The sequence below is a fragment of the Oryctolagus cuniculus genome, chromosome 13, assembly GCF_051225735.1.
Source record: "Oryctolagus cuniculus isolate XC-2025 breed Fujian yellow rabbit chromosome 13, ASM5122573v1, whole genome shotgun sequence".
Taxonomy (NCBI): domain Eukaryota; kingdom Metazoa; phylum Chordata; class Mammalia; order Lagomorpha; family Leporidae; genus Oryctolagus; species Oryctolagus cuniculus.
The window spans coordinates 53,062,865-53,134,953 of NC_142879.1; the positions used below are offsets into that span (position 1 = coordinate 53,062,865).

The 72,089-nt window shown below is 43.0% G+C and overlaps 1 protein-coding gene across 2 annotated transcripts; it reads left to right on the forward strand.

Annotated features, from left to right (window-relative positions):
- Positions 1-7,816: 7,816 nt before the first annotated feature.
- On the forward strand, positions 7,817-51,944 carry KCNK1 (potassium two pore domain channel subfamily K member 1). Of its 2 annotated transcripts, XM_089311218.1 has the most exons (4): positions 8,048-8,179; positions 26,594-26,657; positions 46,925-47,320; positions 50,723-51,944. In XM_089311218.1, exons 2-4 carry the CDS (start codon positions 26,636-26,638, stop codon positions 50,980-50,982), a joined length of 678 nt encoding a protein of 225 aa, XP_089167344.1. In that variant the 5' UTR covers positions 8,048-8,179; positions 26,594-26,635; the 3' UTR covers positions 50,983-51,944.
- Positions 51,945-72,089: the final 20,145 nt, after the last annotated feature.

Genomic DNA, 72,089 nt, shown 5'->3' on the forward strand with positions numbered 1-72,089 from the left:
TATCTTTTTCCTTGATGTTGTTCATGTCACACCTTCCATGCTCAATTTCATACTCTCCTTCTGCCATTTTGCATATGAGTACCTAGTGAACTTTTTACTTGTTATTATGTTTTCATAGAATTTGTACTTGTTTCTCTCTTTTTAGAGATTTATTTGTATACTTGAAAGTCAGAGTTACACAGAGAGAGAAGGAGAGGAAGAGAGAGAAAGAGAGAAAGAGAGAGAGAGAGAGAGAGAGAGAGAGGTTTTCATCCGCTGGTTTACTCCCCAATTGGCAACAATGGCTGGAGCTGTGCCGATCTGAAGCCAGGAGCCAGGAGCTTCTTCCTGGTCTCCCATGCGGGTGCAAGGACCCAAGAACTTTAGCCATCTTCACCTGCTTTCCCAGGCCATAGCAGAGAGCTGGATCGGAAGTGGAGCAGCCGGGACTTGAACTGGTGCCCATTTGGGATGCTGGCACCTGCAATGCCACAGCACCAGCCTTTTGTTTCTCTTTTATATTTTCTATTCATCTGTAGAGATTCTTTGTTCTTTAGTTATAATCCTGTTTTCCTCTAATTCTTTTTACATGTTTATGATAGCTACTTTTTTGGTTAAGTCAAATATTTCTGTTACCTTGGGTCTTGTTTTTATTGACTTCATGACTGTGGTTTACATTTACCCACATATCATATACCTGGAAATTTTTTTAAAGATTTATTTATTTGTTTAAAACACAGAGAGAGAAGGAGAGGCAGAGAGAGAGAGAGAAGGAAAGAGAGAGAGAGGTCTTCCATCTGCTGGTTCACTCCCCAATTGGCCTCAATGGCTGCAGCTGGGCTAATCTGAAGCCAGGAACCAGGAGCCAGGAGCTTCTTCCAGGTCTCCCAGTGGGTACAGGGGCCCAAGGACTTGGGCCATCCTCTACTGCTTTCCCAGGCCATAGCAGAGAGCTGGATTGAAAGTGGAGCAGCCAGGACCCGAACTGGCGCACATATGGGATGCCGGCACCACAGGTGGCGCCTTTACCTGCTAGGTCGGCCCAGTGCCGGCCCCCACCTGGCAATTTTTAATTGAATATTGGATATCCACAATAATATGTTATATAGACTCTTATTTTTTGTTAACTTTCTCTTAAGTGTGTTGAATGTTACTTTAGCAGGTAGTTCAACTAGTGACCATTCACATTGAGCTTGTGTTGGCTGAGTTGTGGGCTTTGTTAGACTGGATCTATTGAAAGTCCAAAGCATTTCCAAGACTCTCTCTTTGATAAGACTCAATATCTCAATTCTGTATGTCCTAGGGATATTTTTAGGGTTGATTTCAGGCTTCCTTGGACAAAGCTAAGGTAAATCTCACTCTTGGGCATAGTCTATACTCCTAAAGCCAAATCTTTGCAGGGCACTGGAAAACTCAGTTAGCCAGATACCAACATTACTAACATGATGCTCCTTGGGCTGGGTTGGAACGTCAGCAGTCTGCTTTCTCCAGCACAGTGCTACCCGAAATATCTCTGCATCACTGCCAACCCTTTAATGGCTACCATGTGAAAAGACACTGTGCATGGACAGCCTCACCCTCATAACAGATTCACACAGAAATCTTCCTCTTCTCGGATGCTGTAAATTCCAAGTACTTCATTTGTGCTGGACTCTAATAAACTATTCAGCTCAGTGAGACTGCCATAATTTCATTGTTTCTCTTTTCTCAGGGATCGTCACCCTGTGCTCCTGTATCACTGAGAAAATTGGCTCAGGATTTTGTCCAGTTGTGTAATTGTTTATGTCTGGAAGGCTAGTCTGGTACCAGATACTTCACTGTGGCTAGAAGTAGGAGGGATCTACTATATATTGTGAATTAATTAATGAGTAAATAAAAATGAGGAATGAGGTAGGGGAAAAATCAGAAGTCCTTTTATTTTTGCCAAAAAAATATAAAAATTCACAACCAATGTGGGGACTAAACAGTTGAAGACGGAGAGTGTAAACATTGAAGGTAGTGGAACTATGGATAACAAAGTGAGAGATTTTCATGATGTGTGAGAACATCAAGACCCAGAAATGCAGTAACATTTTTCAGGTACTTAGTAGCTTGGGTCAATAGATGAAGTAGGATCAGTGCCTAGGGTGATGAAATCTCAGGCTAGTTGTCATTCCATACTAAGTGTAATCACCTGTGAATGAGTTCTTTAACAGGTGGGAATTTCTGGAACACTGGAGGCACTTATATTTAATTCTTAATCAATTGGTTTGCATCACAAGTCACAGTAATTCAAGACATTTTGTAGCTCTCCATGACACAGGTGTCCTCAGTGACTGCGCAGCAGGGTCTGTTCACTGTTTTTCCTGGCTTACCGCTCCTTCCTGCACAGTTGTTGTAAACTGGAGTTGTCTCAGCCAAACTAAGTTATCCAATCACTTACCTGGTTCAAATTCAGTGATCTTCTAGTAAGAGCATAATACAGAGAACAGTAATTTATTCCATTAGTTTTAAGTTGAGGAGTTTCTTAATCATTTTATTTTTCACTGTGTTAGGACTTGTGAAAGTTACAGACAGGAAAGTCATTTTCTCTGCCTAATTCAAAGAGTTAACAATCAAAAAGCAGACATAAAATCAAGCTGGGGCTTGCGAAATCATAAAGCATAAACGTAACTTAATTTAGCACTATTTTAAAGTCATTGAAAGACTAAGAGCTGAAAATGAAAACTCCTTTAAATGAATATATAAGTAAGAGTACGCTTTGGCTTCATATTATAGCTTGTAAAAGAGAAAGATTAGGTAGGAAATGGAGAGGACAGAAAAATATAGGAAGATATATATGGAAAGAATGAAAGACACTAAACTGGGAAAAATGTACACATGTTTGGCTATACACACAGTTTTGTAAAGAAGGAGATACACACACACACATGCACAGAGGCATATATTTCCATATGTATATGTACATATGTGTGTGTATATATTATATAAGGCCCAATTCAGAGTTTCTAGCAAAACAAAATAATACATAAATATGTAAAAATAATACATACATATGTAAAACTAATACATACATGTGTAAAATAATATAGTGAGAACTAGTAATATAAAATCACTAATGCATTAGAGAAATATTTATCATAAAATTTCGCTATATATTTGAATGTTATATTTTGCCGATTTTTGCAACTATAGATATAGAGGGCAAGATAAAATATAGAAAAGCAGAAAGCATTGTATTCAACAAATTTGATTTATTCCTAATTCTGTCTCTTCTGTTTGACTTCAAGCAAGCTAGTTAATTCCCCTAAACCTCAGCTTCCTCGTTGCTGTCATGGGAGTAATCCTTCTTATTTTATGGAGTTGTTGAAGCTTTAAGTGAGTCTAAAAAATAAATTACTTAATCCAATGCCTAACGCTAAATAAGTAATGTGCATTATTATTATTATCAGCTAATTTTAATCCTGTGATTGTCTTTTTAGTCAAGTAAGGATTAGATTTTGGTAAATAGGCCTAGACTCCCTCCTGACTCCACAGAAGATATCATGTACTTAAAATTACAAGTTCTTGGAAAAGCTAAAAGAAGTTACGCTTGTTTTTTTCCCGAAGGAATTTGTGTCTAGGGTGAGCTGAGTCTTTTCGATTATAGACCATATTTACAACATTTCCTGAGAATCCCTTGCATTGAAGAGGTTCACAGAGGCAGGAAGGACAAAAAATAAGACATGCAATGCTTCAGATATTAAGTCTGGGTGTTGAATGGCCCCCAAAGGCACATGTTTTAAAGGTTTGTTCCCCAAAGCCCTATGTTAATAGCACTAAGAGGGTGGAAATTTTGTCCAATTATGGTGTTGGGAGGTGGGGTCTTTGAGAGGTGATTGGATTAAGTCATTAGGATGAGGCTCCATGGTTATGTGCTAGTGGCTTTATGAAAGTCTACATAGACACAGAGATAGAGAGACAGACATACACACTCACTCTCACTATAAGACGCTCTGCACTGCCTTGGGTTTCTGCTAACACCATCAGCAAAGGCCCAGCCAGTGGGACTTGCCTGGTCTTGGACTGGGTTATTTGTTCAAAACCATGAACCCAAATAAACCCTTTTCCTTTCTAAATTGCTTGTCTCACGTATTTCACTATAGTAGTGAAAAGCTGAGTAATGCAAAGGGATTTATTTCTTCTTTGGTTATTGTTAAATAATTATAGAGAGTAAGGGTAATAAATTTTTCCTTTGTTGTAACATCTCTATCTCATTTCTTAGTATAGAAAATACTTTCTTAAGCCTTACAAATACAACATGATCTTTCTTAAGCCTTACAAATACAACCCACCCCTCAACACATCCACTCCCAAATCCTGTGCATTCTAATTAACACTGTCCTCATTTTCATCTGAGGGAACAGAATCAGAGGGGTCACATACCTTATTAAACATTTTACACATATGCTCTTGGGGCAAGACCTAGCATTTAAATTTAGGACATTCATTCTGAGTTCAATACACTCCCTACTTGTACTAGTTTTCTATTGATACCATAACAAATTACCACAGACTTAGTAGCTTAAAATCATAAAGTTATTATCTCACAATTACGGAAGGTCACATGTCTGGGTACAACATGGCCAAGGCCCAAAATCAAGGTGTTGGCAGGGCTGCCTCCGTTTTTGAAGTCTCTTCCAGACTCATTTAGATTTGTTGGCAGAATCCACTTCAATCTGATATTAAAAGCAAGGTCCCCATTTCCCAGTGGTTGTGAATGGGAATTGTTTTCAGTTTTGAGAGGCACCGCGTTTCCTGGCTCAGGGGCCTCATAAAGCCAGCAACAAGGGGTTGAATCCCTCTCCTCCTTCACATCTGTCTGATAGTGCCATCTGCTTTTTCATGTGTCTAGGTGACTCTTCAGCATTCCTCCTCTGATGTTAAGGGCTCAGTGGCTACACTGGGTTCACCCAGATAATCCAAGATAATCTTTTAAAGTAAGCAATTAGTAATCTTTATTCCATCTGTAAAGTGTCTTTTCCTAGAGGGGATAGAAATCGGGAGGGAGCCATCTCTGGAATCCTGCCTCCCAGCTTTAGCATGCTGATACACCATTTGGGAGGTCACAGGTCAGTGGGAGTGACTGCCAATCCAGTAGGTTTTCCTTAAAAACAGAGATAGGACAAGCATACAAAATAGTGGAGTAAGACTCCGAATGCTTGAGTGACAGCTCAATTGCCACAAAGAAGAAACACAAACCCTTTTTCTCTGTGATGTCGTGGAGGATCAGAACCCCAAAGATGGTCAGTTATGGGTATGGTTTCACCAAACCAGAGGGACTGGTGAGGGGTTGAACTTTTGGAAGGAGTCTGTGTAGGGCACCCTATGGGTGTTTTAGCTCTTGATATTCTCTACTTGCTAAGTCTTCTATGCACACATACGCTACAAACTCCCTTCCTGTTACTTTAATGCAGTTATAGCCTTCTTTCCTGATTAAAATATATTTACCCTTTGCTTTATACTGAAAAGAATAGCTGGTCATTTTCTGTACTTTTGAGAATATAGTCACATTTGATCATTTAAAAAAACAAGCAGCTGATCTGTAGCTTTTGTTTTTACTTTTTAAATTTATTCATACTTTGCCTTCCATTAAATTTCTATTTTAGGGTCAATCTGATTTATTAATTCTTGCTTCCAATATTTTCTTAATTTTTAACCAAAGTTCATGTAGACCATATGGTATTCCAAGTCCTAGCTTGAGTGTGTCCCCTCAGGGAGAGATTTTAGATAGCATAATCCAGTTCACAATGTGCCTTTTATCTTCTGAATACTTGGGAGAAAACCAGTAGCAGTGCTATCTTACCAACTATGTATAAAAAGTTACTTTCCTTGATTCTCACTATAGATATGGACAGAAGATAGGTTACTGTCACTTCTCTAAGTTCACTTTTGTTAAACATATGAAGAAAAAGAGGTTTAGGAAGTTAAATAATTTGCTCACCTGCATAGCCCATAGGAAGCAGGGCTGAGTCTTCTGAACTCGGGTTTAATGTTCATCTGTTTCCCTGCTCCTTGTCACAGCACTCAGGGACCACCTGTCAGCCTGCTTCTGATGTTTCATCTGTTACCCACCAGGCCTCTGAAGACTGGCCCTTGACCGAGGCTGACTCTGTACAACCTAGCTCCTAACATTTCCTGAGAGATTTCTAACATCCATGAGGATGTCCCATCCAGTAGCCAATATTCGTATGTCCTTGGTCTTCTTTATACCAATAACCTTATACATTTGCTAAATATCAGTCACCCACTTCCACCTTTTAGCTATTATGAATAGTGCTTCTATGAACGTGGGTCTGCAGATATCTGTTCAGGTCCCTGCTCTCATTTCTTTGGGCTATGTGCTCAGAAGTAGAATCCCAAAAGCTAAATTTTTATACTTGATGCTGATTGAATATCCCCAATCCTGCATTTGTGAACTTCAATTTCTGAGCCCAAGTCAAAGACTTGCCTACAGAGCTAACATGTTTACAAATTATTCTCATCATGTCAACCCATTGAGATAATTATGCCTATTTAAGCCTAATTATCGTGCAACACAATACTGATCATTTATGTCATCCTCCAGTGCAGAGTTTGTTTCTTATAAAGCATGGTTACTATTCCACAGGTTATGTCAATTCGCAGGAACTCTGATGAATAAATCAGAGGCAGCCTTGCTCCCACTCACTTAACATCCTCTTCCCCATGCCAATTCCACCCTTGTGAATCTCTGCACTCTTCTGAGTTTTCTTCCACATTGAGGGCAGCCCCTGGTACCCTGGGATAAGGGTGAGGCAGCGGTTCACCCTATTTGGGAACATTTAGAATGCTTCTGATTCTTCATTATTTCATAAATGTGTATCACATGCGTGCATGTATCGATGTTTATGGACAACTTACATAGAACCCGTGGCCTCTCCGACTGTTTTTTTTCTGGGACACCCCACCCAGGACATGTATACTCTTTCAAGGCTCTGAAACAGCGCCGAATTACCTTTCCAGAAAGGGGACACAATTTTTAACTCAATAAGGCTCTCACGCCCTTAAAAAGAAACGCTCGGGGGAAGCTGTTTCTTGTAGTAACTGACCCACTGGAAACTTTCTTTACGGTAAAACCCAAGGTCACATCTTAAAGAATCAGAGTTCAGAACCAGGGCCTCCCTCAGGTCCTCCTAGGGAGGGGGATGCGTGGGTGGGAGGAGACTTCTGGCATCCAAGGAGGCTCTGGCACCAGGCTGCTCCACTGTCTGGCCAATGAGACAGAGAAGGCAAGTGTCCCGGCGCTGCTTTGGGGGTTGACAGGGAGGAAATACGTGGGGAAGCGAGAGTAGCTGGCACTAGGGGCTTGGTCCGCGGGCGCATTGACCCGAGATTTCCCACCCTCCTCTCCCGGAGCAGTTTGCTGGGGTTCGGTTCCTGGCCCCCAAAAAGGAGCGGGAGTAGCCCGAGGCGGCCGGGCAGAGAGAGGGTCTGGCTTCACCGAGTCCCCGGCTCACCCCTTGCGAGCGGGCGTGGGGCGGGCGAGTCTCCTCGGCCCGGCGCTCGGGCCAAGTTTGCGCGCCGACTCTCGGGTTACCTGAGCCGGCAACCACGTCAGCGCCACATCATCTGGGCTTTTTATATTGCGAGGAAACAGGAAAAGAAGGAAGAAAAACAGCGCCGGAGGGAGCCAATCGCTGGGAGACGCCCGGAGGAGCGTGGCGGGCGGGCGAGCGCGCAGGACAGCAGGCGGCGGGCCGGGCCGAGCCGGGGCGCGAGCGGCGGGCGGGAGGGGGTGGCAGGCCGCGCTCCGGCCGGTCTGCGGCGTAGGCTTCGGCTTTGGCATTGGCGGCGGCGGTGGCGAAGATGCTGCAGTCCCTGGCCGGCAGCTCGTGCGTGCGCCTGGTGGAGCGGCACCGCTCGGCCTGGTGCTTCGGGTTCCTGGTTCTCGGCTATCTGCTCTACCTGGTATTCGGTGCCGTGGTCTTCTCCTCGGTGGAGCTGCCCTACGAGGACCTGCTGCGCCAGGAGCTGCGCAAGCTGAAGCGGCGTTTCGTGGAGGAGCACGAGTGCCTGTCGGAGCAGCAGCTCGAACAGTTCCTGGGCCGGGTACTGGAGGCCAACAACTACGGCGTGTCGGTGCGCAGCAACGCCTCGGGCAACTGGAACTGGGACTTCGCTTCCGCGCTCTTCTTCGCCAGCACCGTGCTGTCCACCACAGGTAGGCGGCCGCCGCAGGCCCCCCAGAACGCCACCTCGCCCCACAACCCCTGTCCCAGCTCCCCTGGCCCGCCTGTCGCCTGAGAGCACCTGCCCCTAGAGTGCCCCCGGCTCTCCATCCCTCCAACCCCTAGGGCGCTTCAGGCCCCTCCAGCCCACTCCCAGGTTCCCAGGTCCCTCCCCGGGTCCCTGCTGCAGTGACTCGGGAAGGGCAGGTGCTGCGAGCCGGAAACCACGAGGTGGACGCGGAACAGGACTTGGGTGTTGCCGCTCGTAACTCTTGGGAAGTGGTCCCTACGCCCTTCCGTCTGGGCGGCCGCAGGTGCCTCCTGCCGCCGGATACCCTACGCCGGGCCTTGGAGTTTGGATCTATAGCCCCTTGGCAGCCAAGCGCAGCTAGTGGGCTGGGAAACACCGGCCAGTGCTCGCTGGCGCTCACCCTCCTCCTGCCCTGGTTCAGGAGGGCCCCTGCGGCCGCAGAGTCTGAGGACACTATGCTTACGGGTCACCTTCCCAAGGGTGACCTCTCTTGCGCTCAAGCGTACCTATTTCGGTTCTTTTGTGCCCGGTAGGCAGTTTGGGGTAGCCGGGTGACATCACTGGGCCCTTGGCGCGTGACCTCTGAGCTCACCGGTCGATCGGGTTTCTTTTCAGAGTAGGACGGGTGGGGAGAGGAGAGGCGAGGGAACATCGATGGCCTGTGATCTGCCAAAATGCGGGCACCCTGGTTCAGCGGGTGTTTCAACTTTTAAGTGTGCGAGGAGGCTGGCGGGTGAACTTGGAAGCGGCAGCCGCAGGACGCTCAGGAAGGGAGGCGCGTCCCGGCGTGAAGGAGAAGAGGCGCCTGCCACAGGGCGCCGACCCTGCCCGGTGAGGTGAACCGAGGCCCGGGTTCCCTGGCTGTGGCTTGCCAGGCTTCTACACCTGGACGGAGGCGCCGGGCGAGCCTCCGGCACAGTCCCTTCTTGCATCCGTGAGATCCAGTCCTTACAATGGCCCGTCTTGGTGTGCACAAGGTCACACACATCTTCCTTACCCATGTACTCCCGGCGTCTGGGCCTTGGGAGTTCCCTGCCTGGAACACATTGTAACCCCTCCATCTGCCTCCACCCTTCCAGGTGATTCAACAAACCCTTTGGTTAGGACTAGGACACTTCCTGGATTATCGCCTCTTGTCCACCTCCTGGGGTTCATTTGCTTATAATCCTCTTTGGGCTATACCTAGTTGCTTGCTTTGGTAATCATTTGGTGATGAGTAATAATACAGTAGATGACATAAAACAATTATTCGTGAGTCTGGGGTGAATTACTAAGCCGATGTGAATTTTTCCTAAAATAGAAGTGTAATTCTAGCTTGCTATTGTGATGTTTTTAAAACTGTGTTTAAGGTATCCTTAAACAAGACAGACCTGTTACCTCACTTCCCAAAGAATGTGTACTCTTTTGCCAAATTCTGTCTCTGTTGTCTTTCTCTAGCTCTGTTTTCAGACCGCTTAGAAGTTGCCATGCCTTTCTTTTGGTTCATGTCTGTGCTAGATTGAGACTCATTCATTCTTCCCAGAAGTGAGAGTCTCCACTGGGCTGCTGAATGTTTACAGCCAGGTCACAGTGTTGGGTAAACATTTTGAACAACGATGACAGCTTTTAGTGTTTTCTTAGTAATGGTATTTTGAAGATGGAACAGGAATAGAACAGTGCTAGGTAGTGCACTGTTGAGTGTTGCTATCACTGATGATGCTCATATACTGTCATCAGTGTGGACCTAGTTCAGTGTCAAAAATGAATTTGATTTTGATAATCCCCCCCCCCTTTTAAATTAACAAAAATGTAGCTGCTGTAAAAATGGAGGTAGGGATAAATGTCTTATTATTGGTATGCAGTTTACATTGTAGTTCCTAAGAAAGTCTGCATTCATGCAAAACAAGAGGTCATTTAGGAAATCAGGGCAAGGGACATGTAAGGATAGACTAACTGAAAAAGGTGCCTTTTGGTTTGTACAACTAGTGGGTCAATAAGCTGTTGTTATATGAATAAAAGTAGTCTGAATGAAAGATACTCTCCTATTAGTTTTGTACTCATCCATTATTTGACTAAGTTGAGATTCTTTGGTCTCAAAACACTGATTCTGTGCCAGAAGTTCAGACAATTTTTAGAGCAAAGCTGATAGACTTAATTACTAAGGAAAAAAATGTCCTGGAAAAGGACATTGTTTTATGTGAACTGAAATGTATTGGAATCGCTTTTATTTTTTCAGGTGGCTATTAGCCATGTGTTTTTAAATTGCCTTTAAAACTCTTCTCATCCCATTGGTGCTGAGTCGCTGAGACAGTTGTGAGTGCATCAGCATAATCCATCCTTGACTTGTCTAGGACAGCATTGATGGGCATTATAAAGACAGTGTTCTTGGAAGTCATCCTATAACAGGTGCATGCGCACATTTACGTCAAAATGTGTTTTTCACTCTCAGAAAGTGCAAGTTTCCATTTCTGGAAGTCACAGGGTGAAGTCTTCATGGTCTGTTTGGAAAGAGACTTAGATTGGCAGTTTCACCAATGCTCCCTTCATTCTCTCCTCATCCAAGGCCAGCAAACAATTTAACATCTCTTTACTTCCCCTTGTAGGGGAGAAAGGATGACTTTTTTTTTTAATGATTTATTTATTATTTGAAAGGCAGAAATACAGAGAGAGAAGGAGGGAGAGAGAGATCTTCCATCTGCTGGTTCACTCCCCAATTGGCTGCAAAGGCCAGGGCTGGGTCAGACTGAAGCCAGGAGCCAGGAGCTTCATTGGGGTCTTCCGAGCACTTGGTCCATGTTCCGCTGCTATCCCAGGCACATTAGCAGAGAGCTGGATTGGAAGTGGAGCAGCCAGGACTTGAACCGGCCCCCATATGGGATGCCAGCACTGCAGGCAGAGGCTTAACCTTCCACACCACAGTGCCAGCCCTAAAAGATGTCTTTTCTCACCATTCCAAGGTCCATGGCTGCTGACACACTTATGATTAAAGGCAAATTAAGAACAGAGAATCATACACATCTATTTAATACTAGTTTTACTGACACAGGACCCTTCAGAAATGGATAAGGACATTCCCTCCCTCCAGGTACAGGGTAGGGGTGCATGTCTCTGCAATGAGAGTCTTCATCTTAGGGAGGTCAGAAGATTCTTTTCTGATTTCCTTCAAGGGAGAAGAGTGAGGAGGTGGCCATGATCTGTCTGCTCCTACTGTTTCCTTAAATGCCAAGGTGCCAGATTTGGAATAGCATATCCAGAACTCTATCACCATTGATTTAAAAAGAAGACATAGTGACATGAACATAGGGATCATATAAGAGTGGAAGAAAGAGTGCAGTGCACTTTTGAGCTTCTTACAGAGAAGGTTGCATAAATGTAAAAGGAGATATAATAGACTCTTGTATTTCCCACATAACTTATATTAAGATAATTTTCCTTAAAGATCAAGGAAATAAGGTCTCCATGATACTTGAGGAGTAAGATTTTTTCAAATTAAAGTTATCTTATAATAGAGTTCTAAAACTTTGAGCAATGTCATTCATTCTTAACAATTTGCAATGTTGGTTTACTGTAAGCTTACTTTTTATTCATCCTGTCTAAGCAAGGCCATGGCATAATGATGGATGTTTGGTAAAATACAGTTTTTGTATCTGTACAATTTAGAAGCTGTCACTACTTGTCCCTGCTTTGTAAATGGGAACCACATGACAGCTTAGTGCTTGTTTTCTTTCATCTGTAGCCATGGTGCCTTTAGTCAGGAAGCCGCCTAGCCCTGTTTGTGAAGAGATGTTTTGAAACTCTTATTTCACGTATCCAGTAAGGGAACGTACTTGAGCTTGCTTTATTGTGATCTGTGACTTAGGCAGGTGAGGAGCTACTATAGCATTGGTAGTATTCCAAAACAGAACGTAGGAAATGGGGGAGGGGAGGCGAGGCAAGTTGCTGGGTTGGTCTTTAGTCTGCACCTTGTTTTCACTGGGAGAAATGTGTTATTACCATCAGCAAACAGTTGTTGAATGTTTAGAATGGAGCAGGGCAAATTACCACTCTTCTGCCTGACCTAACCCATCACCTGCTTTTGTGTAGCCTGGTTTCTATAGTTTTCAAATGGTGTGAAAAATAAAAACAAAAATACTGAGAGTGGACATTTGGCAGAGCAGCGAAGACACCACTTGGTATACCTGCATCTCTTATTGGAGTGTCTCTGTTCAAGTCTTGTCTCTGCTGCTGATTCCAGACTCCTGTTCATGCATACCTTGGGAGGCAGCAGGAGATGGTTCAAGTAGTTGGGTGCCTGTTATTCATGGGGGAGACCCAGATGGAGTTTCAGGCTCCTGGCTTCAGCCTGACCCAGCCCCAACTGTTGTGAGAATTGAGGGAGTAAGCTAGATGCTGGGAGATCTCTCTTTGTCTCTGTCTGCTCACTGCCTTTCAAATAAATAAATTAATAAATACTTTAAAAAATAAAATTCTATTTTCTAAAACATTCAAGTGTTATGAAAATCAGATTTCATAATTCATAAATAAGGTTTTGTTGGTATGCAACCATACTCATTCGTTTACGTTTGGTCTATGACTGCTATCTGGCTACAATGGCAGATTGAGTAGTTGTGACAGGAACCATGTGACCACTAAACCTAAAATATCTACCATCTGGTCCTTTATGGAAAAACTTCATCTGCATGAGAATGATTCATGCAAGGCACTTCAAGAGTAGTTCTGAGTTCTGTACTTGCATTTGGCACACTTTCTGTAAGACATTTTGGCTTCTCAGATTTCTTTGTGATGTTGGGTTAAGTGGTATGCAACATCTAAATTATGCATCACCACCAGCAACCACTTTCAAACAAACGGTTGTTTATTGTAGGATGCCCTTAGTTCTCTGTCAGTTTTACAACACTGCTTTTTTCTAATGGTGACAAAGCTACACTTTACTTTGATTTTCTAACTAAAATAAACAGTAAATTCCATATTATATCTGGAATAGAAATAACAAATATAAACAAGCCAACTCTATATCATTTAGAAGACATATCTGAAGTCCTGTGCACTGGTTTGTGATCTTTATTCATAGCAGAGCCTTTGGTCTCAACTTTAAGCCTTTATTTAATTTATATTTCTATATTTATATTTATATTATTTATATTTAATTCTATATGTTGAAGTGTTTGATTTTTTTCAAGATTTTTATTTATTTATTTGAGAAGTAGAGTTACAGACAGTGAGAGGGAGAGACAGAGAGAAAGGTTTTTCTTCTGTTGGTTCACTCCCCGAATGGCCGCAACAGCCGGAGCTATGCCGATCGAAGCCAGGAGCCAGGAGCTTCTTCCAGGTTTCCCATGTGGGTGCAGGGGCCCAAACACTAGGGCCATTTTCTACTGCTTTCCCAGGCCATAGCAGAGAGCTGGACCAGAAGAGGAGCAGCTGGGACTAGAACCGGCGTCCATATGGGATGCTGGTGGCACAGGTGGAGGATTAACCTACTTCGCCATGGCACCAGCCCTGAAGTGTTAGATTTTTGAGATCACAGTAGATTAAAGAGGATATAGCTATAGGGAAACATAAGTAACAAAACTAAAATACTGGGAATGGACATTTTGCAGAAAGTAGAAAAACAGTTTCCCTCCACAGTTTGCATGCACTAGACAGTGTTTGCATGTATTATCTTCCATATATTGCAAGGAACCAATGAGCTGTAGGTATCATATCATCCCTGTATTGAAGCTGAAACTGACCTTAAGGTTGAATGAATTCTCAGGTCACAAAGCTAGAAGTGACGTGGTCTTCCTTTGAGTCCAGGTATATCTAAGTTAAGAGCCTGAGCTTTATGGAGCAGCTGGATATAGGAGGTTGCTCTGGGCTGAAGTATGTCTCCCACAAATTCATGGGTTGAACTCTTAACCCAAGGGCTGGGAAAGTGATTGTGTTTGGAGAAAGAGCATTTAAAGAGGTGATTAAGAGAAAATGAGGACACAGCAAGAAGGTGGCTATCTGCCAGCCATAGAGGGGCCACAGAAGGAACTACACCTGCTGACACTTTGATCTTAGACTTCAGCCTCCAAAACTGTGAGAAATTAAATTTCTCTTATTACAGGTACTTTGTAGTATTTAGCTGTCAGATACTTAGCTGTTAGTTGTACAAAAACGAAAGAAACACAGGAGCACAAGACAGGATGTTTGAGTCTTTGCCATTAGAGCAAACAATCACAGGTATCTTCATAGGACATCCTTGTTGTAGAACTCAATCTAGTTATTCATGTTCTTGAGTCATCAAGAAAAATAGCTTGGCATGCTTCTCTTTAAGAAGGTAGAGAAGTGTGAAATAAATTCTATAAGCATTTCTATACAATCATTGTGAAAGAGAGCAAATATTTATTTAGTGTTCAAATCTGCAAACCCATACTAGCCTATGCAGCGTCATTTCTTTGTAGTTTAAAGGATGGTTGGGCTTTTTTTTTTTTCCAAACAATAAATTGTTGTTATCTGTGCCTGTTATACGGTACTTGGAACATACTGTTACTATTATAAATGGCTGTAACTTGAAAGAAATTATGTTTTGCTTTTTATGACATACCTGTAAGTCTTGTCAAGATAGAATCTGTACTGGTAAGCTGAGGGGAACTCAGGACACATTGTGTCATGGCTCTGCTCCTTGGACTGCTTGTGGGGAAGAGTGATGTAAGGTGGGAGCATGTGCCCTTGCCAATCTTAAGTTCTTAAAATGGCAATTCCATATGGTTTGACACAGCAAGCTTGGTTCCAGGCCAGAAAACGCCATCTCCTTCACACACTGTCTTGGGTATAGTGAAAGTTGCACCATACTAGATTTCATTCTCAAGAGGCATTCTTTCATGCTAATTACAGCTAAATCTATGACGTATTGAAGTACTTAACTTCTCCATTGTTCTGGGTTCATGTTGCCTATTATTGGCATGGGTGAGAGTTATCTGTGTATCAGAAAACTCAAAGTGTTTGGTGTTTTCTTAACTTCCACGACCCTCAATCTCCTGGATGCTATCAGTGCTCTCTCGATGATCATTCTGGGTAGGTTCCTTATTGTTGGTACAATCCTCAGTTGGGGGCTACTCTGACAGTAGCACATGGCAGAGTTATGGCCCTGACCTGACGTCTGGTAATGAAGGCAGAAGGGGAAGGGTGTTGGAGGTGGAATTGATACACCTGAAAGGACTGCATGTAACTCTCCCTGAGCATGAATCAGACTGACAGGGCTTATCTGTTGTTCTCGAGTGGTGTTCATGTTTCCCTTATTTAATGTGCAATACAGAGTCGATTGTTTTATTGATGAGATTAATTGCTTATGTTAGATATCGGCAGCGCTTCTTAACTTGCTTCTCTCTGATCCCAGGCTAGACTCCACCTTTTTGCATGAGCTGCACTGGCTGGAGCTGACTTGCTTTGTGAAAGAATAAACTACCTTGTAAAGCCCCTGTAGAGTTAGTTAGCAGTGCCCAACAAGGGGGTTTGGGTAAGAAAGCTCCCAGACAACTCTGACAGGCAGGCAATGCAGATGCCATAGAATCACTGCTGGTAGATTCAGAGGAAAGACAGCAAAAAAACATAGGGCATCTCTCAGGGATTGTCAAACGATAAAAATGCTATTTTTCATTTATCTGAGTGTGTCAATGGATTGCACAAGAGAGATAAGAGTTGGGGGCTCCAGTTACAATGCTCAATCCTTGTTAATACTTGGGCTGTGGCCCGAGCTAAGCTGTTTGTTCAAATTCATGCCACCCACTGTCCCCTCTCCACTGAGCTTTGCAGAAGCTCTTGAGGTTTATTCAAGCCTGGTTTTATTGCCTGGCTCTCAGTACAGTCCAAACAAGATCTCTAGTTACAACTATGCACTGAGAAAGGGAGGCTCAAGCAGTACCTGTATCCCAGGGGAGAGTGCTACCCAAGGACGCGCTGAGCACAGCACACACAGGACTTAGAAGCAGGTTCTTTTCTGGTTGTCTTTCTAGGTCTCGTCCCCATCTTTCTTTGTCCCAGTCCATTAGCCTTCTACCTCCTGGTTCCCATAACACCTTGTATACTAACTTATATGGAAATATTCTAGTTTTCTTAACAGAAAGCTGTCACCTCTATCACTGTGTTGAGGTTATCTGTTTTCCTGTCTGTCCTCCCAAAAGTGAACTCCTTGAGGATGAGGACTATGTTGACATTCTTAGCACTTAGTAGGCACTCAAAAAGGGCAATTTAAGGCATATTCCCTCAATTGTATCTTTTCTGTAAATCAATATTCTAAAGATGTTACTCATTTTCAAGAGAGCTTAGATATAACTTTATTGTTTTAATGAGGAAACAGAGGCTTAAATGTTGAAATGACTTTTGAAGTTGTTCATCGAAAATCAGTATCTGTGAGCCTCATATATACTCAATGCTCCATGTAAGGCCCCTCGTGATCTAAAGAGAAGAAAGGCCCTCGTTCCTGAGTAAGTGTTGAGCCCTTGAATTGATAAGGGACCCAGGAATATTGTAGTGAGGCAGTGGTTTCCCTCCTGGCTGTGTCAACCTAGTGCAAGAGGGAGCTACAGCCCAGGAGATAAGGAGTGAAATGCACAGTCTGCTAGATGAGTGCTTGAGAGACTCCTAAAGTGAGGGAGGGAGCATGGAATTAGTGTGTGCTTGAGATGTGATGAGCTGTAGGATTGCAGTCTGCGCTAAGGTGTCCAGAAAGGCCATACTAAGAAGATGACATATGAGTAAAGAGCAAGGAGGTGGAGAGCACGTTAGACAGTTATCAGGGGAGCTGTGTTCTAGAAAAAAGGCCTCTATGGAAAGTACAATTAGAAAGCCACTGGGGCTGGAGCTGAGTGAGAGGGCGAGTGAGGAGATACCCAGAAAGGAAGGAGCAGATAGTGTAGCACTGCCTTGGCCATTATGAAGCATTTGGTCTTTCTCTGAGTGAGGTGGAAAGCACTGGCAGATTTTGAGTGAAGGGGTGATATCATCTGACCAACCATCCTAGCGGGTGACTCTGGATTCTATAGAAGGGCAAGGGTGAAAGCAGAGGGGTTGTTACAATAACTTAGGGGAGGCCTGTTTGTGGCTCAGAGCAAGGTGGAAGTGGGTGATGAGGGGTGGGCAGATTCTGGATAAGTATTCACATCAAAACCAACAGAGCTTGCTGATGGATTGCATGTGCAGTGTAAGAATAACAGTCAAGAATGATCCTAAGGCTTTTGTCCTGAGCCCCGGCAGGCTGGAGTTTCTCTCGTTGGACAGAGGGAAGGCTGCAGGAGCAGATTTTGGATGGAGGGTCTGGAATTCAGGCCTGTTGAATTTGAGATCCCTACTGGATGTGTAGCGGGGTCTGCATGAGGTACACAACCCACTGCTATGTGGTATCAAGAAGGACACACTTAGGGGTGGGTGGCAGTGAGTTCCATTTGTACAGCATGCCAGGATTTCAGATTATATCAGACATGTTGGTGACCTGACCTCAGAGGCCCAAGAAGGCTTTTGAAGGATAATTTCTATCTGAATTTGACCTTGAAGGAAAAATAAGATGTCAATCATTAGAAGAGAGATTTCAGATTGAGAGTGTGAATTCTTTATAAGCTTAGCTGCCATTTCATGAATATATTTTACAACAATTTAAATACTCCAGCTTGTATTCTAAGAAAGAATATCTAAATGATAATATTGTTTCCCAATTTAATATTACTTAAGACTCTGGAAAACTGAGAAAAAAAGCACTTGTTTCATGTTTTTTTATATTTAACTATAAGGTACTTAGTATTTGATGTAATAATTCAGTATAGAAACTACATTTTATGTAGCCTAAAGAGCAATAAGTAAATGTCTTCAGTACATGTTTTGGGAATGGCTTATATTAAACCAAGTTTAATATAAGAATGAATCAAGGAAGTAAATAAGACAAATGTGATTTATTTTTCACAAGAGAACTTAACATCTTTGGAGTCTAGCAGCTTCAAATGAACACATAAATAGTTTTTACAGTTTGTAAAAGATGGGAAAATTGTCATGTGCCTTTCAGAAAAACAACTGCATCATTTTCATTTTTCCATATGCTTTCAAATTGGCTGGTTTACGGTTTCAGATGATGTTGTTGAAATATGGTTCCTTGCTCATTGTTGATGATCCAAGCATCCTCTTTTTTTCTCCTTAAATACTATATTTTTGATATGGCCTCAGCTTGAGAATAACAAGGTGGTGGTGGAGGGGGAGTGAACTGTTTTAAGCTAGAATTAAAAGGTTAAAATATTCTTGCAACAGAAATTCTTCAAATGTTTGAACACCAGTTACCAAGGCACTCAATTATTTAAAGGCCTTGGTTAGGTGGATTAAGTTAATTAAAGATGCTGGGGAGGCTGTTCTGCAGCTGCCTACATGTCAGACTGACTCAGAAATTCTGAGCTGGGGCGAGAAGCCCCCATATCACTTGCCCACCTGCCACCCAGTGCTCCAACATGAGGCATCTCAGAAAAACAGCCTGTCGCCCACAGGCCAGCTCAGCAGATGCACCTCGCTGCAGGAGGTGGGCGGTGCGGATGAGCCGTGCAGATTCCCACCCTGCCAACAGCAGGGATGAGCGCTGTGGCGTGGATAAGCAATCTGTCATCCGCTGCTACTCCCCCTCGCCCTCCGCTGCCACCTCAGGGCAGCTAATGGTGAGGAATCAAACCAACAAAGACGGAGAGAAAGAAAACAAATTTAAAGAAAAGGGGAGGAGACTAAAGAGGCAATTTTCTGTTATTCTTTATTATAAATAAGTTTTACGCTAGATGATTTTGGTCATTGTAGGCTAATGTAAGTGTTCTGAGCTTGCTGAGGGGAGACTAGACCAAGCTATGGTGTTCAGCACATGAAGTGTAATTCCTGAACTTTGGACGTGGTATTTTCAACTTCCAGGGGGCTTATCAGGATACAGCCCCATCGAAAGTTGAGGAGCTTCTGGGGCATGACTGAAATTTGCATTTGTTCTTTCAGCACCTCGGGCTGAACTCCCATGTCTCTGTCAAGGTAAACCCAGGAGGCTGAGATGTATTTGGCACTTGCCCGTGCAGGTGTGCTTCTTCCCTGTACTCATAGCTATGTTTTGTGAGTTGGTGTGTTCATCCTTTGTGCACTGAGCCCCGGCTGTGTGTGCTATTGACCCAGGGTGGTGGAGTGCCTGTGGGATTTCTTCTGCACTCTGGCCTGCCCAGCTCAAGTGTCTCAGTCCCTACACTCCTGGATGGCCAAGGGCAAGACCATGGCAGAGCAGCTTTCCCCTGTACCCGACACTCACTCAGGCATGGAGTTGGTAAGTCTGAGTGTCATGGGTGATGTCAGACTAAATTCATACAATGAAAAAGTCCAGAGACTCGCTGAGGGTTGTTAGGAAAAGCGTGTATGTTCAGATGTGCTGAATGATCCTTTGTAGACAAAGCAAATGTGGGGAAAGGAGGTGCAAAAGCATTTAACTCAGGATGGGGCTCTGAGTTCTCTTCAGACAAGTCATCATCAACAGAAATTCATTGATAACTCTAGAGCCCAGTTCCTTCACCTATATAGATGGTCCCCAACTTGAGATTTCTCAGTCTTCCAAGGGTGCTAAAGCAATACATATTTAGTAGAAATTATCTTTTGAATTTTTTATTTTATATCTTTTTAAATTGTAAAATAAGCTTTATGTTAAATGATTTTGGCCAATTATAGGTTAATGTAATTGTTCTGAGCATGTTGAAGATATGCTATGATACTCAATGTGTTAAGTATAATTAATGCAATTAGTGTAATTAACATGACATTATCAGGACATAGCCTCATTGAAAGTTGAGGAGTGTCTGAACAATGAAAGGGCTGAATTAGACCCAGGTCTAACTTTTTGACTGTAGGTCTTGGAGTGTTTACTGTCTAACATATACCTGCTCTATACCCAACATGTGAGGATACATGAGAAAACAGCCCAATGGAATAATCACCCTGACCTCAAATAGTACACAGCTGCTCAGGAAGGCTCTGCTATGTGGACAGCTGTGTGGAGTGTGGGTACCTAACTCCTATACTGCTCAGGGCCCTGAAAACATCTGTAGGATCTTGAGAGGAAGATGGGTTGTGGGCTGAAGAGGTCAGAGAAGCTTCAGAGAGGAGGTGAATTGAGATAAACCTGCTTGTTTACGTGGGTAAGATTAGGTCAAATGACAAAGAGCTTGGGGGGCCATGAACATCTGCTAAGCAGGGACATGTGCTAAGCACAAATACCAGAAATAAAGGTGAATGTGGCCTTGGAAAGAGTGGAAGGGTGCCAGCCTCTCAGTGCTGGGAGCCACCTGCTGACAGGTAGCCAATGAGAGAGGCCCTGACCTGAAGGTGGGATACAGAATGCAGGTTGACACCTGATCTCACAGGTAATAGGGAGCCACTGTAGGCTCCTGGGTCTGCTCCATGACAAATGGCCTGGCCTACAGATGGGCTTGAAATGAGAATAGCTGGAGTCAAGCAACACAGCTATAAAGCTTTTGCAGTCACTCAAGCCCAAGGGTGCTGGCACTGAAGAGATAGCACTGACTAGCAGATCCCTAGGATGTAAAGACAGAGTCCTAGGGCTGGGAGAAAGCCATTGGCAGACCCTCTCTTGCAGAGTGCTTGGGCAGGCATAAATGGCAATGCATCACATAAGCCCTGGGACCCAGTGGAATTTGGGATATGCCCTGGGTTTGCCACATCAAATTTCACAATCCTAATTGGACTTAAGACCTAGGTAAGTAGCAAAGCTGTAGCTGTAATGAGGAGTGTTATCTGCTGTCTGGAAATGATCCCTGGTTCTGTGCTCCTTCACCTCCTCAAGACTGTGTGAGTTGACCAAGCCCCAGAGTCTGTGTGTCTTCTTGGGGACATACAGGAATATCTGGGTCCCTCACACAGAAATCTCATGGATGAGATGATGAGATGATGAATAAGTTCTCAAGGATGCACTACTTGTAATTAGTATGCCAGTTAGGCACACATAGGTACATTTAAGAAGTTTTGAAATGATCTAGTAGAATAGGCATTCTAACTGTATTTGTTATATTCATTGACTTTCATTTTTTTTATCATAGGAAAACCTCAACTTCAGTGTAGGCCCTGTGGTACCAAGTTGTAACTTAATTAAGCTCTATTTTCCCCTTGCCTTTAAAAGAAGCATGGATGTTATAAATGCAGTCATTTGCATTTGGTAGTTGTTCAAGATAATTCTTCGTAACCTGAACTCAGAGTAAGGGTATCCTTCTTATCTCTCTTTAATCTCTCCGTGCTTTCATCTTTGCTGAAAGACACACAGTATAACAAAATCCATTCTCACTTCACAAGGAACTGGAAAGGTAGAACTAATGTATGAAAACTTGCAAATGCTTCAAGGAAAAGGCATCTCTTAGAGCAAATATTTACATTTATAATCTTATTCTATTTTCTTCTGATGATGGTGATGATGTGAAACTTTTTTGAGTACACACAGGATCACACACCTTTTCCCTTTAGCTACTGTATTTAAAAGCTGTGAACTTAAGAAATGAGTCCCATATTGAACCTGGGTCCAGGTTGTCCCTGTAGCCAAGGCATTTCCATTGTTCACAGACAAGTTTGAGAGATATGTAGAAATATTTGAAAATCAGGGCAAAGTTGACCACACTTTTGAATCTCTTACTGACCCTCCATCTAACTTCATGGATCCACTCTTGTAAATCTCCATGTCAGACATGTCCCATATTCTAAGTCTGATCAGTCACAGGTATCATAAAGGCAGCCAAGAGTGCCATAGAAACTTGATGCATAGCTTGCTTACAGCAAATCAGAGCAAGATTACTGGCATTTCTAAAACAATTGTAACAGAGTGAGGTTGACTCTTAGTAAGGTTGACTATGATGATGTCATAATTGCTTCCATTCCTGGAAAGGAAAAGGCCATGTATTACCTCTGGCCCTGGAAATTATGTGTCACTCACAGTCTGTTTTACTTCTACCTGTGTGGCAATTACTAACTCTACTAGGCACATTGGCTACTGGCTATGACTATGTTTTGCTTTGCTACCAAGTGTGGGATTCTGACATCATAATATGCCCAAGAGAGGCCCTCAATGAATGTCTAATGTTTACTTAGCTGTTGAGGAAAAGGAAGACTCCCAAGGAAGACTCCCAAGGCACATGAGTTTCATGAGACCCACCTCACCGTGTTTCTCTTTAGTGGTAGGGTTTTAAGCCCACAGTTATGAGCTCCAAAGCAAAGAAAGTTAACTCAATGTGTGCCCTGATACCTTAAAAAAAAGAGTATGCTCAAAAGGAGGTGAGTATAAGGGTACCCTGTGAAACAGCTCATTTGTTTTTGAGCTCATTTCCACTCATTTTCTCATCTGTGACGTGAGGCTGGGGTAGAATCTATCTGTGTTCCTATAGAAATATCCTCATGTTTACAGATATTAGGAGGATATTAAGGTTGTCCTATATGTCTATTCATGCTAATAGATTTTGCAGAGGTAGGGGAAGTGTAACAATCAGAAACTTCAACAACTTAGGTTGTCTTTCCATTTGGTCCCTTTGGCCTAGGCAGAGGGTACCATTGTCCTAATCCCAACAGAAGAGTCATCATGCTTGGATGCCATAGCAAGTGTGCCCCTCCTATACGTTGTTCCCTGGGTGTGCTGCTGTACTGTGGCAAAAGGAAAATATTACTTTGTCCTCTGCTAAGTGAGAATATTACAGTATTACTTTTGACCAGAGATTCTTTGCATGGGTTAATGTGAGGCTCATCAAAAAGTTCATGGGTGAATGGAATGAAAAGATTAATTTTTCTATAAGTATTTTAAAGCCATGCATAATTTTCTCGAAATAGATTTCCATGAGCTTTTTGAAAACTTCCACATGCAAGCTTTGTCCTCTCATGTCAGGGAATTCTCTTGTTTTTTCTCTTTGGATGCTGCTGCCTTATTTAATGATTTCTCTGATGATAGGTTCTGCATGAATTCACTTTTACATGGACATAGTGACCCTGTTTTCTACTGCTTTTTTCTAAAAATATCAGCTCTAATTTGAAGCTAATAAGTTTTGACATGCAAACAAGCAAGTTCTCTGCATAGATCAAAGAGAATGTTTTGTTAGTAATTTTGACCAAATAGCCTGGTAAGGTCAATTAATCGGCTAGAGGCCTCAAGGGTTCATTTCTTCATAACCCTTCCAGTACTGGGTTTCACATTTCTTTTAACTTTCACTAATTTCTGTTAGGAACCAGTGCAGGCTCTCCTTGCAATGGTTTGCCCCTATTTGCTGCTTGAACTTCAAAAGGGTATCTGGTCCAGTGGTTCAAGTAATTACTATTGCTGCTGCCCACACACTGCATGCTACCCAGTGGACATGGCTGCCTGGTCCTTCACTGAGTTGGGAGCTTCTGCTGTCCACATCCTGGTCTTGGCGATCTCAGCTGCTCTTTCTGATTACTGGGGCTTTGTGCTTCCTTTCAGAAGGATCTCAGAGGGCAATTTCATGACCTGCACCTTTGCCTTTTTGGTCCTCCAGTTCCTCTTCTCATTTGCAATCCAACTCTCAGAACTTAACTTTGGGAGCTTCCCATCTGTTAGGCAGTTGTTCCATTGAAAGATATGATTTAGGAGAGCATCCCCCCTATCATCAAACATGCTTTAAAATCCATCTTCCCAGTGCTACGGGTAAAACAGCGGCGAACAAAGGTGACCTCGGTTCTGTCTCACATGAAAGAAGAATTTCCAAGCAGGCAAGGCAGTGAGCAAAGCCAGATTTATTCAAGTCAGAAACCTCCTGCCGCAGCAGCCAGGAGGGGGCTCCAAGAGAGGCAGATCTGAGAAACCCGTGGAAGTGGAGCCTTTTAAGCACAATTTTGGGGGAGAAAAACAGAACAGCAGTTAACAATCAATCAGAGCATGGAGAAAAAACTCATCAAAAGGCCGGATTTGTAATCCTGTCTATTCTGTCTAGCTTGTTCCTGATAAAACAAAACACCATCAGAAAGGTGTGATTGGTAAATTCTCCTTTGTATTCTCACGATAAACCAAAACTCAGGTTGGAATCCCTACTTCCTTGCTATTCCTGTAATAAAACTGGAAACTCAGGAGTGGGATTTGGCACTTTTATCTTGCTAAAGGTAGCTTTTGGGGAGAAGCAAGCACCCTTCACCCTCTTAAAGAGACTTCCCCTTTCCTCATTTTGACCCTGATTGACCTAACCGTCTATTGGTCCATCACCGGTGTCTTGTGTCAGTTCTGCTCTGCTGTAGCTTCCTCCTTGGCCCTCATAATGGCTAGGCTAATTATTGTCAGCATGGGTTTTATTCCATGTGCCATTTCAATGAAAACTTTATTGACTGGTAGTGAATGAATCATAGGACAGTAACAGTGAAATCCTGAGAAACATGGAGTGGAGAGAAGGTTACAAACAATACTGGTTCATTCTGTGCCCCTTGGACATCCAATTCCATATTCAAAAGACTTGCCATGTGCCTGCCTCTTAAATGTATGAAACAAACAAGTATGTTTTAAAAATTAGCATTTTTAGGAGGAAAACCCATTTAAGTGTGTATTATGGGATTCTTCCTCAGGGTATTTTCATATAGGTCAGCACATTAAAATAAACCCAATTAACATAATCTAGTTGTGAAATGTTAACAGTCCAGTAAACATCATGTTTGTTTTTTTGAGGAATATTTCTTGAATCTAAGAATATTTGACTTTGTTACACTCCTAAAACTGCCAATTTTATGATAGAGTTTGCAGTTCTATTGTCAAATAAGATTATCTCTTCTCTATTGGAAAATAAAAATGGTACAAATTTGTCTAAAATTTTGACTAATACTTTCTAAAATATTAAATATATTTAATTTGGAGGATATTTGAAAAGGAGGTAAGGCTTAGTAGTTTCTAACGCCTGAAATTCCATATTTTTTTTTTTTTTTGTGGAGGAGGGAGTGTTTTTTTAGGGGGGTTAGAAAAGATTTTAAAGGAGAAGATACAAGGGTGGACATTATGTAGTAGCAGATTAAGCCCAGCATATCATATTGGAGAGCCTAAGATCAAGTTCTACCTCTGCTTCTATTCTAGCCTTCTGCTAATGCACCTGAGAGGCTGCAGATGTTAGCCTAGTACTTGAGCTCCTTCCATGCATGTGGGAAACCTAGATGAAGTTCTTGGCTACTGACTTTGACCTTACCCAGCCCTGGCTGCTGTGTGCATGTGGGAAATGTGAACCAGCAGATTGAAGATCTCTCTCTCTCTCTCTCTCTCTCTTCCTTCCCCCCCTCCCTCTCTCCCTCTCCCTCTTTTCCCTCTCCCCTTCTCTCTGTGACTCTACCTTCTCAGTAAATAAAACATTTTTTAAAAGAGAGGGGATACAAAAAGCACATGATTTAAGAAGTTACTAAGCCTTGCTGATAGTAGGTACCAGGGGGAAACTATTTGAGGTCATAGGTTTATAAGTATAGTAGTTCCACTTACCATTTTTTTTTTCATTTTTTTTTTTTTTTTTACTTTTGACAGGCAGAGTGGACAGTGAGAGAGAGAGAGACAGAGAGAAAGGTCTTCCTTTTGCCGTTGGTTCACCCTCCAATGGCCGCCGTGGCCGGCGCATCGCGCTGATCCGAAGCCAGGAGCCAGGTGCTTCTCCTGGTCTCCCATGTGGGTGCAGGGCCCAAGCACTTGGGCCATCCTCCACTGCACTCCCTGGCCACAGCGGAAAGCTGGCCTGGAAGAGGGGCAACCGGGACAGAATCCAGCACCCTGACTGGGACTAGAACCTGGTGTGCTGGCGCTGCAAGGTAGAGGATTACCCTATTGAGCCATGGCGCCGGCCACCATTCATTATTAACTGGGAGCAAGAAAATATGTAGACAGCTGCTTGGGCAATGACAATGAAAAAGATAAGAAGCAGACAATAAGAAATAGATATGCAGGGGCCGGCGCTGTGGCGCAGTAGGTTAATCCCATATGGCACCGGCATCCCATATGGGCGCTGGTTCTAGTCCCGGCTGCTCCTTTTCCAATTCAGCTCTCTGCTGTGGCCTGGGAGGGCAATGGAAGATGGCTCAAGTGCTTGGGCCCCAGCAACCACGTGGGAGGCCTGGAAGAGGCTCCTGGCTCCTGGCTTTGGATCGGCGTAGCTCTGGCTGTTGCGGCCATTTGGGGAGTGAACCAACAGAAGGAAGACCTTTCTCTCTGTCTCTCCCTCTTATTGTCTGTAACTCTACCTCTCAAATAAATAAATAAAAATCTTTTAAAAAAAGAAATAGATATGCAGAATGAGAATACTTATATTTTGACATGGCTTTTCAGGTATTCAAACTGATCTTACTAACATGACTTCCTTTGATTGTTAAAATACTCTTGTGTGGATAGCAGAGCAGACCTTAATTGTCTCTCTTTTTTCTTTTTTTCTAGATGTGAAATCTGAGGCCAAGATGTGTAAATGTCTTGTCTAATATGAAGCAGGACTCACACCCAGGTGACAGTCCCAGAGACTCTCTGAGTCTGCCAGACTTGATGACAGAGTAGTGAGTTGAAGCAGGGTTCATGGGAACCTGAGCCTCTCAAACAGTGACTTTAACTGTACTAAGTGCCTCCAATTATTTGGTAATAAGCTCACTAGAGAGACCTCAGTTCCTAATGTTCCTGCACATACACTTCCTGAGACTCTCTTAACGAAAAGCTGAAGGAAAACTCAGGTCATCTCTCGGGAGTAGACATATGCCTGCTTAAGTTTCTCAGCTGGCAAGTGTGTCCTGCTGGGCATATGCATGTGAAGTGACCATGTTCTCCAGACAGAACACCTTATCAAAGAAATGATTCTTTCTTTTCAAAGTTAAATTGATATTATAACCCTGATTGATAATCAAGGCATCGACTCCTTGACTCAACTCCAAAAGAAGGAAGAATGTTATTTATAAGTAGTTCTGCAGTTCAATCTGTCCGTATTTCTTCATGATGGAATTTGGTAACATTTTACATATGTATTTGTAATCTCTTAAGTAGGTTGCTGGAGAATCTTCAGCCAGAACAGGCATCCTCCTGATCAAGTGCCACCTTCTGATATGTTTTGAGTCCTCATAGACCTCTGTGCTAGGGTTTCTGAGTTAGAGAGATGGATAGGATACAGTCCAAGTAATCAAGCAATTTCTGTCTCAGAGTAATATGCCTGTGGTCAGCGCTGTGGTGCAGTGGGTTAACGCCCTGGCCTGAAGGGCTAGCATCCCATATGGGCGCCGGTTTGAGACCTGGCTGCTCCAGTTCCAATCTGGCTCTCTGCTGTGGCCTGGGAAAGCAGTAGAAGATGGCCCAAGTCCTTGGGCCTCTGCACCCATGTGGGAGCCCCAGAAGAAGCTTCTGGCTCCTGGCTTTGGATAAGCTCAGTTCTGGCCATTGCGGCCAATTGGAGAGTGAACCAGCAGATGGAAGACCTCTCTCTCTCTCTCTCTCTGCCTCTCCTCTCTCTATGTAACTGACTTTCAAATAAATAAATCTTTTAAAAAAAGAAATATGCCAACTGATTGTTATAATACAAGTGACTGTACCAATTAAACTTGCTTTCAGCTGCAAAAATCCCAACTTCCAGTGACTTCAGTTGGTGGGAGGGACGTGCAGTCTTAGTCAGACTGTCAGGTCTGGCCATAAGCAGCTGTTGGCATTGGGCTGGCTGCAGCATGGCGGGTCCCTGAGGCCCTTCCTGCCCTGCTGCCCTACCTCTTCCTGTGCTTGTTTTGTCCCACCCCCTCCCCCAGCCACACAAGATGGCCGCCCAACGGTAGCTATTTTATTTTTATGATAAAGGCAGGAAGAAACAAAGATTTCCTAAAATCGTCTTCTCTCCAGCAGATTTTCACTTACATCTCATTAACCAGAGTTCATCCTGTCACCCTCAGCTTCAGGGGAGATGAGGAAAGGAATGGTGTAGCTTTCCCAGGCTGAGTGCTAGAGACAGGCAAGGAAGAGTGGTGCCATGTGCCAGGGCTGTGTCCTGCAGGCCTTGTAGACAGGTCAGGAAGATGAGAGGGGTGGCACGTGCAGAGTCATGCACCTGTGAAAGGGCAGGCACGTTCTGAGCCTGTGTCCTGGTTCACTTCAATCTTGACACAGATAAGCAGGAATGCCAGACAGACATGTCGGGCCTGTTGCTGAGGGGCACCCAGTGTTACCCAAAAAAGCTGTGCTCTCATCTATGGCAGTGGGAAATGGTGCTGTGTGGGCTTGCCAGCATAGGAGAAAAGCCAGAACTAAGACATAGCAGTGGTGAAAAGGAAAAAGCAATGAGTTGGGGAAATTCTCCCAGAATCAGGGCTCTTGGTATCCACTTGAAAGTCAGGACAGAAAGAGGTACAGATGACTCAGGCATCTGGTGGATGGATGGTGGAGCCATTCTTGGAGCAAACATGGGTTAGGCGGGGTAGTTTTATATGAAACTTAGATATGAGAATACTTCCAAAAGTTTCTGGAGAAACAGAATTAAAACATAAATTTAGGGAGGAGTATTTTGTCTAGTGGTTTGATACCGGGCTCAGACTCCTCACTCCAGCTTCCTACCAAGGCAGACCGGGGAAGAGGTAGTGATGGCTCAAGTAATTAATTAAATTCTGGCCAACCATGTGGGAGACCTGAGTTGCATTCCTAGCTCCTGGCTCTGGCCCTGGCCCTACTCCAATCATTTTGGGCATTTTGGGAGTGAACCAGCAGATTGAAGTGCTCTCGCTCTCTCTCTCTCTCTGTCTCCTGTGTCTCTGCCTCCCAAACATAAATAATTTTTAATGGTAAATTAATTTTGGTTCAAAAGAATTTGAAATTCATTCATATGAAGGGTCCTCAAAAAGTTCGTGGGAATTGCATATAATGAAATAACTATGCATGGATTTCAACAATTTTTTGCTCTAAAATAAACTTTTAATTCCATTTTTCTACAAATGCCTGGAAGTACTCACATATGTTGGCTGAGTGGTAGCTGTGGTTTGTCAGTAGTGGTTGGGAATGAGGACTAGATGTGATGAGAGAAGTCTTGCAGTGGAGACTAGAGACTTTGAAGGGGAGCACTGCTGTGGTTTGGATGTGGTTGATTCAGCAAGGGTTGATGTGTTGGAAGCTGGGTGCCCCCAGTGGTGGTGATGGAGATGGTGTGGTAGGGCCTGGTAGGATTAAGGTAGTTCTCATGGGATACCTGAGTCAGTTCTCATGAGATGATTGTTATAAAAGAGGAGGGCTGTCCACTTTCTACCTCTTTGGCTTCCTTCCTGGTACTGTGATTTTCCTCTCACAGGTGTACCCATTGTGACGCTGCTTGCCATGAAGTGATATAGTTGGGGGCCCTAACATGAGCCAGTGGTGTGCTGTTTAGACTTTCAGCCTCCACAACTGAGCTAAATGATCCTCTTTTCTTTTTAAGTTTCTGTGTCTCAGCTATTTCATTACAATAACAACAACAACAACAAAAAAAACCTGACAAAAACAGTTGTATTTATATTAGTGGGAATGCATTGACTGGATGGGAAAGTGCAGGGTACATGAGTCCCTGAACAGAGCAAAGTTGATGTCTAGATATGAACTCATAGTTTCATACTTTCTTCCAAAAAATAGTGTTTCCTTTGATCAGTTCCTGTTGTTGTACAAAACTTTCCTTATAGTCAGTTCCCTAAACGGTATACTTCCTTCCTCCCTTTCTGTGGTTGCCATTTCTTATCTTATCCTGAAACTATGATACCTATTGCTACTTGTTCACATAGGAGGAAGGATAAAGAACTGGACCTTGTAAATGGCTGTGGGTTGGCCAGAGTCTCAGGTTGGCAGCAGTAGCCAGAACTGTCCTACGCCTTCCTCCCCAGAGTATGAGTGTAATGTTGCTGTAATCTATATTACCCCAGCTGGCTTCATCTCAAGATAGGGCACCATTTAAGTTCAGCCAATCACCCCAGTTATGCTCAGTGTAGAATATTCAGAATAAGGAAAAAAAAATGTGAGAAGACAAAACCCTATAGGGTGCCACAATCTCAAATGAGCTGTTGCACTTCATGTTCTTTGTAATGAAACTGTCACCCATCCCAGGAGGTTTCATGCTACTTCTTAAACATATATCCTGTATATTCATTTATTTAGCAAATACTTATTAAGAACATTCTGTTGGAGGCTGGTATTGTGGCATAGTGGGTAAAGCCATTGGCTGCAATGCTGGCATCCCACATGGACACTGGTTCTTTTCCTGGTTGCTCCACTTTTCAGCTCCCTGCTAATGGCCTGAGAAAAGCAGCAGAAAATGGCCCAATGTTTGGGTCCCTGCCATGTGGAAGACCTGGATGAAGCTCTTAGCTCCTGGCTCCTGGCTTTAGCCTGGCCCAGTGCTGGTCATTGCAGCCATGTGGGGAGTGAACCAGTGGATGGAAGATTCTCTCTCTCTCTCTCTCGGTAACTCTAAATTTCATAATAAACAAATAAATACTTTTTGAAAAAGTACGCCCTATTGGCTAAGCAGCTCTTTTAGGCACTTAAGCAAAAGACAGTGAACAAGACCAAGGACCCTGTCTCTATTTCAGTTCGGGAGACAGGACATTTTAAAATAAGATGCTGTTGGGTGCTACAAGAAGCTGAAGCAGGGTAATGGGATTAAAGGTGGCTGGGGTGGATGTGAGGCTACTTTAGAGCAGGTGACCAGGAAGGCTTCTCTTGAGGCACTGATTCCATTTTTTTTTTAAATTTATTTGAGAGGTAGAGTTACAGACAGTCAGAGGGAGAGACAGAAAGGTCTTCCAATGGTTTACTCCCCAAGTGGCCTCAACAGCCCGAGCTGTGCCAATCTGAAGCCAGGAGCCAGGTGCTTCTTCCCAGTCTCCCATGTGGGTACAGGGGCCCAAGCACTTGGACCATCTTCTACTGCTTTCCCATGCCACAGCAGAGAGCTGGATTGGAAGAGGAGCAGCCGGGATTAGAACCGGCGCCCATATGGGATGCTGGCGCTGCAGGCAGAAGATTAACCCACTGTGCCATGGCACAAGCCCCACTGATACTATTATGAGACCTGAATAAAGAGAAGGTGCCAGTCCTGTGAGCCTGAGTGGAAAAATCCTCAAAGTAGAGAGACAACAAGTACACAGGCTCTGCAGCAGGAACTTGCTCTTTCTGAAGAGACAAAAGGCCAGTGTATCCAGAGGATAATATGTGGGGGATACATGGTAGGAGATTTGATCAAAGACCTAGTCAGGAGCCAGATCTTATACAGTCTTGTAAACTATAGTAAAGATTTTCAGATTTCATTGTTTCTAATGTTTGCAATTGGAAGTTGTTGGAGAATTTTAATGTAAAGAGTGACATGATGTAGTTGTTACTGTTAAAACTTAACCTTATAGTGTTGTAGTGGGTTGAATGTTCCATAAAGATGTGTTTACATCCTTGGCCCTTGGAACCTGTGAATGTGGACTGATTTGGAAAAATGGTCTTTGCAGATGTAATTAAACTAAGGATCTCCAGATATCACCCTGGAAATCCAACAAGAAGTGTCAAATTGTTACCGGGGACAGACCTCTTCAAAGTTCTGTATGGGGTGGTGGCCGGTTAGCTCAGTTGGTTAGAGTGTGGTGCTAATAAAAGTTCTGTATGGGGTGCCATATGATATCGGAATATGGGGTGCCATTTATATATATATTTATATATATTTTTTTTATTTTCTGGCATTTATGCAGAGATGGTAGAAATGCAAAGTGGACACAACTAGGGAATGCAGGAATACCAGATAGGCAATCTTAAAAGAGAAATTGCTGAACTAGGATTCCCAGGTCAGGGTCAGCCATTTGCTGATACTTATTGGTGAATTCAAGAGATAACTGGACAAAGACTTGATCAGCATGAATGCAGTATTCCTGAAACACTAATGCAAAGTGAATTGATATATCATTAAATTTGCTAATAGGAAAAATGGAAGACCTCTCTCTCTCTGTCTCTACCTCTCTCTGTAACGCTCTCAAATAACTAAAATAAATCTTAAAAAAACATATTTTGGAAGTAGAATCAATAAGCTTTGCTTAGAGATTAGATGCTGGGTATAAGGAAAAGAAGAATTAAAACAAGAAACTTGCTTAGGATTTGGCTTGAAAAACTAAACAGATGATAGTACTGTGCCTTGCAATGAGGAAGACTAAGTAGAGGTGTGTGTGTGTGTGTGTGTGTGTGCGTGCATGCATGCATGCATGCGTGTAGTTTAGCCTGAGGTTCTCAAGGTAAGACATGATGGTGAGGATGGAGGTGGTCCTGGATATGATGTAGTCCATAAATCTTGTGGACATGGTGATTCTGAGATGCTTGTATCATATCCAAGATGAGATTTTGAATGGGATGCTAGGCATAAATTTGGAGTTCAGAAAAGTGAAGGCGAGTAAGTTTGGGAGTCATTAGTATATAGATCAGTGTTTCTCAACCTGGCTGTACAGTGGAATCATTTGAAAACCTTGTAAGAAAAACACGTGGACTTTTTTTTAACCTGTGTTCCATACCCAACCATTTGAGATTAAATCTCTAATGTACTTAAGAGCTTCCTAGCTGAGGACAGCATGCAGTCGGGGTTAGTAGATGTAGTTAAAGCCCGGGGTCTGGACAGGATTGCCCAGGAAGAGCTGCTGAGAAGGTAAGATGACAATAGTAGATCACAGGAAGCCGAGACTCAGGTCCCCTTTAGCCCTCAGGGTGGCCGTTTTGGGGTTGGCACTGTGTTTTTTTTTTTTTTTTTCCTTTTTTTGTTTTGTAGGCCATAGGGGCAAGATAGAAAAGACCTGATGTGAGGAATGAGTGTAGGTGGAGCAGAGGTCTGAGGCCATTCCAGAAAGGCTCTTATACTGCAGACCCACCAAGGAGGAGCAGCCAGCAAAGGACAGGAGAAAGATCCACGAGCCTGGAGACTGCAGTGTGGCGGGAAGGGTGATGCCGAAGGAAGGAAGTGTTTGAGGAAGGAGAGAGACTCAGTTGGATCAAATGGCACTTGGAAGTTGAGAAAGATGTTTTCAGGGACTGCAGTGCTGAAAAGATCCCAAGGGCCAGCATTGGAGGTAGTGAGTAAAGCTGCCACCTCTGACATCCCATATGGGCACGGGTTCGCGTCCTGGCTGCTCCACTTCTGATCCACCTCTCTGCTAAAGACCTGGGAAAAGCAGCAGAAGATGACTTGAGTGTGCAGCCCCTGCTACTCACTTGGAAGACCTGGATGAGGCTCCTGGTTACTGACTTCACCTGGCCCATCCCTAGCCACTGTGGCCATCTGGGGAGTGAACCAGTGGGTGGAAGATCTCCCTCTCACTCTCCCTCTCTCTCTGAACTGTGACTGTCAAATAAATAAATAAATAAATCATTTTTTTAAAAGAAGAAGATCCCGAGGCCGGCCCGTGGCTCACTTGGTTAATCCTCTGCCTGTGGCGCTGGCATCCCACATGGGTGCTGGGTTCTAGTCCCGGCTGCCCCTCTTCCAGTCCAGCTCTCTGCTGTGGCTCGGGAGGGCAGTGGAGGATGGCCCAAGTGCTTGGGCCCCTGCACCCGCATGGGAAACCAGGAGGAAGCACCTGGCTCCTGGCTTTGGGTTGGCACAGCACCAGCCGTGGTGGCCATTTGGAGAGTGAACCAATGGAAGGAAGACCTTTCTCTTTGTCTCTCTCTCTCTCTCACTGTCTAACTCTGCCTGTCAAATAAAAAAAAAAAAAAAGAAGAAGAAGAAGAAGATCTCAGCCCAGGACGTCAATTTCATTGTCATTCTTAGGCATCTTCAAGTGCCCCCTCCCCTTGAGACACCAGACTTGTTTCTGTAGAGTGGTTTCATTGCAGGCTCAGGTGGAACCAGTGGGCGGGAAGTGAGTGCTCTGTGAGCAGGTAGATCTTCACATCAAACCTGGAACAGTGAGGGAGGCCATTTACTGTCAGATTGTTTCTGCTCTCCTTCTTGAAATCCAGCATTTCAGTGAGCCCGAGAAATGACTTTGTTGGACCAAATCTTTAACCCTCTGGAATGTGGTACATGAATCCCCTTAATGAATGAGTGGGTTTTATGAACAATATGTCATCTTGGCCTCTGTTGCTTTCCTTTGGATCTTTTTCCTTTTCTTCCAGGACTTTGTCACAGATAAATACTATTGATCTCTCCCTGGGAGTCTCAGATCCTTTGGCTTTTTCTAGCTATTGCCTTGAGCAAGATCGTTTAGCTTAATGAATCAAGGCTGCTTCATACATAAGCGGAAATGGTGTTGTCCAACCTCACAGCTGGAATGCAGTTGGGGTTCGGCAGACAGGAGTTGAAATCAGGGCTAAAATAACCCACAGACTCCACACTGCACCAGCGAGAGCAAGGGGCATGTCTCTGGGTCCCTTGGGAGGAGGGCACAGTTATGCATGGGAGATTGCCTGCCCCAAAAGGCCCTCTCCTCTTTTCACATGCTCATCCTCTGTTCGGATCTTGGTATGCTCATGATGGATGAGCCCTTTGAGTCTGGGCTCCAAATTCTCTGGTCCACCTAGCACTCTGCCTATGAAGGAAAATTCTGGGCCATGTTGCCCCAGGGAAAGACAGTGATTTACTTTAAATCCCTAGAAATCCTACTGAGGACATCTCAGAATTTGTTGCCCTCTGCTCAGTTGTCCCCTGCACTTTTGGCCTCAAAGAACATTCTGAGGTCTTAACTGTTTTTATCTGAGGAGGTTATATAATCGTTACAGATTTGGAGGGCTTTGAAGAAATCACATTTGGCTGCACCTTAGTGTTTGTAAGTGCTACACCTCTCTAATGTAATTTATCTTCTGTTTATATGATGAGGGATGCTTTTAGTACTGTCCATACAAAAGTAAGGTTTTAAGGAATAAGTGAGTCCAGAACCCCTACTAAAGATTGTCTAGATGAAAAACCGATCCTTTTTATTCCCATTATTCCCCAACATATACAAAACTAAAGAGAATCGAGTAACAAATACACAGAGTACACAAGCCAGCTGCCAACTTTCTGCGAACTGCTGTTCTGTTTTCTTCATCCCACGTGCCTCCCTCACTTTCTTTTTATGATTTCCTGACTTGTTATAGTAGTGAGTTGTTTCCAGGAGGTAATGAAGTACTATGGCCTCCACACCTTGGTGGCTATAACAGCAAAGTCTAGTTCTTGCTCACGTTACACATTTTCCATGGGTACAGGTGGCTCTTGTTCCTCAACATCTCCATTCTGGGGCCAAGATGGTGAGATGAGCCTTCACTCATGAAAGATCCTACTCAAGCCACAACCTGGAGCCCAGAGAAGCTAGATTTCTTATTAAAAAAGGGCTGTCAGAATCTTGGGAGGAATAAGTGTAAGTAAGCCAGACACAGAAAGACAAGTCCTACATGTTCTCTCATTTTTATTTTTTTATTTTTTTAGACTTATTTATCTATTTGAAAGGCAGAGTTACAGAGAGGCAGAGGCAGAGAGAAAGAGAGAGGTCTTCCATCCACTGGTTCACTTCTTAAATGGCCAAAGTGGCCAGAGCTGTACCAGTCTTGAAGTCAGCCACTAGAAGCTTCTTCCAGGTTTCCCAAGTGGGTGCAAGGGTCCAAGGACTTAGGCCATCTGCTGCTACTTTCCCAGGCCATAGCAGAGAGCTGGATTGGAAGTGGCATAAGCTGGGACCTGAACTGGTGCCCATATGGGATGCTGACACTGCAGGCAGCGGCTTTACCCGCCACACCGCAGCACCAGCCCCATGCTCTCTCTCATTCTCTCTCTCTCTCTCTCTTTTTTTTTTTTTGACAGGAAGATGGACAGTGAGAGAGAGAGACAGAGAGAAAGGTCTTCCTTTACCGATGGTTCACCCTCCAATAGCCACCGCGACTGGCGCGCTGTGGCCAGCACACTGCGCTGATCCGAAGCCAGGAGCCAGGTGCCTCTCCTGGTCTCCCATGGGGTGCAGGGCCCAAGCACCTGGGCCATCCTCCACTGCACTCCAGGGCGACAGCAGAGAGCTGGCCTGGAAGAGGGGCAACCAGGACAGAATCTAGCGCACCGACCGGGACTAGAACCCGGTGTGCCAGCGCTGAAGGTGGAGGATTAGCCTCTTGAGCCGCAGTGCCGGCTCCATGTTCTCTCTTGTATGGAAGTGAAAAAAAGTCTGAACATAAAATAGTGATTAGCAGAGGCTGAAAGAGTGAAGGGAGGCAGGATATAGGGAGATTGGACAAAGATACCAAAATACGGTTCGGTAGCAGTAATGAGTTCTAGTGTTCCACAGCACACTGGGGCAAATATAGTTTGCAATAGTATTTTATATACTCTATGAAGAACTAGAAGAGAGGAGCTTACAGATTCCAGACATAAAGAAAAGGCAGTTGAAATGCTTATTACCTGATTTGATGGGCTTAACCTTGCATTATGTGATGTGTTGAAATATTTCTCTGTACCACATTAAAATGTACAGATATTACCTGTTCATCAAAAATTTTTAAAAAAGTGTTGCTTCTTTCTGCATAGATTCAGTAGTGTGTTAGAATTTCTATCAATTAATCTGCAACCTAGGAGCAATGATTTAACCTTTGAAGTCTCTAATTAGAAACATATACCCCATGAAAATTTAGTCAGCAGTTGAAATGCCCTAACTCAGAAAGTAATTCAATATCTAGAGTAGAAAATATATTAATTAGAATAAAGAAAATTTAAATGGGTGCACAGAACAGAGTGGAGCATACAAACAACTTCTTTTTTTTTAAGGTTTATTTATTTATTTGAAAGAGTTACACAGAGAGAGAAAGAGACAGAGAGAGAGGTCTTCCATCCGCTGGTTCACTCCCCAATTGGCTGCAATGGCTGGAGCTGCGCCGATCCGAAGCCAGGAGCCAGGAGCTTCTTCCCAGTCTCCCACTTGGGCACAGGGGCTCCAAGCACTTGGGCCATCTTCTACTGCTTTCCCAGGCCATAGCAGAGAGCTGGATTGGAAGTGGAGCATCCAGGACTTGAACTGGCACCCATATGGGCTGCTGGCACTGTGGGCATTGGCTTAATCCACCTCACCACAGTGCCAGCCCCAATAACTTTTAACTGGTATAACCAGAAATAGCATGGCCAACACAGAAAGCATATGTGTTCTTGAGATAATTCATTTGGTTAAGTCTTTCAGCATCAATAGAGGAGTTTCCTTTCAAGGTCTTCCATGTGTGTGGTATGTGCTAATTGTGGTACATGGATTATTTCATTTAACCCTTTAGCATCTTCATGAAGTAGGAAGTGGTATTCATATTTGTCAATTGAGGAAACCAAAGCATAATTCTTCCCAGGGCCCACAGCTAGTAAGAGGCAGAACCAGGATGCAAATGTAGGAAATGTGAGTCTTTAGTATTAAATATATATATATATATACACATATATATATTAATTATATGGTTGGGAAGCCATTCGTCTGGGATGGCTCAGGTACTTTAAAAGTAAATTGGAATTAGGAACAAATCAAAAACCACCAACTAACCTCCAACTAGGAACTTTACATTATAACCAATCAAATTTTTTTTTTGCAAATTCATTATGCTGCCCAGATTTATGAATTGATGAGTGCTCAAATAAACTATTTAAAATTTAAATTTGCTCAAGTTTTCTTTTATCTTCAGCTTATCCCCATAACCAAAGTCTTTAAACAACAGAAAGAAGAAGAGTTGGCTTTATTCCAGAATCCTCTGTCTTCAAAAGTTGTAGGTTCCCACCACTGTCAAAAGGACACCATGTGTTATTCCCAGGATCGCTGGAAGTCTTAGCAAGTGATGATTTTGAGTCTGCAATGGCAGAGTGGAGCTTTGGTTTGATTTGGTGGTGCATCTAGGGTTCTCCCATCCCGTTACACGTAGGAGAGTTTAGAACCACTTTGCCTTCTAAAGTTTTGTAGTCAAACAAGAGCCATATTGATTAATTGTGGGTTTGGGAAGGGAGGAGTTGGAAATTCAGCAGCAAACTAATGAATAGTGTCTTTTCCTTGTCAACCAGAATTTTCCAGATACCTTTTGAGCCTGTATTGGTCAGGGCAAGGTACCTGACTGTTCTCAGGGGAGGAGAAATTCATCCTGAGTTGCTTACACAGCATCCATGTCCAGGGGGAATGCCTACAGCATGAATGTTAAAACCCTGTTCTAAAAGGGTATCACTGAGAAGCCTTTACAATATAATCACTTGTAAACCTAGGGGAGTGATGGCTGCAGGATAATTGTGTGTAACCTGAAGGCCAACCAGGGGAAAGTAGCGTTAGAGGAAATACTGCTTTGGTTAATTGTAGGAGAGGCTTAGTAAGGTTTCAGGGCTTTAGGAAAAACTGGGTCTCTCTTCTCTGACTTCTCTTCAACTTCTCTTCCCTCTGTTGTTGAAATTTCTAAGTCACCAAGAAAGAGAAAGGGGCAAATTTTTTTTGAGAAAGGAAAACAGAGTATGTGAGAGTCTTTTGTGTGATTCCTCTTTAGCCTTCTGTTTGATTTGGGTCAGGTTTTTCTTGCTTCAAATGTCCCCAGGGGTTGATACATGGGTCCCTGTGTGACAGACAAGCAGGTGGGAGCATAGGCACTCGAAGGTGCCTACAGGGGGTGAGGGGAGGTGCTGCCCACTGCATGGCAATAGCAACTGGAATGAGAATGCCAGGGCATGTGGCTGGCAGCGTGTCATCTGCAACACGGTGCTGATGCCTGTAGGAGGCTTATGTCAAATACATTCAGCACGAGCCCCTCCTATTGCTATTCTTGTGGAATTGGGGTAGGTAGATTGGGGATGTCCTAGACACTGCATCCAGGTTAGACCAGTAGAGGACAGAGGTGATAAAAAAAAAAAAAAAAAGCACCCATGGTGCATGGCAATGAGCAAGATACAGAGGACACTGTGCAGATGCCATTGCTAACATCCAACTGAGCACCTGGGTGAGGCAGTGTTCTGCGGAAGTAGCCCAGCCTCACTGAAGGCTGACACATCAGGTGGGCTGAGGCAAGTTCCTGAAACCTCTTGACTTAGGGGTGCTGATCTTTGACCTTACTGGCTTCAGTCACAATATTTCTGAGTGTCACTGTTAAGAGTTGCAGACTGGCGCCTCCTCACACGGGGCATCATGTTAGGAAAAGAGGTGCAGACTAGAGATGAGGCAGTGTACGATTTTGCAGCCAAACCAAATTTATTCAGGGAAAATAAATTCATAGAGATAGGTGACCAACTGACTCCCCACTCCCTTACACACTGATGGAACACATTGCAGAGGACCCCTAGGGGTGGGGCCTTTTTATATTTTAGGAGGGGTGGGGATGGGAGTGGGGTAGGGGGCAGCAGGAGGAGGGGAATTCCTGGAACTGGTCTTTCAAGTTTTGGAGCAACTGGTCTTTCAGGTGGCTCTGAGGGGATGGAGCAAGAAGGCAATAGGGTGTGAGACCCAATTGAGATTCAAGGGCAAGGAATAAATTCCAATGTTTATCTTTTGGGCAATGAGCAAGAATGGCTGAGGCTTATGTCTTTCTTCTATCAGTGGTTTTATTTCTAGAAGCACCCAGGGATTTCTCCAGCTTTTGTCTTCTACATAGCTGGAGGTCACCTCTCTTATTGTTGTGTTCAGGATTCCCCAGATAGAAAGAAACAGCAAGACTCACTGAAATGCAAAGAACAAAGGGACTTTATTTGTAGGTCCAGCATGCTGGGACCCTGGCCTCCTGTGCAATGCAGTGGTGGGAGACCAAGACCTCCTTTCTTTGTTCCCGGGGTTTTTTATAGTTCCCGGGCAAACAAGTATTATGTCCGCATTCCTTCTTTCCTCATATGGTCATACATCGAGCCCCCCCCCACATTGGTTGCCCCTACCTGGCCCTGCTGGACCAAGGACTGCCTGGTGTCAGGTTTCATCTTCTCATACCAGGCTCATCCTGGGCCTAGCCATTCCTTTGTCTTGTGCAAAGCCTGTCATGGCATGGCTCTGGCCTCTCACATTATTTTCTCTTGTTCCTTCTCACCACTACTCACCCATGGCCAGACTCAAAACACTGGTAAGCACGATCCAAATCTTGCTTCTCTCATACACTTACTGTTATTTGATACACTAAGTAAACTGTATAGTCTCTTTATTTGTAAAGTAGGGACACATATGTGCCTATCTCAGAGAGCTGATGTGAAGATAATGTATATAAAGGGCAAAGCACAGTGCCTGGGTCATAACATGCCACATGTTTTATATTTCTTTCCTCGCTGAAACACTTAACCCAGGCCTTGGAGGAAGAGAAGAGTTAACAACTATATGGGTAATTTAAAGGTCCTGGGAGCTCATCATAATGGCATCAAAATTATCCTTGGACCATAGTCCCTGACCTTTTGTGAAGTGATCTCAAGCACTTCCTATCCAGTACACAGGGTTCCTCCCTGTTTGTTACTAGAACAAGCTCTCCAGATAGGGTCCTACTTCCAGGCAAGCCGGAGGGCTACCTTTCCAGGGCCTGCCTCCTGTTTTGCTCTCTGTTCTGTGTTAAGTACTCTTGATTGTAGCCTATCCCTAAACATAGTAAAGAAGCCACCTGTGAGCACTCTTTTCATATGCAAAAAAAAAAAAAATCCAGAGCCCAAGCCCTCAAGCACTGACTTTATCAGACTTGGGCCTCTATCCCTCTGCCCTCAACACCCCAGGGTAAGGCACCAAATGTCTAGGGACAGCCTTTATGACAGAGCCTGAGGAAATCATTCACAAAGGCAGCCCTAAGCCTGCCTATCATGCCTTGTCCTTCTTTGCAGAAGTCAGAATAAGGTGCTTCCTTTGCTCTGCTCCCAACAGACCTGGTGCTTTCCTATGTGTGTCCACTACTCTTAGGAGCCGTGATTAGCAAAGCTCTCTCTTCAAGAGTAGTTGTATCCTGCTCTGTTGGCCTCTCCCTACCTGAATAATAATCAAATCTATGCTTTCAAACACTTTTCCCAACTGTGATGGTTAATTTTATGTGTCAGTTTCCCCAGGTTAAGGGATGCTAGATAGCTAGACAAGTTTCATTTTGGGATAATACCCATGAGGGTGTTTCTGGAAGAGATTAGCATTTGGGACAGTAGACAGAGTAAAGAAGAGCTACCCTCTCCCAAGTGTGCAGGCATTGTCTAATCTGTTGAGGGCCCCAAACAACAGCACCATGAAGAAAGAGGGAACACGTGAATTCTCTCTCTTTTTGAGCTGGGACATCCTTCTTCTGCCACCGGACACCAGCGTTCTCCAGCTTCTGGACTCCAGGATTTAAATTTCAGTGTCACTGCTCAGTGCTGGTTAGGTAGCAGTGTGTGGCTGGGGTGCCTGGAGAGGTTTACAGTGGAAGACATGATTTTCCCTCCCAAGAAGCACACAATCCAGCGGGAAAGAGATAATGAGTAAGGTTAAGTCCAGGATTGAGACGCCAAGTCTGTTTTATAGAAGAGGAAATGTTAGAACTGATACGAGTGTCTGTTAGTAAAGTGGTGCCACCTTCCTAAGCACAGCCTGGCTTACTAGAAGTCAGGTGACCAAGTGGCCCAATCACAAGTGTCAGCTCTACCCCCACCCTAACAGGATTTGCTGCTCCCACTTCCTTACCTCTGCAAAGCTATATAAGACCTGTTCTCCCAGTACAGGCCACTGTGCACCAGGAGGCACTCTGTCCGGTTTCCCTCACCCAACAATAAACCTTCTTCCTTACTCTGGTGTTTGGTGTATTTTGTGGTGGCCTTTCAGTGTCTCCATTGTTTTATTTTATTTTATTTTTTGACAGGCAGAGTGGACAGTGAGAGAGAGAGAGAGAGACAGAGAAAGGTCGTCTTCCTTTACCGTTGGTTCACCCCCCATTGGCCGCTGCGGCGGGCGCATCGCGCTGATCCGAAGCCAGGAGCCAGGTGCTTCTCCTGGTCTCTGATGCGGGTGCAGGGCCCAAGCACTTGGGCCATCCTCCACTGCACTCCCGGGCCACAGCAGAGAGCTGGACAGGAAGAGGAGTGACTGGGACAGAATCCGGTGCCCAGACCGGGACTAGAACCCGGTGTGCCGGCATCACAGGCAGAGGATTAGCTTATTGAGCTGCGGCGCCGGCATCAGTGTCTCCATTGTTTTCAGAGCCTGAGAGTCTTGTAGCTTTTTTTTTTTTAAGCACTTCAAGCTAACTTGATGTAGAAAGTGCACAATGCCTGCTAGATAATATAAATAAATGAGAATCTTATATGGAGAGGGTTGTAACACAATAAATTGCACCTCTCTCTAAAGCATCTATATAAGTGAAGAAAGTATCACTGGCTTGCTTTGTTGCATTAAATAAGGGCCCCAAAAGTTCCCTGTCTTGGACCTCACTTAGGAGGACTTAAGTATCAGAAAAACCAGAATGGCCATGTTCAGCATAGCATTGCCCCAAATTGGATATTAGCTATCACAGCGTCAGGCCTGTTGTAGTTAAAAATTGCCAAGGGGCCAGTGAAAAGCCACCTCCTGCAGTGCCAGCATACCATCTAGGCACTGGTTTGAGTCCTGGCTGCTCCACTTCCCATCCAGCTCTCTGCTGTGGCCTGGGAAAGCAGTGGAAGATGGCCCAAGTCCTTGGGCCCCTGCACCCACGTGGGAGGCCTGGAGGAAGCTCCTGGCTCCTGGCTTCTGATCGGTGTGGCTCTGTTACTGGAGAAGCTAGGGTCCTTGTCTTCATGCAAGAAAGAATTCAGGCGTGAGACAGAGAGTAGTGGAAAGCAAAATAGCAAGGTTTATTAGGGTAGGGGCATCCGTAAGAATGGATGGGCACCTCTCCAGACAAAACCTGAGAGAGAGCGCCCAGTCGCTCAGACTGGGGGAGAGCGAGGTTACATGGTTGGGTGGAGAGATTACACCTGGGCAGGCCAGGCAGCCCCTCAACAGAGGCAGAGGGCCGAGCACTCAGTCCAGTTGAGGCGGGGATGGGGGGAGGTTAAGGGGATGGGTCTTGCCTTCTCCTCCTGGAACAAAGGACTTTTTGGATAGAAATATGAAAAATTCCTATCTGAGTTTTCCCCCTGAAGTTATCAGGCAGGAGGAAGCCTGGCTGGCGTAGCCCTCCCCCTTAGAGGAGCCCTAGAGGAAGGATGGTTATCGGGTAGAAGGGGCAGGGCGTTTGAAGTGCATATACTGGGCTGCATTGGGAGGTTATCGGGATGACTTTCAGATGTGGATGCTGGACCTAGATGTCAACTCCTTAGGCCTTTGTCACACACACATAAGCTCATTTCTGACTTCCTACCTAACAGCTCCAGCCATTGCAGCCATCTGGGGAGTGAACCAGGGCATAGAAGAAACCCTCTCTCTCCCTCTGCCTCTCTGTAATTCTGCCTTTCAAATAAATACATAAATCTTTAAAAATAAATAAAATAGCCAAATGGGAAGCCAGATTTCATAGGAGACTGTCAGTCATCAGTATGGCCAACCATGTACTCCAGCATACCCAACAGGTGGAGCATCATAGCAGGAAACCTAACAATTGTGTAGTAGGAGGCTAGAACACAAGGACATCAGTATGTGAGGATTTATCGCAGAATCATAACCAAATTTTTGAAGTCAGTTTCTTCTCAATAGGCTTTTTAACCCTAAAATTATATGAATGCCTTAGAAAAATTTGAAGAACCCCAAATATGGAAGATTTGTTAACACTTTGCTAAAAAATTCATGGTTTGTAATGGGTTTTATTTTTTCTAAGATTTAAAAAATGAGCTTCCCTTCTTGATTTATCTAGAGGTTCAACTGATGGAACTTGAGTAAATTATTTACCACCTCATTAAAATTCAATAGGACTGGAAGTTTCCATCTGGTGCATGAAGTTGTCTACTGCAGCAGAATTGCTGTGTGGTCAGTAGAGACGAGGGCTTTCCTGATATGGCCTGCACTGAAAGTGTGGACAGTACAAATGGGATGTAAACTTTACATTTTACTTTCTATTAATCACATTTCTGTAAGCATCAAGAGAAGAAAAATGGCTTCTAGTGAGAATCTACATGTTGATGATTTTTAATCTCATAGTGAGAATATATGACTGGCATAAAAATGTCATTACTGCAGAAAGATATCCCAAGGTATTGTAATGATGATGATCTTTATTGCTTGGAGATAGCATTTTAGTGAATGAGGTTTAGTTAACATTAACATAAAAAGAGCTTCCAATTTGGGAGAGAAAAAATGGTATGCTAAAAGATTTGAAAACTAGAAATTTGTTTACTTTTCTCTACTAGAACCTAAATCATGGAATTTACCAGAACAGATGGTTCAGAACATGTAGGCTGTGCGAAATTGATGTGTTACACTTTTAGTAAAGCTAGTATATCAAAATACTACCAGAAAGATAATAAAATCATGGACTTGAAGACTACTGCATAGTCTGAGTCCACTCAGCCAATCCTCTACAAAATCCTGGCCAAGGTGAAATCCATCCTGTGCAGTCTCTACTAGACCCTCCACCCATATTAAACACTATTACCTCTTACTACTTTAGACACAGGCTCATAACTAACTTTGTACTAGCCTTCCCATTTGTAAATAAAATTCCATTTTCAGATTCTACTTCCAGATATCAGAACATCCTTTCTAAAAATCATAGCTCCTGTGAGTTCTGGTGTTTCTGTGATGTGGGCTGCTTCATTCTCAAGTCTCCTTCTTCTGTCACATTTTTTCCTTAAAATGAAACAATATTCATATATTCCAGCTCCCATATGTTGCATACCTCACATTATTCTCTGGATAGTCCAACTTACCCATTTCCCTCCTTCAATGCTGTGCTCAAAATCAGCCATGACTTTGCAGGAGCTGTTGCGTGTGTGGAGACCAGCTGGATTCAGGAACCAATGGTTGAACAATGATTCTTAACCATTTGGAGATGATGTACTCCTTGTAAGAATTAAAGCTCTAGAATCTGTCTGCAAAAGCATGCATATGTGGGTGAATATAAAAATTTGCATACAATTTCAGAAGATTCCTATAGCTTGCTATGGTTTATTCATAAACGGCATACCTTCTGGAACAGCAGGTTCAGAGTGATCCGGGAAGCCTTTGAACAACCACATTCCGGGCCTTAGCTACAATACAGAGAATTTGGGGGATCTGCAACTGAATATTTTGGAATCGTTTATTTTACAGCGTATTTTAGAGTTCAGCTTTTGGAACCACATTTCAATTATACTTGCATACTTGAGAGACTTCAGAATCCTATTTCATAAAAATTGCATTTATTTGGCTTTTTCTTGAACTGACTTGTTCAGACATGTCAGTCCTCTCAGAATAATATGCTCATGCGATTTTTAAAATAGTCTACCAAGCCTCATGCCTAGCAGGGTTCTCTCTTGCTGCCGTTTCTTGGATGAAAAATCTGTTGAGGGGCTGGCACCGTGGCACAGTAGGTTAATCCTCCGTCTGTGGCGCCAGCATCCCATATGGGCGCCGGTTTTAGTCCTGGTTGCTCCGCTTCCAATCTAGCTCTCTGCTATGGCCTGGGAAAGCAGTAGAAGATAGCTCAGGTGCATGGGCCCCTGCATCTGTGTGGGAGACAGGGAGGAAGTACCTGGCTCCTGGTTTCATATTGGCGCAGCTCTAGCCGATGTGGCCATCTGGGGAATGAATCAAAGGGAGACCTCTCTCTGTCTCTCCCTCTCACTGCCTGTAACTCTACCTCTCAAATAAATAAATAAAATCTTAAAAAAAAAAAAAAAGAATCTGTTGATTGGCTTGATTTGGAAATGACACAAACCTAGTAGGCAATAAAATAGATGTATGCTTTGATTACTAGTCCTAATGTAATTTTTAAAATGTTTTGAGCAATTTGTGGCATCTTTGAATATGCAAAAATGACAAGAGAAGAAATAGGTAGGTTTCTGAATGTACCATTTAACCAGATAATTTGGCAAAATATTTTTAAAGAATTACCCTGTCTTGTGACCTGGTATATTTTAATCTTCATTTTCCTTCCTCTTATGTGTGTGTCTCAGGTGAGGTTTCCCCGCCCTCCTAGTGTACTCTTATCAGCTTAGTCCTACGCATACACTCTTATTTGTCAGTCATTCCCACTAGAACGTTCTGTGAGTAATTTGTTTTGGACATGAATGTAGACTGCTGTTTGAGTCTGACTAGTTAGGATCCCAGAGCCAGTGAAAAGTGGGTAGATCCGCTCTGGTGAAGGAGAAATCCTGTGATGAGTTTTTCGCAGCAATCTGAGATGGTGTGAGACTTCATTCTGTCACACACAGAACTTCTATTCAGCCTGATGGTGAATTCAAAACCAGAGATTTGCAACAAGAGTTTGGCCTGGTGGTTACGTTGCCCATGTCCCATTGTAGGGTGCTTGGGTTTGATTCCCACCTCTGGCTCTGACTCCTAATGCAGTCTCTGAGAGACAGCAGTGATAGTGCAAGTCGTAGGTTCTCTGTCACTCACATGGGAGACCTCAATTGAGTTCCCAGCTCCTAGTTTCAGACTAGGTCCAACCCCTGCCATTGTAAGCTTCTGGAGAGGAAACCTGCAGATGGAAACTTTCTCTCTCTCTCTCTCTCTCTCTCCCTCTCTCTCTTTCTCTGTGTTTCTGACTCTCAAAAAAATAAATAAAACTTTAAAAACAGAGATTCTGGTGTGTTAGGAGAGCTGATCCGATTTTGCAAAGTGCGGTGCATCTCCCAAATTTGTGACATCCATTGTTGAACTTCACCTGCCTAAGGGTCGTGCAAGACCTTCAGAGCCTCTGCATGGTTTGAGGCAGAGAGTGGACACGAGTAGTTTTCTACTCTCTCTTCCTCTTCATCTCAGTTATTTTCTGCCCTTGCAGGTTATGGTCACACCGTGCCCTTGTCAGACGGGGGGAAGGCCTTCTGCATCATCTACTCGGTCATCGGCATTCCCTTCACGCTCCTGTTCCTGACGGCCGTGGTCCAGCGTGTCACCGTGCACGTCACCCGCAGACCAGTCCTCTACTTCCACGTCCGCTGGGGCTTCTCCAAGCAGGTGGTGGCCATTGTGCATGCTGTGCTCCTCGGGCTGATCACCGTGTCCTGCTTCTTCTTCATCCCAGCCGCCGTATTCTCTGTCCTGGAGGATGACTGGAACTTCCTGGAGTCCTTTTACTTCTGCTTTATTTCCCTGAGCACTATTGGCTTAGGAGATTACGTTCCTGGAGAAGGCTACAACCAAAAATTCAGGGAGCTTTACAAGATTGGGATCACGTGTGAGTATCCAGATTCGTAGACTGCACCTATTGTCTCTGTTTGCTGTTCTAAGCTCCCCTCTGTCTACTCATGAATAATCATTCATAAAAGCACTAATTGTTTCTCATTGACACATTTCCCATTTTTACTATCTTCCTGTAACTCTTCTATTTCATGATTCCTTTGAAAATTCTTTATGCATAAATACTACTACTGACTTGTTTTACCAGGCACCCTAAAATTACTGACCAGTTTCTTACAAATAATGTAAGAAGCATTACAAATACATCAAAAATTCTGTTTGGTCCAAATATACTCCATACAAAATGTACTTTTTGATTAACTTTTTTTTAAAGATTTCTTTATTTTATTTGAAAGGTAGAGTTACAGAGAGAAAGAGAGAGAGAGAGAGAGAGAGAGAGAGAGAGAGAGAGAGAGGTCTTCTATTCATTGCTTCACTTCCCAGATGGCCAAAACAGCTGGAGCTGAGCCAGTGCAGGGTCCCAAGGACTTGGGCCATCTTCCACTGCTTTCCCAGGCCATAGCAGAGAGCTGGATGGGAAGTGGAGCAGCTGGGACTTGAACGGGCACCCATATGGGATGCCAACACTGCAAGTGGCAGCTTTATGCTCTATGCCACAGCGCCAGCCCTAATTTTTAACAAAAAATTGCTCTACTTTATTAAATATGTTAAGCATCCCAAAACTAGGTCTCAGAGCCTGTTACTATAAAACATGTTCTTTAATTTACCAGGAAAATCGGAAAGCAGTTGCTTATCTCATTTGTGCATGTGGTTCTTTTTTGAAAATGTTAGCCTTTGTACACTGTTTTCAGAATGTTATATCTGTAAAATAAAATAGGCATTAAAATTTGGGTAGCCAATGACATAATAGTTAAACATCTTTTTTGCTTTCAATTCAATATAATATTTTGGAAAAATTAGTTACCCATTTTTGAGAAACTGTTCACTTTTGCAGGAGACTTTGCCATGTTTTTCAAGATGCAAAGGACTGCAGTCATGGCATAAATACAGTTTTCTTTTCCTGCCCTCTCATGATTTTTTCAGTTTGTGATTTAGCTCAGACCAAATCTTCTAGGAAATCAAAGCAGATACACAGGCAGTCACGTGCTCTGTCCTGGCTTCACCTTGTAGTCTCAACCTCACGAAATGCTTGAATTTTGTGTATCTTAACATTTCCATGAACCACAGGCTCACTCAGAACAAAGATTTCACTCATAAAGCTTCAACATTTTACATAGTGCCTGGCTGCTGTGCAAGTTCAATAGAAGTTTGCCAAATGATTTCAAAGATAGTTTCTTATTACCTTTAGTTACCATAATTATTAAGAGTCTTTATGATATTTCACAAGGTGTCTATACAAACATCCATCCATGCCCCTCTTGTTGGCTACTGCGCTTTCTTCTAATTTGAGAGTATTGTAAATAACACTGAAATAGACATCTTTGTATATTTATACTTTTCCTTTCCCTATTTGTTATCCTTCTAAGAAGTGGAATTGCTATCCCAAAATGAATATGCCTTTTTGTGACTCAAAGAACATGTTGACCTTGTGCTTTCCAAATGAGCTTACAAGTTTACAGTGTTTTAGTTGCATCTATGTGTTAAGTGTCAGTGCTTTGAGGTGATATTGGTCAGTAGAATCATGTGTGTGTGTGTGTGTGTGTGTGTGTATGTGAATTTGATAACACAATAAATGTTACGTTAACTTTCTTTGCATTTGATAGCAATTTTTAAAATCTTTCATAACAGCTGTACTTCTCTCTTGTGCAAATTGCCTTCTCATAAATTTTGTCTAACAGTTTTTTCTTTTTTATATGATATCAAATCCTTAAATAACACTTTATCAGTTGCAACAACATAGAATTATAGTTTTTTACAGTCAGTTTATAGAGTTGGTTTCTATTTTGCATATCAACAACTTAAGTATCTAACAAATGAATATTCTGAAGGTATATTAGTTATGGGTAGGATAAAATCCCTCCACTTTTCACTAAAACCCTATGGATATTTCTGTCAGCACTCGAGAGTTTGACTAAGTAATGATAAAGGAATGTAACAGATTCAATCAATCTGACAAGTTCATTGCTATGTTTAAATATGAGAAAATACATTGTGTGCACTATATTATTATCAGAGCCTACAAATTCTGAAGATACCAAAACTTTGCATTCTTGAGCTAATCAGCCTTCTTATTTCTGTTCTGCCAATTCTAGCTTTCCTGGCTCATGTATTTTCTGAAAATATTCCTCAACTTTTTTACTGACATGACACAAAATTGGGATTTTTGTTATTCTTAGAGTTTTCATTTTCACTTTTCTGTTTCTTTCCATGATAAACATTCTCTTCTTTTGGAAACTGATTTTTGAGCTAACTTAAAATCATCATTTTCCCATCACAAGTTCCAAGGAATAGTACTGTACCAGAATCAGCAGGTATCTTTTTCTTTAAGATCAAGATGCTAGTAGAGTTAGCCAGTGAATGGGTCATATGTCCAAAAAATGACTGTCATGTAACGGAGAGCTTCAGTTTACAAGTAGGTTAAGTTCTGTTTGCAAGTAGTTTTGTAGGTTAAGTGTAAACAGCCACACACAAGGACCTATTCAATATTGTTGCCAATTCTTTATTGTAATTCATTAATTTATTTATCTGAATGACAGAATGACAGAGAAAGAGGGAAGAATGCAGAGAGAAATCTTCCACCCACTGGTTTACCCCCAGAATGTCCACAACAGCCAGGGGTGGCCCAGGCCAAAGCTAGGAGCCAGGAACTCCATCTGGTGGCAGAAACTCAAGTATCTTGAGCCCTCATCTCCTGCCTCCCAAGATGCACATTAGCAGGAAACTGGATGGGAAGCAGAGGTGGGACTGGATCCCTGGCACATGGGATGTAGGTTTCCCAAACAGTGACTTAATCCACTGCACCAGGTTGTAAATTCTATTACCAAATTTTCTTATTCTGTGGGGGAAATAATAATAAGAGCACTGAGGGCTAAAAAGGTGACAAGCTTTCTTCCGAACACCCCATCATAAAGCAAACTTTTCTAAAATGCCCCTGGCCTTTTGTGAGCCACTGATGAAGCAGAGCTGGAGCCCTCCTTGGATGGAAGGTCAGTTTGTTCTCTGTCTTTAACAATGCTACATGAGCCCCAACTTCTGGTTCTTCTCAAATATTGTTGCTTGTGATTCTAAATAATCTAAGGTTTTAGAAGCTTAATTGTCTTTCTCTGGACCTTTCCACTTGGAGCCCAGGGCATCAACATGTTCTTAGATATTAAAAAACTGGCAATTGATTTGTCCATTAACAGTTCTGTGTTGGCTTGTCCGGGAGTGGGTAAGCCATCTGATAGTTGATTTGGCTGTAACTAGATTCCACTATGACACTGTCATGTTTCTCACACAGGTTACCTGCTACTTGGCCTCATTGCCATGTTGGTAGTTCTGGAAACCTTCTGTGAACTCCACGAGCTGAAAAAATTCAGAAAAATGTTCTATGTGAAGAAGGACAAGGATGAAGATCAAGTGCACATTATAGAGCATGACCAGCTGTCCTTCTCCTCCATCACAGAACAAGCAGCTGGCATGAAAGAGGATCAGAAGCAAAACGAGCCTTTTGTGGCCACGCCATCATCTGCCTGTGCAGATGGCCCAGCCAACCATTGAGCACGGGCTTGGCTGCATTGTCCTGGGTGTCTAGGGTCAGGGCCTGAGAAAGAGGCTTAATCGTGTTCATTTTGACAAGAACGTAAATGCCAAGATGATGTTATTTTAAGAAATAGCTACTATTTGCAATATTTTGAAAAGTAAAAAATAGGACGAAGAAAGCTTTGAGTCTGGAGGGATGTAACTGTCTTGAGGAAATGGGCTGTGTATCTATAACTCACATGTGACAAAATCATCTAGACTTTACTAATAGGCGAAGAAAGCTTGAAACAGCGTGCAGCTGTGGATAGAACATATTTTATACTTTTAAAATTGGGGACTTTGGGGTTTGCACTTAAATCATTTAGCTGATGGCTAAATAGCAACATTTATATTTAAAAGCAAAAAGGCAGAGATGTGTTTTATAAATAGGTTTCTGTGTACTGGTTTGCATGTGCCATGCTAAATGATTATTTTTGTAGAATCTAAGTTAAGTCTACTATTTATAATGAATAGGTAAACATTAGCTATGTACATGCAAAGTATAAATATGTTTATATGCTGTACATAGGGTTTAGGTAACCACATTCTACTTCTTAACTCAAGATTGTAGTTTTTTTTTTTCTTTTGATCTCTCTTTATACTGAACAATCCAGAATTGCTGCACTAAGCAGAAAAAGAAATTTAAGAGTGAATAGCCTGGTGTTCTGTTACAATAAATGTTTCTATCTTCTTGCAATACTATGATATCAGATGTCTAAATATGTTTGTCAATGTTTCTTTGGAAGTGAACAAGCAATGAAGACTAGGATTTGTTAAAAGGTTAAGATATTTTGCTTTGAAAGTAAATTGTGGTTTACAGATTCCTAGTATTAAAGCACAGAACTGGAACATAAAAGCTCCAAGCTAGCAGGTTGTGTTGCATTAATCCAACAATTTTAAATTTATAAGCTGAAATAAATAAAAATCTTAGTTGTTAGAAATCCTACGCTTTAATATATCAAATGTTTTCCTCTGTAGGAAATGTGTAGGAATATGCAGTGAGTATATTCTCTTATGGGAACCATAAAGGTAATACTTTGTTGATGTACACAGAATACTATTAATACTTTTTATTTGAATTTTAAACTTATTTAAGTGAGAGGTAGACACAGAAAGAAATAGACAGAAAGAGCTCCCATCTACTTCCATTCTCAAATACCTGCAACAGTTGGGTCCGGGCCATAGTCAAACATGGAATGAAGGAACACAACCAGGTCTCCCAATCACAAACCATTACTGCTGCCTCCCAGGGTCTGCATTAGCAGGAAGCTGGAGTCAGGAATAAAGCCAAGTATCAAACTGAGCTGCTGCAATATGGGATGCTGGCATCTTATCCACTAGGCTAAATGCCTACTCCACGATCAAGTGTTTTAGAAAGACTCTGCATAGTAACAAACACCTGTGACTGAGTCCTACCACCCGTGGGAAGCTGTCCAAGTGGTGGATAAGGTCTTGATAAAGAGCTGCACCCTGCTGAGGAGACAGCCAAGCATTTTGATCCCAGGGCAAAGCTTTCTCACATTAGGACACTCACTGAGTATTCTGCTGCGTCGAGCACCATGAGCAAACCATTACCAGCCCTGATGTCTTTGAGCGTCACATCCCCCGACTTAGGAAACATGACCCTTCTTTATTGCATAAAGAAGGAGGCATCTTGTCTCCAAACAATGAAACCATGTTTGGGGGCTGTAACAGAGTCACCACAATTCTGTAGCTCCCTGTGCACTTCCTCACTCCTGTGCTGGTGAGCTCTGTCATCAGCGGTCCTTGCCGGTGTTCAGAATCGGTTATGTTACTCCCCAAACACATTTCTTCCATTCTGACCATGCTTTTCCTGGGGCCAGACCATGGATTAGAGAAGAAAATAGAGCCTTCTTAGGGAACAGAGGCTTGCATCATGGATATGATTGATCTGCAAAATTCATGGTGATCACACTGCTTGGTATGGTGCAACGGCTTAAGGCACTGAAGAATATAATCTCCCAGATGGTGGATTATACTTGGAGGGTGTCATTCTATTTTATGCAATGCATAAAGAATAGATTGTTGTGCTACAGCAGCTTGGCTTTAATATGAGAGGGGAGTTCAAAGTATGGAAAATGAGGAAGCACATGACGGAACAATTCTGAGTCCGGCTGTCATTAATAAGTAACAGAGTGTGGTACTTAATTTTAAGTGTCTGTATTTGCAAGGAATACACTTAACCTTGATGCCCTTCACGTTGTTGTTATTGTTTATGTAAAGGGTGAGACACAGACGTGGAAATGAGTTTTGAGCCTCTCTCCACCCCAACAGATAGGAAATAAAGCAGAGAGTGTCTTCCCCTAGCTTTCTTGTTATCCTCAGCTAACAAACAGATTCTACCCTTAGGGAGAAATGAGCTGTGTCAACCGTGAGGAGCTCTGGATCAACCTCTCAGACAGAGCTGGGGCCCCTTGGAGCATGGTGGCGGCTGGAAGGGCAATGTGGCTGTACTAGAACTGACACTGGGAACACTTTAGTGGGAGGTGAGAGACTACACTTGGAGGTGAGAGTGAATCTGGAGGATTCTGAGTGATGAGTATGAGCTGAGTTCAAGATCCGCCTGTGGGGCATGAGTGTTCTGGACTGAATTCCCAAGAATCCTACAAAATGTTTTTGGAATAGAAAACCAGCACAGATCACTGTCATTAAGGAGAATGCTACCTGTGTGAATTTGAAGGTTGTAACCTCCTGGTAGGAATATTGATTTTTGAGGAGAGAACTGAGTACCTCAGTGGGGGTTCTCAACCTCTCCAAAAGAGAATATGGGCCAAAGCATGGGAACAATCTCTAAAAGAATCCTGTAAACACTGACCTCTAAGACTGTGATTTCTCTCTATAGCAGTCATGCCTCAAGATATTTAAAAGGGGCTTTGTTCAAAAATTTTAGAGGAAGACAGGTGGGAGAAAAGGAGGGGCATTTCTGAACAGATAAACTCAGGATTACTTTAGAAAAACAACAACAAAAACTCCCAGGGATGATTAGGTTACCAAGACATGAAATCACTGTTTTTCTTTTGCCTGAAAAATGGTCATACTTATAATTTCTACAAACCATGTGCCTTTGGGTATGTGTATTTTGTGGCTTTGTTTTTTGTTTCATTTTAATTTGAAAAGCAGGAAAACAGACAGACAGAGCTTCCAAAAACTGGTTTAGTCCCCAAGTGCCCACAACAGACTAGGCTGAAACCAGGAGCTAGGAATTCATTCAGGGTTTCCCTTGTGGGTGGCAGGGACCCAAACACTTGAGCCATCACCTCTGCCTTCAGGGTGTGCATTAGTAGGAAACTGGAATTGATAGAAGATCTGCGAGTTGAACCCAGGCACCCCAATTTAGGGTACAATGTCTTAACCACCAGGCTAAACACCCATCCCATAGTCTGTGCCTTTTAAACTATGAATAAGCAGATATGCAGGTTTACAAATTGGAGACCTCAAGATAACTGAAATAGTCCATGCAAAATCTCTTTAACCCTTAAAAGTTATCAGTAGCTCAATGGCCTCTTACCAAAAGCAGCTAATACTTACCCCAAAGAATAGCTCATTGTATGGCACAGGCATGCACTGGCGGGTGGTATTCTCCTATTCACAATTCAGGGAGAGCAGAGTGTCCCGATTGTGTGGCATGATACATCCATTTAGGGATTTGTTCTTGCCAAATCCTGCCTCTGATGAGAAGCACTGTGATGAATACTCATGTTCTCGCTTAGGAAAAGGTGGTCCCTTTAGGATTTGGTTTCAGAAACGTACATACAAATTGGGAAACAAAAATGTCTTAGGGACTTCACAACTGGAATCAAAATGATACAGTATGTGCCATTTCCTTTATTGGACGAGGCACAGTAAAGTTTTAAATCTGTCTCCATAATACATAGAGTTTTTCTTAGAGTCACTCATTTTATTTTTTCCAAGAGTTTTACATTATGGAAATTTGGTATGCCCGAGGCTTTTGTGTGAAGCAAAACATGAAGTTGTTTGCTAAAGACGTATTCCTAACATGACACGTATCTAACCTCACGTATCTAATATGTGTTGTCAGGCTACCTCAGCTTTCTAAAATATAGTAAGAAACCTGGCAGTCAATAAAACTGCTTTTAAGTAGAACGTTTCAAGGCCAGGCTCTGAATAGGAAGTAAACCCTCTCTTCGCCACAGCATAGTGACTTTGCACACAGTTTTGCTAAAATCATTGCTCTGGTTTCCCAAACCACAGAAAATAAAGAGAGTTGTTATCCAATAGCCCTCCAGGTTTATGTCAGCACACTTTCCATGTTACAGTTCCCAATGGCACCAAAAAAAAAAAAAAAAAAAAAAAAAAAAAAAAGTGGGGCCGGCGCTGTGGCATAGCAGGTAAAGCTGCCGCCTGTGATGCAGGCATCCCATACGGGTACCGGTTCAAGTCCCGGCTGCTCCACTTCCAATCCAGCTCTCTGCTATGGCCTAGGAAAGCAGTAGGAGATGGCCCAAGTCCTTGGGATCCAATACCCACATTGGAGACCCAGAGGAGGCTCCTGGGTCCTGGCTTCAGACTTCAGATTGGCAGAGCTCCAACTGTTGCGGACATCTGGGGAGTGAACCAGTAGATGGAAGATACCTTTCTCCCTCTCTCTGCCTTTGCCTCTATGTAACTCTGCCATTCAATTAAATAAATACATCTTTAAAAAAAAAAAAGTGAATGTCTCAAGATGCAAGTTGGTGATGACTACCGCAATCCTTACACAGTCATACAGCAGCAGTGTCTCTCAGTCACCACAAATCACCCCTGGGCCTTGCACGTTCCCTGGCATCCTGGGGTCCTCAGAGTCTGAACAGAACAGTCTCATCACCCTTTTGTATACTGAGAAGGTTGTATACAGTCACATCGTCCAGAGACATAATAATCTGTCTCATACATGTAGTGAACTTTACTTGTTCTAGACCAAATGGCAAGGCATACTCAGGTCAAGATGATTGTAAAAATAGGAATAATTGTTTGGTCCAAAAAATACCCATTTTTCCATGTTAACATCTGCTGGTCACCCGTGTGCAGTGTGTGGAACCAAGTGCATTGTACACTCTCACTGAGAACCATGTTATATGGTAGCAAATACACACTTGCTGGCAACCAGTGTCCCTGATTGCCCCACCCCCACCCCGGAAGACCAAGAGGAACCCTGTAGGCAGCTGCAGATGGCTGGAACAGGACAACTCTAGGACAGCACATCTCTTTTGATGTTCTTTCAATAGCATTAAACCATTAATAAAGCACATATTTAATGTGCTTCACTTAAGGCAGCGGAGTAAACTAAGACCCACTGTCACCCCTCAGCATCTACAGGGGGTGCATTCGAAGACTCCCACTGGATACGTGACATTGCATAGTACCAAACTCTGTGCACGCTCCATTTCTCCCCATACTCCTATATACACCTATGGTAAAGCTTAATTTATAAGTTAGGCAAGCAAAAGATTAATAGTAATACAATAGGCCAAGTATAACAACATAAAAGAATAAAAATTATTTAAAACCTATGGATGGTTTATCTCTAGAATTGTCTATTTAATATTTTTGGACCTCAGCTGACTTTGGTTTCTGGGAAGCAAAATCGCAAGAGGGGACTGCCGTATTTCCATCTCAAATGATTGAGATTTGTTTTAGGGGACTTGTTTAAAATGCAATTTCCATTGCCCAGAAAATTCGCTTGGACTAGGCATGTTGTTTTGGAACACTGATGTCACCTGGCTGTCATTTACAGATGAGGATGACACCACTGCTAATCTCTTGTGTAAATAAATGGAACCTCTGTGTTTTTTACTTTTAGGTGAAGAAATGAGCTGAGCTTTGGGCTTCTTTATCCCTTTGCTTCCATGATTGATGTCTATATGTATATATATAAATCATGATTGATGTCTATATGTATATATATAAATGATATATGTAAATACATAAATATTCTGCTTATTTTCATATATATAACCCAGCTTGATTTCTGTTTCTAAGCAGCTGGTAGAAACCCAGAACTCATCAGCCTCAATATGTCCATGAATAGTGAAAACATCAGTGTATTTCACTGTTAACTCCTGCTTTGCTCTATTCTTGCTCTGTCTAGACAACATTGTTTAAATTGCTGAATTCACCCCCTTTTTGTGTGCACTGTTGCATAACGAAAGCCTTCCTCTAAGCAGTTATTACCAACTTAGTAGGCAACATGATGCATTGCAGTTTAGAACAGTGTGACCTTAAAAGCTGGAACTCAGCCGATCCCCACCCATTCTGCAGTGACCAAGCTAGATTTTAAAGACAACTGTAATTGATGGCAGGTGCCGCAGCTGGCAGAACTCAATTACAAAATACTTGACTGCCATTTTATCATGGTTTGTCATTTTCTCCATGCTATTCTCTATGAATCTGGGGGACTGAGAAAGGGAACAGGCTGCCCCAGGCACCTCTATCTTGGGACAAGTGAAACAGACATCCCGTGTCCCTATTAGTGACACCCTCTGAGAAGGGACACTGGCTAGAGGATTACAAACCCAGCAGTCAAAGTGATCCTGGATGAACCACCCAGGACACTTTCAGATCCCTGAGGGAGGACTTCAGGAAAACAGCTGCTTAACCTAGGTCCTTACATTGTTTTTTTCTTTGCAGCTGATCTGTGCTACACAAGTTTATGGATCTCAAGTTTTCATGAGTATGTATCTAAGGCAGTTAAAGGAAAGTATTTTATGAATGGTAGGCAGAATATCTGGTCCAGTGATTGTAAAGAAACTTTTCATCCAAGTCTTAAAATGGTACAATCTTGTGCACTTATTTCCCTTAGTGCCTCACATGTGAGAGGTCATGGGTACTAACTGCAGGTGTGGGACTTTAGGCACACTTTTCATCCTCAGCTTCCGCATCACCCAAGGACAATAGTGATTTTTTTGAAAATACTTAGCAGGGTGGTTGGAACATTATGTGTCATAATGAAGTGTAGTTGTTAGTATGGGTCAATCACGATTCCAAGTGGAGAAAGTCTGAGCTTGTTTATTGAATAATAATCATAACAACTAAAGCATATTTTAGAGCAGTGGGGCAAAAATTGGCTAGGAAAAGTGAGTTACACAGGGTTTTGAAAACTTGGCAAAAGTGCCTGCATACTTGGGCCTGAGTCCAGAGGGACCCTGTTACAGAACGAAAGGCACACGGTGATTCAGGGGAGACTAACTGGAATGCAAAGGGAGGAATAGGGGAGGGGAAGATGCCATGGGCAGTTTTTGGAGTAATTAACATGTCTTCCTAACCCATAAAGATTATGATGAAGAGACAGAAGTTTCCCACCTAAAACCAAAATAGCAATACTTCAAAAAGGCAGGGGAGGTTGTTTTGTTAATAATGTAGGGTGTGGCATAATGGAGACTTTCACGCAGATGAAATGAGATTATGGGTACAAAGTCTGACATTTGGAAGGAATGTGTGAACACTCAAAAAAATGCCCAGTGTCAACTGGTGGAAAACATCCAAATGGGCTGAGGAAAAGGATACTGGATTTAACTACAAAGTGGACTTGGGGACTTTTGTGAAAGCAGAACTTTAGTGAGGATACCAAGAGAGGCTTTCAGTGTGGATATGGAAATTAAAGGAATGGTGACCTTAACACCTACAACAGGATGCTCCTAACAAAGGTTTTAAATAGTATAAGTTAATAATTAGAAGCAAAAGACATCCCTTCTTCTGAAATATTTAGTCATCTCTAAATATTATGTTTGTACTCTGCATAAAATCCCAGTTTTTCACACAGCACTCATATACCCACATTCATGCATACAAATGTAGCATCTAATGTCATTCTATTTTATCATTATGTTGTTAGTCTTAATTTCAGAAGGTTATGACAAAATGCTGTTGGCTGATTAGAGAAGCAATTGTATCTGGATATTGTATAATATATTATGCTACATATTTTATTTTTATCCCACCCCATTAACTGCTGGAAGTTATTTGTCAAACAAATCCATTTGTCTATCCAAGACACCCTGCAGACTGAGCACTTGACTGTGACCACCATGCTGTGAGACCAGACTTCAGAAGTCAGTCCCCAGGGCCTGTGGTGAGACCTGATGCTGCAGCTCAGAGGATGTGAATTGCTCAGAGTGAAGATCATTTTAAAATCCATTACTACAAGGGACAGAATTCTAAAATAACATTTCTTCTGCCTCACCACAGTTTATGTTCAGGTAATAGCAAACCAGCTATCAACTGTGAATTTATTTTCACTGGCTCTTACTGCACAATGACAGTTAATGCTCACAACAGTTCTCTTGAAACTAGGTAGAATATTTAAGTGCCTTTTGAGTCGTTAGTGAAAGATAAAATAATACCTCATAGAGTTGTAGTTTTGTATGAACCTCAAGGTACACCAATTCTTTGATAATGAGTAGTGTTGATTACTCCATTGCGTTTACACAGCATTCCCCAACTCCATCTACCTACAATAGTGCAAACACGTATAATAGTGAACATTCCATGCTTCAGAACCACAGTATCTGTGATTTTCTTTTTTGTGTTGGGCATCTGTGAGAGAACATTTCTAAAAGGAAGACGGGATGTTTTCCCCTGTAGATGGGCCAAGAAGTCCAAAACTACCACCTGTTCCTGTCAATAAGTCTAGGTTTGTGTGCTAGGGTATGCCAGACTGGTCACAAGTCTTTTCAGCATATTAATCTGTTGTTCTTTAGAATGCAACAGGTAAAAATTATCTCCACATTTATCAGGGATGTCATTTATTAAAATTATTTGAGACCCCATTATACACATTCATAAGAATTTGCAAGAGATAGAAAATAAAATGATTTATGTGGTTAAATGCAAGGATAAAGGATGTTATTGAAGGATTATAACATTTACAACAGAGTTATAGCATGGAGTGAGATATATGGAATGGGACTGGGGCAGGGATGTCCTTGTTTTCGTTGTTTTGACCACTAGTGTAAGAATGAAATATGCCAAAAATTGGTTGCCAGGAAAACTGACATATTTGCATTTTAGATGTTGTCTGAGAGTCTTGTATTGGGAGTGATTAGAGAGGTTTCCTAGCCTTGTTAGAGATTAGCCTATAGAGATTATTACAATTCCTTGCATATAGGATGCCATAAATATTTGTTGAATCAACCAGTGATCTCCCAGCATTATGTAGAGTGCAAGTTGGAGAATACTGGCTTACCATCTGTATCAGAGTTTCCAAGCTCTTCTTTGAACCTTCACATCTCTAAAGGGATCAGAATCAATAGGGTTACCTAGACCACTCAATTTTCCCTACAGTTTTGGCCTTGTTTCTGATCTAGACAGCTGAGGATTCTCACCAAGTCTGCAGATTTGAAAGGACACACAATCATTTCTTTGTGAAGCAGCACCTCTCATGAGAAAACACATCAAATCCAAAGCTTTCTACATGGGAAAAAATGGAAAGAGAATAAGAAGTACACAGGTGGTAACAGGGTAAACCAGACTAGAGAATCCTAACTGCAAGAATCTGAACATATTAGAGTTGCTGCAAAAAAAAGGGGGATAATAGGGTATATGTATTAAGCACAGAGAAACTAAACCCAAGTCAAGTTTTAGCTGCCTTCCTAGGGTTAAGAGGATAGTGACATAATTCCTGCCAATCTTTGGCAAATATACTACTGACAGGGTGTGTCAGTGCTTTGGTGAACTCTGTTCAGGGTCAGTATACAATATTTAAGAATTTTAGTGGCAGGATGGCCCATTATCCCAGTTTGCCCAGAACTGGGGAGTTTCCTGAGACAGGACTTTTAAGTTCTAAACGTAAATAGCTTCAGGAAAATCTGGATATTTGATCAATCTGTCTCAGCAAAACAGCCATTCTTTTTTTTTTTTTTTAAGAATTTATTTACTTATTTGAAAGGCAGAGTTAAAGAGAGAGAAGGAGAAACAGAGAGAAAGATCAACCACTGGTTCATTCCTCAAATGTCTGCAATGGCTGGAGCTGGGCTGATCCAAAGCCAATAGTCAGGAGCTTCTTCTGGGTCTCCCTCATGGGTGCTGGGGCCCTAGGTCATGGGGCATATTCCACTGCTTTCCCAGGTGCACTAGTAGGAAGTTGGAATGGAAGTGGAGCAGCCAGGTCTTGAACCAGCACCCATATAGGATGCCAGGCACTGCAGACAGTGGTTTTACCCACTGTGCCACAGCGCCAGCCCAATTCATTCAATTTTGCAGGTACTGAGATCCCACACTGGGCCAAGTACTACATTAAGCATTTGCAAAACAAAAACTTTCTTCAAGAAGTTTACAATATGGTGATTGAAGAAGGCACTGACTAACACAAATGCCATAGTGGACACTTGAGTGGACACTCCAGGTTCCCCTTCAGGACAAAGCATTCCCTCCCCTAGCTTCCTACTAATGGCTCACTGCTGAGTCCTTCAGAGTAATTGCTCTCTGCTGAAGGAAGCTGCCTTGCCCAGTGTTACAGGCCCTGCCTGGAGAGAATCTGTATGAGGTATCAGTCAAATGTGTGTTGTAAAGGCCCAGTCCCATTGCCCCATTCCAGACAACTCTAAAGGCTCATCCAACGCCAGTGCACCCCATGGGATTATCCGAGACATCCCACCCAATTCCTTGACTTTTCACCCTCACGCTGGGAACATTCATCAACATGCCTCCTATAAGCAAACCTCAGTGTCTCAGAGTCAGTCCCTAGGGGAGCTTGTGGGGAGCAATTCGGACTAGACTAAGTTACTGGAATTAAGACTTATTCTATGCCTCTGCTCTCCCACAATATGGCGTTGGGAGAGAAGTAAACAGCTTCCGCACAGCTGCCTCCAGTTCAACCAATAAACTGTAGGACTTGCTCCTGATTGGAGAGCAGCGTACTCGGCGTGTGGGCAGCCGAGTTAGGATTGGCGGAGGAGGACTATAAAGGAGGAGAGAGACGGCATGCACAGGGAACATCTAAGGGGAACATCTAGCTGAAGGAACACCCGTGCAGCCCCCGAGAAGAGCCGGCCGGCGGTGTGCCGCTCCCCTGCGGAAGTGGGGAATGTGGCCAGGGGGAACTGCCCTTCCACGGAGGTGGAAGGGACAGTAGCCAACCCGGGAAGAACCAGCAGCAAACCCGGGGAGGGCCGAGCAGACGAAAAGAACAGCGCAGGGTCCTGTGTCGTTCCTCCATGAAGAGGGGGAGCGACAGAGCTAACCTGCGATCACCATCTAACATGCAGCTGTGCCAGGTATTCTGAAGCAAAGGTGCCTTGTGTTCTGGGTGCCTAGAAGGGTCATCTGGCCTGGTCATTATCAGTGAGTCAAGGATGAACACGAACTAACTAGGCAAAGAAGAAAGGGAGACTGTTCTATTCACAGCCAATGGCAGGAACAATGGCCCTGTGGTGAGAGAGGGACCATTAGGTTGATCCTGGGATGTGTGCTCATGCATAGAGAGGAGCACGCTGGGGCCAGGGGCCTTACAGATCAAGTGACGGTGGATTGTCTACATCCTCAGAGCAACGAGAGGTCATTGATGGGTCTTACACAGGGTAGTAACAAGGTCCTATCCAAGTACAGAAAATCAAATTTTTAGGATGCCAAGGTTACCTTAGTGCCCACAGCAAGCAGGACGGAGTGCTGGACACTCTCCTAGGCCTGACTTCCCCACTGCCTATGGCCTGTGTTGGGCCTAGTTTGAAAAATGGCTGAGCCTACAAGCAAGGGCCGGAGAGCTTTGTCTGAGCCCGGTGGGATCTGGGGGCAAAGAGCCAGCAAGACGATCATAGGAAGGCAGAGAATTTTTTTATATTTTTATACCACTTTGTCCACATATTTAAATTTTGTTGTTTAAGGTTTAAAATGGTGGAGGCTCACTGATTAGGGGTGTCTTCCTTCTTGATACAGGAGGAAACTGGAATCAGGTACAGAGCCAGGAATCAAACCCAGGCACTCTGATATGGGATATGGATGTGCCACGCAGTATCATAATTGCTGTGCCAAACACAAGCCCCCAGACTTCTTTTCTTTGTAAAGCAGCCTGCCTCAGAGATTTCAACAGAGTAATGAAAAATGAAGCAGTGCAGTTAACTAGAGTGAAGAAACTCCAGAAACACAAAGTGCATTTCATTTTATCAGTAGGTTTTATGTGGCACTGGCTTAGGCCTGATGGGTTTAGAGTAAGAGACCTTTTGCTTAATACCTTTAGTTCCACTGATGATATGATCACCTCAAGGCTGAAGAAACAGAATTGAACTTTTTAGGGCTCCTGGTTCAACTACTTTCTACAAATTGAATAAAACCGTTCCCTTGTTGTTCTTCAACTGACACATTATTCTATCTCTCTGTGTAGCTCACTGGCCCTTTTACCATTTCTATTTCTCTTTTCAGCAAGATTTTTCCCAGGAGAAGATAATTGAAATATCATTCAAATGCTCTCAGAGTAGGTTTCTCAAGCTGTTTAAGTACAAACATTCATTGGATTAAATTTTTTTTTAAATGCCCATTTAAAATGTGACCTGAAAATTGAAACACATTATCAGATCTAAAGATGAGTACGAGTTATGCAACAGAAAGCATGTTTGCTTCCCATTCCAGAGAATCTTGTACCCTGCCATCGTAAGGGGGTATTTTCCTCTCCCTACCACCTTCTTCCATGGAATTCTCAAAGCACATTTACTGTCACTGTTTCCTCCTCCCAAATAAACAGACTTCAGATGTAGCAGGAAGACTTAAGTTTCCGTCTATCATCTGAAACCTCATCATTTCTGTGGGAAGCAAGACTTGGAATGACTACAGCATTTGTCACAGGGTGTTTGGTAAGGTGAGCCTGTCACCACAACTTCTTCTTTATTGTCCTGAAAAGCCTGGGGATCTGGGGACTCCAAACACAGCCTCGTAACTTCAGATATTTCTGCCACCCAGAGATGGGCTGTTGGATCTCTCCTGCTGTGAGTCTGTCCCTGACTCGAGCCACGGGGCACCTAAAGTGGATGAGAACCTCATCGATATTACAGAGACCCAGGGAGGGCTTTCATGAACCATGTGCAGATGATGGCAGTGTGAGAGATGTGCCTGTGCCAGGAACGTGAGTTAGCTAAAGGTGAGATGTGGAAGAGGCCAAAGGGCAGTCAGAGCCTTGGAGTGCTGGAGGGCTCCCCACCGTGACTTCTAGCCCTCCTCCTTGGTGTTGGCATCTGACAAAATAGACTGCTAACCACAAATTTGATTTCTCAAACATTCTCAGGTCAAAACCTTCGATGTGACTTTCTTTCCCCAAATTCAGATTGTCTCCTCACCTCCTGAGGTGGTTTGACACTTTCGTAATGACAAGGGTGACATAAGTTAGAATGAGACAGCCTCCTAAGAGAATGTGAATTCTGTGCCATCTTTATCACAGGCTCCAAGGTGGCACTGGACAGTCAGTCTTGCTGCTTAAATTTCCTTTCCTTTCTATGTAGAATTGACTCCCCCACACTTCTCTTTGTTCTAAATTTTTTATTTTTTAAAGATTTATTTATTTGAAAGTCAGAGTTACACACAGAGAGAAGGAGAGGCAGAGAGAGAGCAAGAGAGAGGTCTTTCATCCACTGGTTCACTCCCCTGTTGGCTGCAATGGCAAGAGCTGTGCCGATCTGAAACCAGAGGCCTGGGGCTTCCTCTGGTTCTTCCCCCATGGGTACAGGGGCTTAAGCACTTGGGCCATTTTCTACTGCTCTCCCAGGCCATAGCAGAGAGCTGAATCGGAAGTGGAGCAGCCAGGACTCAAACTGGCACCCATTTGGGATGCCAGCACCGCAGGCGGCAGCTTTACCTGCTACACCACAGTACCGGCCCCTGTTCTAAACTTTAAAAGTCACTTGGAATTCTGCATCTAGAAAGAGCCTACAGAGATATTTTTCCTTATTCCTCCCTCTAGTTCAAACCCTTGATGTTATGTGTAAAATAAAGGAAAAAGACTCTGAAGAGGGGGCAGAAGAAGGCAGATCAGCTGTGAAATGTGGGACCCCAGGAAAACACACCAACCAAACACCACAGGGAAACAACTGCACATCCCACCCACTCTATGGCTGCAGACTGAGCAGGGAGCCTTGGCTGTTACCATCACCAGGCTGGCATGATTGCACTGCAGTGTCTCTGCTGGGGTGCTGACAGCGAAGGCCACATCGAGAGCTCTGGACTGCCCACTCGGGACTAATAAGTCTCACTCACACCCCACTCCCATGCACACACACAATGTCGGTAGGGCTTGACTTCATTCTACAGGTCTTCCTTCAATTCTTGTGAGATGACCTCAGAGAAGGCCATCCTATCCTGGGGTCCTAGTGTTCCTTTAGAAAATGTGTAGTGTCTGGGATCTCAAAAGAACCTTAATTGAAATGTCTTCTTTGGTTTATTTTGTCAAGACTTTTAAGGGAAATCTAAGTATTTGGACTGGGAAGTTTGCTGTGTAAATACCTCCACTGTATGTCTTATCACCAAAGTTCCAGATCCCAGCCCTAGCACAGTGGCTACCACATATATTGCTAATGAAGGAGTGACTGCCTGATGCACGTATGCTTGAATGAACAAACAAGCCTGAGATTATGCGTTCCTCTGTCTAACTTTTAAATCACTGCCACGTCGGGTTCCATTTTCTCTCTCCACTACTTGCTGCCATTGTTAGCACCGGCCTGATGCTCATTTGTCCTGACTGTAGTCAGCTGGGGTTCTTCTAGCCTAATCCTGATCCAGGGCCAGCTTTCACCTCAGCATTTGTGCCAGTGCCAGTTACAGCTCTGTTCCTGCTGTTTCCAATTTTTGCTTCCAATCTCTTCCTTTTTATGCTACCACCTGCTGTTTTTAGAGCCTTCTGCTATTGTTTCAAAACTGCTCTATCGAGTATGGCTGTCCAATCCCAATATTTTCTCTTAATCCACTTCCTTGCAAGATTTGTCTACATCTCACACTGTATCTTTATTTTTTGCCCTGTTAGATTTTTATATTTTGCTACTAAATGATTTTTGTCAGGCCATGAACATGAGCTATCACCAAGCCTATCTATCTCTTGTGTTTGACAAAAATTGAACTCAGTATACACTCAAGACAAGCAAGATACATGGGAGCAGAAATCTCTTGATGTCAATTGCACAGTGAGTGAAATATTGGAAATGAGAAAAGAGGACTAATATTTATTTTATCAGCAAACACTTGAAGTATTGTGTTTCCACAGTAGACACATGCTATGTGCTTAGGTCAAAGTAATGAGCAGAAGAGACAAAAATCTTTGCTTGATGGAGTTTATATTTAAGGGGATACTCACTATATGCCAGGCTTACTTTAGATAATTTACATATGTTATCCCATTTAATTATCATATGGACTCCATGAGGTAAGAGCCATCCCCAAATAGCATTGAGAACATTCGTTCGTGTGTTTGGGTCTTCGTTCTCTCACCTGTGATAGGTGAAGGTCAGAACAAGACATGAATAATTTGTAAGCACCTACTGGGTGCCTGGCACCTTGATAGGCTCTGTATAAGCTTTTCCTCACCAACCCTATGTAATGAATTGTCCCAATTTTCAAGTGAGAAATTCAGTGATCAGAATTCTAGAAAAACATGCCAATAGTCACATAGCTACTATGTGGCAGAGATGACTTTAAACCTACTGTTATCTGATTCCAGCTGCTAGCTGAGAAATGGATCCAGCTTCATGTTGCTGTTTACTGAGTACCTTTTATGTAAAATATAATACTATGGTACTGAGAAATATTAAAATCACAGAAGATAAAGTTTTTCCATGAATAACCATACAACCTAATGGGGAAGATAAATTTCATCCAAAGAATTACAATTAAAGAGATTTAATAAACTATGGGAAGATTGTATATGGCTCAGATTTAGGACACATAGAGTTTTGTCTTCTATCTCTTGATGATGCATATTGATTTTGAGGGCCTTTTGGAACACTGAAAAGTTTATGGCAAAAGGCAATTAGGTGTGTGAATATAGATCTCAGCCAGAAGATCGAGCTAACCTGTGGCAATGGGATTGGAGCTGTGGAGTGATTTCCAGATACGTTTGTTGAGGAGAAAAGAAGCTGGTCCAGGCAGGAGAATCCAAACAACACCAACATTCAAAGCCACGGTCCTCAAATTTGGCTTCATATCAAAATCATCTGGGACAATGTTTCCCACTCTTTTTTACCTTACGGCCTCATAGAAATTATCCTGTTAAAGAATTTCAGGCAGTTGAATCCAATTTCCACCATGACTAAGAGTCTCTGTAGAGCAAAGAATTATGACTTCCTTAGTTTTTCTTCTGTCTTGGGACAAAATAGAATCTCAGATGTTGTTAAGATGACTCCAATGCCTGATGAAGCGCCCAGTTGAAGAAGAGCGCAGGTACACTATGGGGGAAAAAAAAAAGCGGTAATTTTAAAGTTTTTAATGTTGTACCACTTCAATGTCTATGCTACAACAGGATTTTAGTTGAAGATTGTGCATGTTCTTCTTTTTATCTGACGCATAATTAAAGTAATATTTATGATGTCCTGGGGATGGGGAAGAAAACATCACTTTCTTATATTTAAGAAATAGAAGACATAGGAATGGCATAAAAACCCTACAGCTACATCCTGATGCTGGATGATACTTGTGTCATTCTTTTTTTTTTTTTTTAAAGATTTTATTTATTTAAGAGGTAGAGTTACAGACAGTGAGAGGGAGAGACAGAAAGGTCTTCCTTACATTGGTTCACTCTCCAGATGGCCTTAATGGCCTGAGCTTCGTCGATCTGAAGCCAGGAGCCAGGTGCTTCTTCCCGGTCACCCAAAGCATCTTCCAGATCTCCCAGGCGGGTGCAGGGGCCCAAGCACTTGGGCCATCTTCTACTGCTTTCCCAAGCCACAGCAGAGAGCTGAATTGGAAGGGGAGCAGCTGGGAATAGGACCGGCGCCCATATGGGATGTCAGCGCCTCAGGCAGAGAATTGACCTACTGCACCATGGTGCTGGCCCCAATACTTGTGTCATTTTAAACTGACTAGTGTAAGATAGGTCACCACCTCTGAGGTACCACTGTTTCCAGAGTTGCACCTGCTCCAGCTGCCTTCCAATCAGGCATGTGTTTACTATGTGCTGGTTCCTTCACCAAATGTGCTTGATCCAACTTATTTTCCCAGTCACATCCGGGGATCCAATATTATATAAACCCATTACTGCAGAACATATAAATGTTCTAAAAGATTTTATTTTGTATCTTATATGTATGAGTTATACACACTGCCATGCAATATTAAAGGAAAAATCTACATATAAACAATACAACTAGTTATCCAAGCGTCATACCAACTAAATCACCAAACAAGCCTTGAATAGTGAAAATAAATGAATCAATCAATAAATAAAACTACAAGGATGCCATCATCAAATTGCAGGCCTTTTGAAACTGATAGGAAATAATGACCCCAATTTTTTTCAACTAGATCAATATAAAATGCAAAGGGAGAAACAGAAAATATTAGGAGGGTCTTTAAAAAACTTAAAGATATCACAATGAATTCCAATTTCTATGTTATTTAGATTTCAATTTAAACATTCATTAAAAACTGTAAGAGAAGGAACTATGGAAATAAGATTGTTATTCGATTGTTATTAAGAAATCATTTCAAATTATATTTGATGAGATTACAATATTGTGGCTATATTTCCTTTCACAGAAATTCTAATATTCTATGTGATCAAAATTTTTACATATTGAATGAGATAAAGTCTGAGATGTGCTTCAATTTACCCAGGGGGAGGAGGTGGGTGTTGAAGTATAGAAAAAGTGAAAAAGTTGTGTATTGGTAACTGCTAAGAGGGGCTAAAGAGGTTGCATGTCCATCCAATTCATTATACTATTCCCTTCACTTCTATGTATACTTAAAAATTCAAAAAATAAAATGTTAAGAAATAAAAAAAAGTGCTTCTAAGGGTCAGCTAGAAGAGAGGAAATGTTAATTCTCTGAGAAGCAGTGTCTGGAAAAGGAAGAATTAGAGTGGAAGACGTCATGAAAACTAAGCAGTGCTCCAAACAGGAGAGAGAGGGTCAGAGTCACAGACGCTGGCAAGAAGTCCGGCAAGAGGGAGCTAAGTGTAAAGTGGCCAGCAAGTCATGGTGACAGCCACGCTGAGACACTCAGCAGGGCAGAACCCACTGTGTAGCAGCTACAGTGGGAGGCAGAGGGGAGAAAAGCAGGCATCCCACAGCTACAGCAAAGCGTCAGCTGGAAGGCGATGTAGCATTGAAGAAAGATTGTTTTCAAAGGTATTGGAACACGTTGCATTCTTGAGAAGGAACCAGTAAAGTGGACTAAGTTATAACGCATGAGGAAAATGGGATAATTTGATTGAGAGAAGTCCCTGAGGGTATGCGAATGGAGAGAGTGAAAAGTGGTGGACCTGCATCTGGAGAACAGCTGAGATCACTCCTGGAGGTTACCTAAGCTGTGTTTCCCCAAATGCACAATCATCGGAGTCACTGCAGAGCTAAGACAAAATGTGATTTCTCCTCTCCTCCACTAGCCGTGGAAACTTTAATTTCATAAGCATGGAAATTTGAATATTATGAAAATAAAGTAACCTATATTATTTTAAAGCCCTCCAAGGGAGTCTACTGCATAGCTGGCTTTCAAACTATTGGCTTTAATGGATTCTAAGCTTGTGAAAAGTATTTTCTCTTAATCTTTTCCAGAAAATACACTCAAACACTTTCTTGTGATGAAGGCAATATATTCTGGGTCTGAGTACTTAGGGGAGGAAAGCAGATTCAGTCAATCTTTGTTCAAACAACACTCAATACAAAGCCTGATATACTTCCAAAACAAAGCACCAGCCTCCCTTATGTTGGGGTGCTAATGACCTTGAATACGTTTGTATTCTGTCATTTACGGTTGCAGCAGCAGGAAGAGTAGAAAAGCTATTTAAGAAAGTCCAGCATGAGGATGGACTTATCCTTAACTGCAGAAGTACAAGCAGAGCTTGGGAATTGGACACAGACAACAGGGAAATATAAGAGCCAAGGGTTTAGTATTTAGAGCAAAGAACCAGGGCTGCAGTTATAGAGAGCTGCTTCTATTTCCAGTTCTACTGCTGCCTGTGCACGTCACGAGGAGCCAGACATCGGTCCTCAGATCTGTGCTATTGTGGGTAATAGTTCCAGTCCCTAAGTGCCTTTTGAGAAGGTCACAGGGTTAAAGTGATATAACAGATGCAGTGACATTTAGTATAAACACACCACTTAGGCACAATCATTGTGCAGGCCAATGGCCTGAATGAAAGCTGTATTCCTCTAGTTTGTGAAGTTAAACTTTTAATCTGGAAGGAACGCCACTTTCTAGAGGACACGCCGATTCCATCTGCTTATCAGGATGAAAAATCTAGGAGCATTTTCTCTAACGTTTTACAGATTGTGGTGACTTGGTATGCAAATGACATGCAGACAAGGATAGTACAGCAAGGTGAACCTTATTCAATTTCTTTAGCCATCAATTTCAGGAGTCCCTGGTTTCCTGATGGATACACAACCAAAGCCTCTTCATAAGCCAGGAGGTTTTCAGTAACTCCTAGGCCTCCTATTAATCCTCCTCTCTCAACTGTCATTGAAAATATTTAAAATATGTCCCCAATTGGTGTCTTGGCAACCCCAAACTCTCTTATCTCAATTGACGGCTTAAAGCAAAACCCAAGATTTATCCTTTTACCTCATTTGCTCCTTCATTCACTAGCTATGCATACCTCAGTTTCTTTTCAGACAAGACCAGTCTTTTCCTCCCCATTTCCAGGTTTTTGAACTAATATATTGATTCTAAGACATGTATTTTAACATGTTATCTTTTAAATTTTTACTTATTTATTCATTTATTTATTTAATCTGAAACGCACAGAGAGTAACAGAAAGAGAGAGAGAGAGAGAGAGAGAGAGAGAGAATCTCCTAGTCACCGTTTTGCTCCCCAAATGCCTGAAACAGCTAGGGCTGGGCCAGGTGAAAGCCCAGAGTCTGGAACTCCACCGAGGTTTCTTACCTGGGTGGTGGGGACCCAAGTACTTCAGCCATCGCCTGCTAGCTTCCAGAGTATGTATTAGCAGGAAGCCAGGAGAGGAGGCAGAGCAGAGCCTCAAGCCCAGCCATTTCCATCTGGGATGTGGGCACCCCAAGCAGCAGCTTACCCATCACAGGAAACACCTGTCCTTTAACACATTTTAATGTCACTTTAATCCAAATGTGTCTCATAAGGAGTGGTAATTTATGATGATAAATACAGGATTTTTGTTTCTTTTTTGGAGGTATAATGGTGGTGTCTTAAATCTAATGGGAAAACAAAACCCAATGGCACTCCCCAGATCGGGGTGTGGCTGTCTCAGGCCTTGGCTTCCTGCCTAGCTCAGCTTCCTCATAGCAGCTCAGCTACACCTTGGTACCGCCTTACCCCCAAGTTCTCCTCCCCCTTCTACTGTTAATTTCATTCATAGCACTTCAGCAATTTAAGAAATACTTGCTTGTTGTCCATGTCCTCTGAAGAATAGAAGCTCCATGAAACAGTGGCTTTTTCTTGTTCTTGGCTGTATCCTCAGACCTGGTGTAGGATCAATGAGCATGTATTTGTTGGAGGAGTCACCAGGCAAGGATATCTCTTCCAAAGAGAATGATGTGACCTATTCCCACTATCTCAGTGTCTGAGATGAGTGGCTTTGTCCCCATTGTCACCACCACTACCATAAGCAATTGTTGCTTAAACCTTTACGACCTAAGAAGTGGCCAGGATTCCAGTGTAGTGGACAAGATCACAAACAGAAACAGAATTCCTATGGGGAAAGGCATTTAGCAAAAACTTACTATTTAAAATGCCTCTGTCTTGAAACCCAATGTTGGAATGAAGGGCAATGGAGTCTCAAATCTGAGGCTTGGGTAGTGACTGATGAGGATAAATCTTCTTCTCAAATTTTGTGGTGCATTACTTGTACTTTTAAAAAATTAGATGAGGGGCTGATGCCATGGCTCACTTGATTAATCCTCCGCCTGCAGCACTGGCATCCCATATGGGTGCCGGGTTCTAGTCCCGGTTGCTCCTCTTCCAGTCCAGC

Bases quoted from the DNA above. Each gene is read 5' to 3' on its own strand.
- KCNK1 (XM_089311218.1), top strand. From the start codon at position 26,636: ATGAAGCAGGACTCACACCCAG. The intron at 26,658-46,924 runs GTGACAGTCCCA...CTGCCCTTGCAG, and splicing joins GAAGCAGGACTCACACCCAG to GTTATGGTCACACCGTGCCC. The intron at 47,321-50,722 runs GTGAGTATCCAG...TTTCTCACACAG, and splicing joins TTACAAGATTGGGATCACGT to GTTACCTGCTACTTGGCCTC.